This window comes from Papaver somniferum, chromosome 8, assembly GCF_003573695.1.
Source record: "Papaver somniferum cultivar HN1 chromosome 8, ASM357369v1, whole genome shotgun sequence".
Taxonomy (NCBI): domain Eukaryota; kingdom Viridiplantae; phylum Streptophyta; class Magnoliopsida; order Ranunculales; family Papaveraceae; genus Papaver; species Papaver somniferum.
In genome coordinates this window covers 150531056-150592003 of record NC_039365.1, presented here as the reverse complement: position 1 = coordinate 150592003, position 60948 = coordinate 150531056, and the positions used below count along the sequence as shown (strand labels likewise).

The window sequence follows — 60948 nt, the reverse complement described above, 5'->3', positions numbered from 1 at the left end:
TGTCAGAAAGCGTAATGAGAAGAACGAAATCTTGAGATATAAGGCTCGCCTTGTGGCGCAAGGTTTCTTACAACGCCCTGGGATTGATTACGAAGAAACGTACTCTCCTGTAATGGACGTCATCACGTTCCATTACTTAGTCAGCTTAGTAGTTTCAGAAGGACATGAAATGAAACTTATGGATGTGGTTACCGCATATATCTATGGGGATCTTGATACAAAGATATTCATGAAAGTTCCAGATGGACTTCTATTGCCCAAATCAAGTAACTCTAAACCACGGAGTGCATTTGCAATTCAGTTGAAACTCTCACTTTACGGATTAAAGCAATCCGGGCGGATGAGGTATACCCGTCTAAGTGATTATTTGATTGGGAAGGGATATACAAATAATGAATTGAGCCCCTGCGTGTTTATAAAGAAAACAAGTTCCGGATTTGCTATTATACTTGTGTATGTTGACGACATGAACATAGTAGGTACTCTTGATGAACTAAGAGAAACCGCAAGCTATTTGAAATCCGAATTTGAGATGAAGAATCTTGGGAAAACTCGAATGTGTTTAGGACTTGAACTAGAACATCGATCTTGTGGAATATTTATCCACCAGTCTGTATATGTCCATAAGATACTCAGGCAATTTAATATGGAAAAAGTGCACCCTGCTAGCACTCCCATGGTTGGACGAACTTTAGATGTACATAAATATCCATTTCGTCCAAAGGAATATGGCAAAGATGTATTGGGAGCTGAATATCCCTATCTAAGTGCAATAGGCGCATTATTGTACTTAGCACAATGTACTCGACCAGATATCTCATTCTCAGTGAACTTGTTAGCTAGATATAGCTCAGCGCCAACGCAGCGTCATTGGAATGGTATAAAGAATATCTTTAGATACCTAAAAGGAAACATTGACTTGGGTTTGTTTTATCTCTACGAAGACGAAAGGAGATATGCTAATGTAATTGCAACTCCTTACACCAAGACCCCAAATAATGTTTTGGTTGGTTTTGCTGATGCTGGGTACCTCTCAGACCCACACAAAGGTCGATCACAAACTGGATATGTATTCACTATCGGGAATACAGAGATATCATGGAGATCGACCAAGCAAACCCTTGTGGCTACCTCCACAAACCACTCTGAGATCATTGCTCTACATGAGGCGGTTCGTGAGTGTATATGGTTAAGGTCTATCATTACACATATTCGAGGGACATGTGGTTTGAGTTCTACCACTGAAGAGCCAACTTGCATTTATGAAGATAATGCAGCTTGCATCGAACAGATGAAGCAAGGGTATATCAAGGGTGATAATACGAAACATATATCAGCAAAGTTCTTCTACAATCAGCAACAACAATGTCTTCTAAACATTCAGGTCAGTAAAGTAAAATATGACGAAAATGTGGCAGGCTTATTTACTAAGTCATTACCTAAGGCCACATTTGAAAAACATGTGAGAAGTATAGGACTAACGAGATTGTCCGAACTTCCCATGACCCCATAGGACTAAAGGAACTGTCCACTGCCATGAGTGTATTATACTAAAGAAATTGTCCTGCATCAGGGGGAGCACCCTGATGGTATGTTGAACTCTTTTCCTTCACCGAGGTTTCTTTTTCCCACTAGATTTTGTTACTCGGAAAGGTTTTTAATGAGACAAAAATAATACCTTAATACAAATCATGGGGAGATGTCAATATCAGGGGGAGCATCCAACGATGCAGTGATGACATCAAAGTGTGTTGTACTCTTTTCCTTCATCGACGTTACTTTTTACCACAGAGTTTTTGTTACTCGACAAGGTTTTTTAATGAGACAACAAAAACACTCGAGATACAACTGCGGTTGATGTTATTCTTCTCCTTACAAGTGCTCAGGTTTTTGTGTGAAATATTTTTCCTGACACGGTCCTACAAAGGAGAAAAGTCTTGACCAACGACACCATTTCAGAAGCTCAAATATCGTCTTTCTCCTTCGGCCAGTTTTTATCTCGACGAAGTTTTCTGGCAAGGTTTTGAAAAAGCGGTTAGTTTATAATGGTGGTCATCCAAGGGGGAGTGTTGTAGGAACATGAGTGGGGAAATGTCTTACCACCACATGTGGAGACATGCATGTAAACTTCACTCTTTCTACTTGACACATGTAAGGTTTAGTCTTTACTAACCAACAAGTGTACCACATAACTCCCACTAGTGCATGTACTCTTTATGTATATAAAAGAGGAAGTATACAAGTAATAAAAAGGACTGATTTCCATCTTCTCTTCTCTTTAATACTATATTCTCTCTTTAGTCTTACCATTTTACTTTATCAACGGGGCTATTTTAGGGGAGTCTTTTCAGGGATTAGTTTTTATCTCGTTTTATCAAAGGATTTAACCAAATTAAATTCTAAATAAAATTAACACCTAAAGGGTTATTTATGTAACAAATTATTATTTTAGCTAATTATGGGTTCACCATATAGAGGATCTTATTGGAAGGTTTATAATATGGAAAAATGAAAAGCTGGGCTAGAAAAAAAGATTCCCAAGGTTTAATTGTGGCCACGACCATATCCAATATTATCATCATTGGTCGGGCATGGTATTGATTTATTAGCTAGAAATTTGTTTCATAACACCTGTATATGTTGTTCTTGTCAAGGAGAGTTGGAAGAAGAAAACCATAGCCTCTTTTTTTTTTTTTGAAGCATGCTATTTATTTATAGAGAATTAGTTTACAATTTGTCGCGGGTTTGTGGTACCCACTGAATCAAAAAATAAGATTTGACTAATGAAAGTTGGGAATGCCTGGTCCCATATTTTGGTTGTTAAGTTTCTTGCTTGACTTCCATCTGTCGCGTGATTGGATAGTCCGTCGGCTGCCTGGTTTCCTTCTTTGTAGTTGTGCTGAATGGTCGCTTGCGGGATCTGCTGGAATCTAATTTTTATTTCCTCAATCATTCCTGCTATGTGCCAGGGTGGTGGGGTAGATGATTTGATGAAGCGTAGCAGGTTTTCTGAGTCGGTTTCAAAGATAACTCTTTGCCATTGTCGTTCTGTTGTTGTTCTTGAAGTTAAGAGCATTGCCCAAGTTTCCGCAGTTAACGCAGTCGTAATTCGTACTGGTTGTGCTAGAGCTATTAAAGTTCGTGCTTCTGAATATCTGCAGATGAAACCCGCTCCTACAAATCCTGGATGACCTCTTGCTGCTCCATCTGTGTTAATTTTGATCCAATTGCTATTCGGTATGGTCCAACCCACTGATATTGTGGATAATTTTTTATCCATTATCGGATGATTAAATTTTGGTATATCTCCTGGAAAAATTGGTGGTGTTGATTGTATGGCTTGATCGTATTATTGTTGTAGTTTTTGTGCCCAAGTTAGGATTTCATGCGAAGTTGATTGCTTTTGTTGGTATATAAGATCATTCCTTGCCAACCATAAGGTCCAAAAGATAAAACAACAAGTTAATATCATCGATGTTGATGCAGGTTGTTGAAGGATTTGGGAAATGGTTGTGTTTTATGTCAATATGAAAGATTGGTGAGGATTGGTGTTGGTGGAATTTATAGATTGGTTGAACAATGTGTTCCAGGAATTAGATGATGTTGGACATTGAATTAAAATGTGACTTGCTAATTCTGGATTTGTGTTGCATCTCGGGCATATATCTGAGTTGGTCAAATGGATATGGTATAGGAGAGCGAAGGTTGGTAGTCCTTCATTAATGGCTATCCACAAGAAAAGCCGAACTTTTGGCGGACATGGTAAGGTCCATATAAATTTGGTAGGCGGTAGTGGGGTGTGCATTGGTTGACCCTGAGTTAGACATTTGTATCTCGAAGAGGTGGTGTATCTTCCAGATTTTGAATGTGGCCAGATAATCTTATCTTGTTGGTTGTTTTGGGGTAGGTGGATGTTTATGATTTTTTGGATTATTGGGTTGGGGAGGGTAATTAATTTTTCATGATCCCATGTGTTGGAAATTGGGTCATGATATTTTCTACCAATCGTATTGGGTAGCACTGTGTTGGGTCTAGGTTTGGTGAGTGTGGGATCCAATTGTCTTCTATTGGAGTTGATAAACCATTTCCAATACGATAGAAAATTTAGATGTTGCATGGTTGGGACAATCGCCACTAGTTGTCTCCATTGAGGACTGGCTGAGGATGGTATTGAGTCAATGACTTGTAGAATTGGTTGGTGATAAAGATATTTTGCACTGAGTATACTTATGCAGATAGAGTTAGGTTGTTCATGAAGGTTCCATATTCTTTTCATGAGTAAAGCTTTATTATGACCACTGCTCTTCCTTATTCCTAATCCTCCTTCGGATATTGGTTTTGAAACTTTATCCCATCCTATAGGGTGTAGTTTTTTTGTATCCGAGTCGTGCCCCCAGAAAAAATATCTGGTGATCCGATCTATTTGTTTGTGTATATTGTTAGGTAGGTTTTGGGTTTGCATGATGTGATTTGATGTGGGTATTAGGGATGTTTTGATTAGTATGAGTCTTCCGGCTGGTGTTAGGCATTTTGTCATCCATCCCTTAGCTTTTCGGGCTAATCTTTGTAAGAGGGGAGCGAAGGTTTGATTGGAGGCTCTTCCATGTTTGAACTGAACTCCTATATAGATTGGAGGTTTTGATGTGGCTGGCATATTGAAGAATTGTTGAATATCATCTATCTTTATCAGGTCTAGGTTTGAGTGATGGATGATTATTGATTTTGTAGTATTAATTATTTGGCCAGCAGAAATGATATATGAGTGAAGGAGGTTTTGAAGGTGTTGATTTCTCTGATTCGAGGCTTTGTATGTTATTAATAAATCATCCGCATACATTAAATGAAAGATAGGCGGTGATTTATTTGAAATGTTAAGACCTTGAACTAGTTTTTGATTTTGAAGGTTTCCTAGGTTTGTAGATAAGATTTCATCACATATGATAAAGATATAGGAGGATAAAGGGTCTCCTTGTCTTATACCTCTAGTTGGATTGATGTAACCATGTGGTGTGCCATTTATTTTTATTGAGTATGTGACAGTTGTGACACATAACATAATGTAGTTTATGAATGCTGGTGGGAATCCAAGTTTTGTGGATGATGTTTTGATGAATCCCCAATCTAAGCTATCACGGGCCTTCTGGATGTCTAGTTTGAGAGCTATTTTTGGATCATTAGTTAAGCTTGAGGTTTTGATATGGTGGAAGAGTCCTCCAACTATTGCTATATTGTCATGTATTGACCTTTGTGGTACGAACGCACTTTGGAAAGGGCTTATTAAAAAGGGTAGGATGGGTCTAATTTTATTGACTAATATTTTTTAAATGATTTTATATGTGACGTTGCAGAGTCCTATGGGTCTGAGTTATGATGGTTTTGAAGGATGGTTTACTTTAGGTATTAGTGTTATGTTCGTATGATTCATGAGAGGGTGCATATTTAAGTTATCAAAGAAACTTCTAGCCATTTATATCAATTGGGGATGGGTTGTTTCCCAAAAAACCTTAAAAAACTTACTTGTATATCCGTCTGGACCCGGTGCACTTTCAGAGTTTATGGAGAAGAGGCCTTGTTTGATTTCTGCTGTAGTTACTTCCTTTGTGAGTAGTTCCGATTGTCTGGGAGATAATCTTGGTCTGATATTTGTAAATAGATTTTCATCTATCATTGTAGGCGGTGTTGTATATTATTGAGAGAAGTGGTCTAGAATGAGTTGAATACTGTCTTCATTTTTGTTAATCCAGTTGTTTTGTGGGTCTTGTAGTTGTTGTATGTTGTTGCAGGCTCTGTGAATTGTAGCTTTGGTATGGAAGAAAGTTGTGTTGATATCTCCTGATTGAAGCCATTGAATTCTAGATCTTTGTTTCCAGTATGTTGCATGAAATTGTAATAGTTCTTCATGAGCTATTCTTAGTTGTTTTTCTTGCTGCAGCCAATATTCTAGGTTGGAGCCCGATTGGATTGCACATTGATGTTGAGCTTGTTTTATTTTGGATGTTGATTTTTTGATCATGGTTGGTATGTTTCCAAATGTTACTTTGTTCCATTCCATGAGAGATTGACCTGTTGTAATGAGCTTGAGTTGTAGGTCAAGGGTAGGTTCACTATCTTGTTGTTGTTCCTAGGTTGATTCGATTACTTGCTTGAGTTGGGGGTGAGAGAGCCATAGATGTTCAAATTTGTAGTTTTTTGTTCCTTGCCAATCTATTACTTTTTATTGTAGTAATATTGGTGCGTGATCAGATGTTATTCTTGGTAGATGAATAATTGCTGCATTTGGATTCAATGTCCTCCAATTTTGATTTGCTAGTGCTCTATCCAATCTTTCTTGAATGTTATCTTGCCCCATTTGGTTGTTTGTCCATGTGTAGGGGTCTCCTCGAAATCCTAGATCAATGAGACCCATCTGATCCATTAGTGTGAGTAGAGGTTGGGATTGAGCATATCTCACTTGTCTTCCTCCTTTCTTTTCTGATTTATCTAGGACGTCATTGAAATCTCCTATTAAGATCCAAGGTGTGGATGTGTTGATATTGCTGAATATTGTTGGAAATTCCTGCCAGAGATTTTTTCTTATATCCGGATGCGGAGGGCCATAAATACCGGTGCAAAACCATGGTTGTTCTGGGAGTGGTGGTGTGACTTTTGCATGGATAAAGTTTTGTGAGTGGAAAAGAATTTGAATATTAAGATTGCCTTCCCACATTAAACATAATCCGCCTCGATGTCCAATTTTTGGAACACCGAAGCAATTATTGTATTGAAGAGTTTGAGATAGTCTTTTCATGTGTTGTTCCTTAGCTAGAGTTTCAGAGAGGAAAATTATGGTAGGTTTGTATAGGGTCACCAATCCTTTTAAATGTTGTATTGAATGAGGAAGGTTAATGCTTCGGAAATTCCTGCCAGTTAATGCCTCTGCCGCTCATTCTATTCTCTTCTTTTAATTTCTTTCATTTTTGCGAGTCTCAGTAACCATGTCGTGGTTTAGATATCCTGAGTTGTTTTTGAATTTTTTTGGTGGGTGAACCCCGTTTATGGAGGCTCGCAAAAAAATCTGGCACTCCATTTGGAGCAAGCGATTTCACTTTCATAGGAACAGGGCCGGGCCTGATAGGAAAGCAGGCAAAGCCCCGTTTGCAGGAAACAAAGTCCTAGGGGCAACAAAAAGCCTCGTTCCCAAGGGGTTTTCATTAAATAAAACAGGAAGATGGACTGGACTGTTATTATACAAATTTAAAGGGCTGGAGATGATTTACATAAATAGTTTAACTTTCATAAAAACGTGTTTAATTTTTTTTCCCGCCTTCGTTTTCTTACCATCTCGGACCATCATTTGCTAGTTTACTAATTCACAACTCCAGTAAGCTATTTAAAGTAGATAAAAGAAAAAAATATGTTTTCTTACGCCTTCGCTTATCTTCCATAAACTATTAATTCTTTTATTGATCACTTTTAGTTATCGATTTTTTTCATTTTAACTTTTAGTTATCTATTTTTCTTATAGCAGTATTCCATTTGTGAATCGAAATTACACATTAACTATGCGATTTGTTCGAAAAAATTCCCCGCGGTCTTCGGCTGCCTTGCATATTAGTGTCATTCTAGCCATATCAAAGAAAATAAACAACCTTGGTGTCTCTGTATAGGAGAAAAAAATATTTAGTTCGCTTCGGGGAAAATTCTTTTCAGGAACGACCTGCATAGGAAATGTGTCTCATGCTAATTACCTCTCTTTGGTCGACCACTCTTTTGCATGGAAGAAGAGCGATTACGACGCTTTTGCAGACTTCATATATAGGAATGACTTGGGAGTAAACTTCCAAGGTCTGGTGATCACTGTCACTTTCCCTCGAGATAGAAATAATGGTTACCGTCCTGACAGGAACCGTCCAACTTATTTCTGGTCACACGAGGTTCTAAACATGCCTAAGTATGGTCTTCTTGTTCCATAAATTCCGTCCAGACCAGTTCGGTACATAGGAGGAGGCGAGTTAACTCCAATACATGTATCCGAAACCGATCCAATGCCAATGGTCATCCCCCAATCTTAAATGAAGTATCTGGGTGTCGGGATTCCCATGCGTCTATGAGCACTCATTCTTTTCTTTAGTTTATGTTTGCCTTATAATCTGTTAGCTAGCGAGTAATAATGAATATTGGTTGACCAAAGTAGAATAACTCAGTTCGCTAGGTTGTTATCTTTATGCTTGATGTCAGAGATCTGATTCTCCGTTTTATATTAGGAATAGGTCAGGTCAAGTATGTGTTGACTTGACTATGTCTGTATATTATGGGTATAAATACCCTTGTCATGTATTGTGTAATGGACCTGAAATACTTCTATATAATATATCAATATAAGTTTTTTCATGGTATCAATCGGGAAAGAAACCACTAAAATTCTTTTTCGATCCTAGGTTTTTTATCTCCAAACTTCTCTTTAATGGAGAATGAATCTTTAGTTTCCGCTGCATCATCATTGTCATAATCAAAAGGTTACAAGAAGGAGAAGAAAAAGAAAAAGAAATCAAATTCTGATATTGAAGAAGCTTGTACTTCCGTTGCTCTAATGATCAGAACTTTATGGTGTCTTGGATGCAACGATGATGAACTTGAATTTGATAGAGGTAATTTTTTGATTCAATTACAAATATTCTCAGTTCCTGATTTCGAAATTAGGGTTATCAATTTCTTGTTGTTTCTGAAGATGTTTCTGAACTACTTTTCCCAACTTGGCATAATTCAATACAAAAACCCTTTCTCTGGTTTGGTGATTTTCATCCTAGTTACAGAAAAATCTGCAGATTATCCACTTGTTTGGAAATACCCATCAAAGAATTTGATAACTAAAGCTGAAGAAATGGAATGTGGGTTAAGATTGATTCTTACTGGGATTATGAATCGGTATAAGATATTACAATCTGGGTATATTGATAAAGTTGGGTATGATTGGATTCATTCTACAGGAAGAATGAAATCTTGAAAGCAATTAGTGGTGCTGTATTAGTTCAGATGGATGAATTAGTAAGTGTTTTTCTTATATGCTAATAGATTAAAAAGAAGTATTTTAATGGAGATTATTAGTGCTACAGATATTTATCAATATGCTCTTTATCTTCAAGGACTTGCTCTATTCTTTTTAGGGTTCAGTGATGTTGAATTGGTTAAAGAATTTGAACAATGCAGGATCCCATTACAATAGTTATTCTTTGATCTATCTCATCAGTTTTGCATATGATTGTTCATGTTCTTTATGCTGCAACAGTAAGGAGGGATGTATATAACTCAGATTTTGCTAAAGGAATTACTTCTAGTTATTGATTCTTTCAAGATTTTGGGTGTTTAGATGGAAGGTCTTTAAGTTGAGATTACAAGGAAAAATTCAAGCTAGGGTTACAACAACATCTACTTCTTATCAACATGATCAAATAATCAACAACAACAACAGGAACAACTTCAGCATCAATCCAACAGAAGTAACTTCTGGGTAATATCAATATTCATATGGGTAATAACCTTTTAATAATAATTTTCCCCATTTTTTCATTGTTACTTCTTTTTTATATGAGTTTAGCATATGAAGTAATAATTTTCAATACCCAACTGGTCCTAAAAACATTTTTCAATAACCAGTTATATGACTTGTTATTTCAAAACAAGTCCTATCAATACCTTTACAGATCTGGTCTTACAAACACCAGTTTCTAAATATAAATTTGAGTCTCTTAACCAACAGAGAACACCAACAACAATTTGAGTCTCTTAACCAACAGAGAACACCAAAACAAATACCAGAAGCTACTTTTTCTGCTGTTATTCAACTTGTGTTGCTGCTAGTTCTAATTTTAATAAAAAGGTTCAACGATTACTACTTGCCATGCTACTTCAATATTTTCTGGTGCAGTTCCTTCATCAACTAATACTTCTACTACTGTTGTCAGTACATGTACTGCTACTATCCTGATGTTTGATGTTCACCTGTTTCTAGTATTACTATTTTTCAAGGGCTTGCTGAGTTAGCATTTGGATTAACAAGGCACAGTATTGGTTTTCAATTCCGCTACTTCATCTTGAGTTTCTGTTCCTGTTGGGAATTATTATTACTGTTGATTGTTACATTCCGTAACATTTTATGTGATTGTTTATAGTAAGGGGGTGTAATAATTTTCAGGTCAAGTCTGTGTTCTTTTTGTTTCTCTTTTCAAACTGTTCCAGACTTTTAGACTGTCTGTCTGTAACGTTTGAGGGGGTATATTAGGAATAGGTCAGGTCAAGTCTGTGTTGACTTGACTACGTCTGTATATTATGGGTATAAATACCCTTGTCTTGTATTGTGTAATGGACCTGAAATACTTCTCAATAATATATGAATATAAGTTTTTTCATTTTAGACTTTTCTTCTGTACTGAAAACGAGTGTGTATGGAGCCTATAAATAATCATAATGTGTTTTGGGATTGTCATGAGATAATTAATTTCGACATTTGTATGTTAGATTTTGGTGGTTGCAGGCAGCATGGCACATACGATCCAATCCTATTGGGCTAAATCTGAAACCGTCCAGAACCCATATTAATGGTGATTCTTAATGAACCGAGAGAAAAACGATGAAAAAAACCCGCCTCTCACAGTTTTTTCCTGAACGTGTGTTGTCCTAAGTGAGCCTTGCCCTTTGGAGTTTAGCAGGGGGTCCTATATTGGGAAAGCCGGGTTTTTTTCATGGTTTTTCTTTCGGTCCGTTAAGATTTTTTGTTAATATTATTAAGTCGTGCGTTACCTGTACACAACCTATTAAAGAGTGTGTTATAGGAGAGGAAAAATGGGTTTGGGGGGGAAGAATTTCTCCAAATTTTGGTCAAAATATTCTGTCGACATTTAAACGACCCGATAATTGTTAAAGTCTGTGTACATCCTAACTCAAAACCAATTAGCAATTGGCAATGAGTGGAGTGGCACTTCCATATTGTATTAAAGTTAATTATGCGGAAACTAGCGATGTGGGACTATTGTCCTTTCACACTCCTCCTCGTGTGTAAGGCCTGTCAATCGGCCTAACACGTGGACGTACATACGTATGAGTCATGGGTATGCAAGTGACATTTGGTTTTGAGTTGGATGCCCGCAGACTTTATCATGGTATCAGAACTAGGCCTGAACGCGGGGTGTAGGCTTGATTTTGGCCACAGTGACTGACTTTGTCACTTGTGTACCCATGAGCCCTCCTTGGTCATTACGTACGTAGGTCCACGTGTTAGGCCGAGTTACTGGCCTACACATGAGGGGGCACGTGGAAGGACAATAGTCCCGAGTTACCAATATCCCCTTAATTAACTTAACTAAAATATAATATGGAAGGGCCACTCCATTCATCGCCAATTGCCTGCAGACTTTATCATGGTATCAGAACTAGGCCCACACGAAGGGTGTAGGGACGATTTTGGATGAGTAGGAATCATAAGACTTTTTGTTTTTAGGTCTCAAATCAATTTTTTGATTGGACAAAATGATTATTGATCCTACTCAAGCTCAACCAAGAGCAGACTCTTAAGTTTTTGTTAGTTTTTGTTTTAAAAGCTTTAATTGAAAATACGAATAACTTTTTGTTAGAAAACATAAACTAGAATCAAACTCCAGGATTAGAAAATGGTGATTTAGGTTTTTGAGATCATTTTTTTTTCTTTTACGAATAAGGATTCATATGCATATTGAAAGTGGAGAGAAGAAAAGTCATGCATTTCCTCTTCCCATGTTAATCTTTTCCATAAGGCTGTGTTTGGCATGGAAAGAGTTTGAATTCTAGGGAGTTCCAACTACCTAGAAATTGAATTCCATTCTTCTAAATTTATGTGGTTGGCACAATTATTGATGAAATTATTAATTACGTCATTCTCCATTTTAAATATTTATTTATTAATATATTATTTGCTGATAAATTTATTTTTGAATCACTGAATTTCTTTAAAAGAATTATATTTAATTAGTTAAATAATTTTTAATTTAATTGTCATTAATCTTGTATATTTTAATAAATAATTACATAAAAGACTAGTAAATTAATAAATGCGATATTAGTAATTAAAAAAATACTACAAATGCGGATTTTATTTATTTTTCATTTTATTTCTTAAAACAATAATACAAAAATTAAACAAAGATATTAATTCAAAAAATATAATATAAATTAAATATGACATAAATATAATATAAATTAAACAAATATAATATTAATTAAATATGACATGCATATAATATAATATTAATTAAATACATTAGCATATTAATATAATAAACCATTAATTAAAAATATTAACATATGATAACATTAATGTAATATAATATTAACATTAATTAATTAAATATAATATAATATTAATTTCAAACATAATATTAAAAAAACATATTAATAATATAATATAATAATATTTTAAATATCATATTATTATATATATAATATAAATTTTATTTTAGAAGTGAAAAAGTTATTTAAATTATTATTTTAAGTAAACATAATATTAATAATAGTCAGTCTTGCAATTGTTCAAATAAAACTTCAATTTTTTAATGAAAATAAATAATTTATCAACAATATTAATTAATTATTTATGTAAATATAATCTTAGTGGAAATAATTGAGGAACTGCCTCATTAGCCACGACGCCAATTCCAAAATAGGCGGTTCTCTCTTTCATAGACTACGCATCGCTATCCAAAAAGATATTGGCACCCAACTTGTTGCTCGGTTGCCTACCCTCGATGTTGTCATTGATTTGTAACCTACACTTTTCTAAGTTTTTCAATAAAAGCGTTGAACGGCATCGTTATTTATTTTATATTTGAATTGAAAATTTATATAAATTATTAATTTAAGTAAATATAATATTAAACTAGAAAAAATGCACGTGCGATGCGAGTGCCATCCCTCTTCAAAACATTAAATTTTTACCCTCCATTGCTGTTTTTACATCAACATTATCTACTCTTCTTTACACTAATAATTTGCATCAACATTATTTACTCTTCTTTACACTAATAATATTTACTCTTCTTTAAACTACTTTAATCTAAAAATTATATAGAGGCAAAAAAATGCAACAAAAAATAAAAAATATAATAAAAAGAAATGAATTAGAGAAATATGAATCTGATCAGCACATGCATGTTATGGACAGTGGCCAGGTAGAGACACAAAAAGCAGATCTCTATCATGACCAAGATTCGTTATTAATAAAAGCTAGTTGCAATTTAACATTGAACTCAAGCTTGTACATCGACCAAATTGACGACGGCTTGACCCAATGAGATGTCATGTCTTTTACAGAAGACTTTCTAAAGAAAAGTGCACCATCGCACCAAATCGTGACTCTCAGCATATTACATACTTTGGCATTGACAGCTGAAGATGAAAACTTGAGAAAAAATTTACAAGAATAAAGATTTTGCCTATTAATCCAAATAATCCAAAAACAAAGTGCACTGCAGCCAAGTCTCATTGCAATTCGATCACAACTCACAAAACCAAAATATCCATCAGATAGCTTTTCCTTCAGAACTACTACTGCGCAAGTCCATTTAATCCTCGTCACTTCCTGCAATAACAAACAACCTCTCTCCATTAGTCCATTACTACGAATGACAACAACGGGAGCAACATTATCATTACACCTTCATGGAACACCAAACTCCTTCAGTCTGAACCATTGATAAAATGCATCAACTCAATAGTTATTTTTTGTACTACCATTATTACTAAACAAAGCATCCTAGCTCTTGAACCCATGGATAAATTTCCCTAGAGGACTGTCTACAGAAATATGTCTGCTGTCTTTTGGTTACAGTTTTTGCTGTAGATGTAATGACTCCATTGGCATCCATGAATATGCCTTCTATGTCGTAGTCGTCGTAAAGCAGCATAATAAAAAGAGTATTTTGTGCAGAATAGAAGACTTAGGCTTAGTTTGGTATTGCGGTTGTTTTTATAAAAGCACTTTTTTCCTGTGCGTTGTTGTGCTGTGTTGTGAGAAAAAAGCAGTTAGATGTTTGGTAAAATATTAATTAAAGTTAGAGCTGATTAAAAAAACAATTAAACTATATTTGGTAAAATATCAGGTTCAACTATTGTTGTTGTGGCAAATGATAAAAACAGACATATCTCTGAAAATAGTTTTATTCAATTGTATTGGGTTTAAAATAATTAATTTTTTTCACTATTAAATACAAATATAAAAAATATTAACTTTACTAATTGTTACTGTTATTGTGATTGCTAAAAGAAATTATTTTACTTAACCACTTTTTAATATATATATATTTTCGAACAAAAAATCAAACTAAAATTAAGTAATTATTTAATATTTGTATTTATTTTTATTTTTGACAAATTAAATGAAATGGTATCATAAAATAGTTTAAAAATAAAATATAATAATATTTAAAGAATAAAATATAAGAAATAAAAAACTGATTATATGTATATTTAAGGGTAATTTTTGTCATTTACAAAATAAAATAGGGGTAAAAAGGATAAATCAAGCATTAAATTTTGGTGGGACCAAAGCTTATGCTTTTGTAGCTTTTAAAAACTCCTCCTCCCCAACTTTTAAGAATTAAGGAATTTGCGAAGTGCTTTGGGTAAAAAGCACTTTGATTTTTTTTTTACCAAACACCAATTTCAAAAATTATTAACATATATAGGTTTTGAAAGTGCTTTTGGAAAAATAAAAGCATTACCAAACCCAGCCTTATACTTACTTACTTTTGAGAGGACTAAGACTTCACATTCCAATGTCATTGCTGCAGCCATGTGAGAAAGCTATACCAATCAAATCCTTACCAGTCGCAGGTACTCTTCAAAGAAAAAAATTAATTAGCTCATTAGTCTCCAACTTATGCTTAAATACATTTGTTTGCAGAACACTTCTACAGTAACAATTAATCAGCTCATAGATACATAACTTATTGGGATAGTAGTATATTAACATCTTGTTTGTTTGCATCTGACTCGATGTCTGGGTCTGAGTCAACCCCTGACTCGCACCGAGTCAGATGTCAGACTGTTTGGTTTAAAATTTTTGAAGTACATGACTCGCTATCTGAGTCAGGGGTTATCTCTGACTCGGTGGCCTTTGAGTCAGGTACAAGAACATCCCTGACTCAATGTGTCCATCACTGACTCGAATGAAAAGTTAAGATTTTAGCTTGACAATTTGGAAAATCATGTAAAAATATCTTTGGAAAAGACTTCCTGATGGAAAATCTTTCGCTCAATTTATAGGTTTCAAAAACCTCAGAATCTCTGAATTGAGTCTTAATTTGTTCGAGATTGATTGTTGCCAAGTTCTTCACAAAATCGGGTTAGTTATATGATAATCTTCCTGTAGTTTCTTAGGGTTTTTTTGTATAATGTTCTTGGATATAATGTGTTTTTTGTTGGGATCCTAGTCCGACATTGGTTAGATGGGGCTTAACTGGTAGTTTATAAGTCAATGGATTCCCTCATCTAGTCAACTGGTTTTCGAATTGAGTTCTATCCATGGGCTTATAACGAGTTTAGGGTCAGAACCCTAACATTTTTATGTAATGGGTTTTACTTATTTTTGGGTTTCAAATTAAGGGTATGGATTATCGAAGTGTTTTAGTAATTTTCTATGTATGTATTAGAAGTTTCAACAAAGTTAGGTTTGTGAGCTTAATGTGTTTGTGAAAATGCCTCACTGACTGTTTGGTTTAAATTATTTGAAACCAAGTAATTGAACAACTTGCTAGTCTCGTGGCCTGCTGGCACTAACGTTTTGAACTTGGGAAGATATTTGGTAGTTGTAGTTGCTCAGAAACTTGCACTATCTGGTTTTTATGGACCCAAAATTTTGAACTAACGTTTCATTGACAAAGTTTAGGAATCACATGTTCAATGGTTGAGTATTGTTGCCATCCTGGTTCACTAGACAGTCATTTGTTACCCTGTCTTATGTAATTCATAGTATAGTTTTAACTTTTAACATCTTTGTTATATCTAGTTACTTGTATTCCTTCTTTTGTTGTTTCATGGGAGTGTTTTCTGTTTAAAATTTTCCAGTCAGTTGAGTCAGGTATGACTCAAACAAACACATTTTCTGAGTCAGACCTTAGTGAGTCAGATGCAGATGAGTCAGGTGATTTTACTCAGATCCAGACGACTCAGATCCAGATGACTCAGATGAGTCAGATGCAAACAAACAAGATGTAAGATCCCAAAAATAGGCATTGGCCTAATTATAAAGAAAACAATGAAAGTGATGAAAATGCAACGATGATTTAGATTATGATACCCATTGGTTAAGTCATTCTCTGAATTGCATTTGCACTTAGTCCACCCAACACATTATTGATAATTCACAAATAAAAAAAGATATACAGTACGTATTTGATGTTTGGGATTAGGCGCCATTATTGGTGATTTATATGGTGAATGCTAGCTTAGATTTGCATACAATTCTGGTCGGTATGAGAATTTCACTTTTTCGGAGGAACTTGACAACTTGTATTCTTAATCAAGATTAATAAACACGAAAAGCAAAGAAAGTAATTTCCAGCTCAAACACATCATGATAGGCATCTGAAACAAATTTATTGGTAAGACAAATTTGGAAAATTATGTTATTTAGCATTTCTGGGCAATATAACCGTATACCAAAAACTGTAACAATCTGTAATGGAGTTTGAACTCTGGGCACGAAGACACATTAAACAAAAATTGAAAATAAGGAATTCGAAATTGAAACTAATAAGCTTTTCAAATCGTCTTAAGGATGTTTACGACTTACCGACAAAAATCCAATCATTGACGAAGCAAGTTGAGAGTTAAGTGAGTAGGTCTTTAAGCATAATATTTTTGAAACCAATCAAATTCCCAATATTGAACAGCTTCCCAGACAAATCTAATGAAAATCCGACATATGTTATGGAAATCGAAATTGGGTAAGTGTAGGATCTAACTCTTGTTAGTATCCACCTGCAATTACACACACTCACAATATAAATAAGAATAAGAAGATGAGAGAATCAAGATATTTTATTGATACTCAAAGCACTCAGTTCTGTGTATTGAAGAGAACTGATTACACCACTTTATATAGGTGTTAACAAAACAAACTAATCTAGCCGGTAGAAGCTAAACTGACTGCAACTAATGCTCCTAGTCTATTACAACGGCTAATGACTAAGTAAAGGGAATTATTCAAAGTAGAACAGAAACAATAAACAGTAAAAGATATCCGTTGGGTTTGGCTTAAACTCCAACAGCCTCCCTTAAGCTCAAACACAATGCTTCTCATAGCTACACACTCCCAACAGATGCTTGAGCCTGAAAAAGATATCCGCCTTCAATGGTTTGGTAAATATATCTGCAATCTGCTCCTGTGACTTGCATAATTTCAATCCAATTGCACAATTCTTAACAAGATATCGAACTTTATGATATTAATGCCGATGTGTTTAGCTCTTCCATGAAAAAAAAAGGATTCTTAGTTAGGGAGATGGCTGATTGGTTGTCACAATATATCAGCAGTGTTGGACACTCTTGATGTATATTCAATGTTTCAAGTAAACCCCTCAACCAAACAGCTTGATAAGCAGTCGCAGTTGCTGCCATATATTCTGCTTCGGCAGTAGAAAGAGAAACTACTTGTTGCTTCTTGGAAGACCATGATACAGCTCCAGATCCCATAAAAAATACAAAGCCAGAAGTACTTTTTCGGTCTATATCACCAGCCCAATCGTTTTCGGTGTAGCCAATAAGTTCAGAATTATTATAGAATGAGTAAAAAAGACCATGATCGTGTGTACCTTTTATGTAATGCAGTATTCTTTTTACATCTTGAAGGTGAACTTGACTTGGAGCTTCCATAAATCGACTAACCAAACCAACTCCAAACAGCTAGAATATCAGGTCTGGTAGATGTTAAGTAACGCAGACTCCCTACTAGTTGGCGATAGTGAGTCTGATTTACAAGCTCACCTTTACAAGGTTGATCCCAATGTATTCGACCTTCCACTGGTGTCTTTATAGGAGTGCAGGAGTTCATTTTAAACCTCTTCAAAATACCAGCAGCATATTTTTTTGACATATAAAAATTCCATCATCTTCTGTGCAATCTCAAGGCCAAGAAAATATGACATAAGACCCATGTTAGTCATCTCAAAGTGACTCACCATTGCCTCCCTGAATTCAGTAATCATACTTTGGTTAGTTCCAGTAAAGATTAAATCATCTACGTACAAACAAACAATAAGCATTGTTAGGGCACTGCTCGGTCGAACTCGCATGCGTTGCTATCTCAAGCATGTTTGTCAATGTTAGTGATCAAAAATATAAGTCTTCATTTCTAGCCTATTTATAGATGTCTCGGACTAGGACATAGATTGTGTAGTTGAGCTTAGTTTTCACGGCGTTCATCATTTGAAGGCGAATAACTACTAAAGGGAGGTTATGGAACTTCATCGACAAAAGGTATGTGGAGACTTATGAGAAATAGTAAGATTTGGTTGAGAACTGTACTAGTGGCGTCCACTATTTCCCTTGACATATGGTGGTCCCCACCTCCTTTGGTGTTTTGAGGAATATTATATTGCATGTTTGTGGCAAATGTCATTCAACTTGCATTTAGCGATTATTTTTCTTAAAGATCAAATTCGTCTATACTTTCTAAAAAAGCACTAAAATGGTGTTGTTAGTCAAAATATCGAGTCATAACTAATATAAATATGAGTATAAAATGTAGCATATACGTATTTATCAAACGCCGATTCATATTTCTCAATGATATCCCACGATCGAGACAATTGGTTAAATCCCGTGAAACCATTTCATAGGGTGAAATCCAATTCACGAAATAATTTGATCTCTGGACAACGTCAGTGTGGTAAAGGTCGTAATGCCAGAGGCATCATTACCGCAAGGCATAGAGGGGGAGGTCATAAGCCCAAAGAAGTGAATATGGTACCCAAATAACGAGAAATATGTAAAAAGCAGGTCTGATTACGCATATTCCTAATCCTAAATGGAATGTAACGACACAGGGGTCCATATGTAAACATAGTATCTATTTACATACGCTCGAATACCCCCTTCTCATAATGAGAGTGTACAAGAATTCTACTCCTCTAAATGGCCTTTTTGGCGCTGGTTAATAAAGAGCTGTTTAGGGGCGGTTGGGTACCTTATCAACACCCCTTTTTCCCGTTCTAGCTCGATTCTGACACCCTTAAGAAGGTTTTATAATAAGCGAGGAGCATAATCAATTGATCCAGACTCACAAACAAATACTAGACCACGAAGACATCCAGTTGATGATTCCTCTGGATCACGTTTGTACAAATGGTACTTCGAGCTTGGAACAAGCATGAAGAAATTAACGATACTTCTTTATCTTTTGAGTTGTTCCGCCGGCTCGGTTTCTACTGCCGAATAAACTAATTTAAAAATAGGATAACATGCTCGATAAGGACCCTTAGCCCAAGTGTTATATTTGGTTATTTACTAAAATCTCCTTTTGGAGGAGAAGAATGGATTGTTAGTGTAGACGACTTAGAAGATATAATTGGACACCCCCAGAAGGAGCAGGGGAGTTTCACGGCACGTCCTTGAATGTTAAGGTAAACAAACCCATAAACCAAAGTTCTCTTAACACTATGCCCGTTGCTTATGTTTTGGTTTCTGAATCCAACCACTGGAACAATACTCTTTACGGGACCGCATATCATTGTTGAATCGAGTTATCCGGAGATTTAGTTGCTAGATATACTTGACATGTTTGATGCTCTTTAACAGGTTGTTCATTTCTAGGGATCAAGAAAAAGACTAATGCTGGAGTCTTGGAACTTTTACAATTCCTCTCCATCTCCTAGCATCCCTGATATGTTGTGTCTTATTTTAATGAGTAGGAGAACTAAATATGATTTCTGATTGTTTAATGGTTTCTTTTTCTCACTGGTGTTTCTTGTGATACCAAGTTTTGTGTGAGTATCTGTTAAAATTATATATAAAAAGTCTTTGCAATTTCAGTTCCCTGGGTTTGATATGTTTTTCGATTCTCTCTCTTTTCTTTTTTTGTTTTCATCACCAAGGGTAACATGGGAAAGACACAATTCCAGCCTTATAACATCCAAGGCCTACCTTGTTCTCAATGATGGAATATTTGGACGCCAAGCTATCTCTGTCAGTTTACAAGTGTCCTGCACGTGCTAGTATCATCACTAAAATTTATCAACGTGTGAGTGTGAAATATACCACGTGTACGTCTAGACAACATTCATGAGACGCCGAGCATTGTAACATTTACGGATGGTGCAGATTCAGACCACTAAATATATTATTCAATCTCATCCGTCACATTGCGCTTTAGTTTACTCCGCCTTTGAAGGCCTGTAGTCCCTTCAGCGAGATATTTTAGCGAAAAAATCCCATTCCCCTCTCATTCTGATACGTGCATGTATTATGGTTTGGTTGGTAATGGACAGGTTAGGTATGTTGGATGATATTAGGTAGTTGTTGTAGTAGTTACTGTGTATGGATATATATATTATGTAATAGATGTTGTAAGGGATTATGAATGAAAATGTAATGTTATCTTGTCTGTATCCCTTCTTTCCTGTTTCTAAGGGTCTGTTTGGCAGCTTGGAAACCCAACAACATATCCTAAGTAGAGATATCAATTATCTAATTAGGAATTGGTTAACTTGAATTATGTTTGTCTCAAATTTTATCTTATCCCATATTAACATAGAAGTTGTTTGGTTAACATCTCAATCACCCAACAGAAATCATAAGTATAACTTGAATCATGTTTGTTTCGCTCTCGAATTTAAACAACAACATGCAAATAACAGTATCCAAGTCTAAATCATCCAATTTAAACAACAATATGCAGATAACAGTATCCAAGTCTAACTCATCCAATTTAAACAACAAAATGCAAATAACAATATCGAAGTCTAACTCAACAGTATGCAAACACTAGCCGCGGCGGCGACGCTGATAGTCATTCCACATTGCATCTGCGATTGAAGTTCGAAGTTCTGAAGCTACTTCTCGTTGTCTATTTCTCCCAAGTGTAGGGAATTCACTGTCTTGTTGCATTCTTGGATCGGTTTCTAGTAGGTTTTGTAAGTTCTCATCATCGAAAATCAAGTCATTAATGCACTCTCTGCGGATGTGGTTATGAAGGATGCAACATGCAAGTACAATTTTCACTTGTGATTCAAATGGATATTGAGGCTGCAGTTGCAAAATAGTGAAGCGTCTTTTAAGTATACCGATAGCACGTTCAATTGCATTCCGTAACGATGCATGTCGGAGATTGAATAATTCCTTTGCATATTTTGGACGATTTCCACCAAATTCCTTCAAGTGATAACGGACACCACGATATGGAGTAATAAACTGCGGCATATTGGCGAATCCTGCATCAGCGAGATAAAATTTACCTGTACAAACAAAAAAAGGCTAAGTTATCAATCAAGCTCTCCGTGGATATAACATAAATGTGATTATAGACTCTACTGCATATAGGATCTTCTTCCCCATTCTAAAATGAAGTACAAACATTGTACAATTTTCCCTGCAACAGTAGGAATAGGAATGACAGCTATTGCAATGCAGTGCTAAAACCAACAGTAACTACCAAAACCAAAACCCTTGTTACTGCCCGTATTTTACTCGTTTACCATTTGGAAGACCACTGAACTGAGAGCCACCCATGAGTTATTATCTCTTTTCTGAGAGCCACCCGTGAGTATCAATGAAATGGATTCACAGACGAGATTAAGTGGGTCTCGGAAGACCACTGAACTGAGACATGGGAAGTGTAAAAAAACAGACAAATAGTTCCCAATAATCATTAAAATGTCATGGTCACAGATGAGATTAAATATCATGCTCTAGGAATAATCATTAAAAAAAACAGACAAATAGTTCACAGATGAGATTAAATGTCATGCTCTAGGAATTCCAAACACATAATTCAACTGGAGGGTTTCTTTGATAGTAAATGATGAATTGAACAAATGATGAAAAATACAGCATAACCAGCATGCCTATCTATCTAATTAAAAAGTAGTTGTCTACCTGAGCTTCCCGTTAAAAAGATGTCAAAGCTAGAAACATGGGTTGGCAATAGTATTTGGAAGTAGAATGAAAAATATATGATATCACGTTATACCTTTGGGCACAATTAATCTATCGCATCTTGTTAGAGCTGAATCTAGTATGCGTGAATCAGCAGCCGAGCCTTCCCAACCAGCTAGAACATACTGAAACTGTAAGTCAAAGGAACAAGCTACTAAAACATTTTGCGAAATGAACCCTTTTCTGCACCAAAAAGGGACTTGTTCGTCGAGACCAACCATTGCTGGTATTTGTGTTCCATCAATGGCTCCTATACAATCCTATAATGAAAAGAATACGAGTAAAAAGTAGTTGGCTGTGGATACAAACATATTTATATATACAAAAAAAAACTAATTGAGTTTATGTGATAAAGCTTGGTTGAAGATATGCAATACCTTGAAGTATGGATAAAATCTTGGGTTTTCTAAGATTTTAGTGGGGGTATCAGGCCCTGCTGGTACAAGAAAATCATCTGCCAATGCAACAATAGCATCCAAGACTGCATTAAAATGTCTACTAATTGTCTCACCTGAATGCTGAAAACGCTCTTGAAGTATCCTGTTACGTTCATTATGTCCAACAACAAGCATAAAAATTGCTATTTTTTCTTCAAAACGAACTCCATTACTATGACGAAGTAACTCCTTTTCTTTCAACATATCACATAATCTTAAGAAAACATGTTTTTCCATACGAAAACTATCCTGACATCGTGCATCATGACCATTTAAGACTTCATCTACATGAGCTGCACCACTAAGAATTGAATCATGGCATATTGTTTTCTCCAAAAAATATTGGTAATAAACAGCAATTAGTGTTGTTGTGGCTGCTATTACAACTACTACCAAATCTTCTTCATCGTCAGAACTCGCCATATTACGATATCTTATATGTACCTACCAACAGAAAGAATATAGAAGATTAAAAATCATTATATCAATAGAAAACACACAGAAAATTAAAAATCAACATGAAAACTTTAAAAATAAAAACATTTCAATTTAATTCATAGAGCAGGAACATAGTTCATAAAAAATGAAAGGAAAACTACTATTACAGTACCATAACAACATTAAACTTAAACATTAACCAAATTAAATCTCTGACACAAACTACTAAATGAAAAGAAACTTAACCATAACCTAGTAATTCGAAATCCCTGAGAATACTATGTGGCCAAACTTCACCCTATCAGACACCTAGTCACTTAAATTGGAAGGATAATATGCGGGAATATTGAGCTTCGATAACAACCATTGTCGTTTCCTGTTCCCAGTCAATGCAATTAAAATCTTAGCTTTCTTTTCATCTTCCAATAAATCTAGCGCCTGCACAAAAGTATCATCATCCAAATTTGGTACATCCTCGAGTGCGGACACTAAACTTGCCTCTAAAGATGATGAAATTTTGTTTTCTTCTTTCTTAGTCGCAACATTGTTCACAGCCGCTGCCATTACCTGAATTGCATCTACCATTCCTTCTCCTGTACTCTTTTTGTCTTTCTAAAAGGACGTGAATTCATACTTGTTGAAGCTCGAGCCCTTTTTTGAGTGTCATATGTACGCAAGTCCTCATCCTTATATTTATATCCATTTTCATTCTATTCTTGAGGGGTATCTGGAGATTGCGTGTTATCTAAATTTTCATTATCATGGTCATCATCATCTTGCACAGTATTGTCATTCCTACAACGGCTATACCTTCCATTGGCCATATTATCCCCAAATATAATAGCTAACTCATCAAAGTGAGCAAGGGTCTTTGTCCTCCAACATTTGACATCAGGATGCTTCTGCAAGTGGAATTATAAAATTTTCCTATTAGCATATCTTCTAAATACAAAACGAAAATCAAAATTCATTCAATTGTTAAAGAATAACATAAATTACAAACCTTGATATAATCATCCCATACAGCATCATCAGCAATCACAATTTATCGCGACTGATCCCATCCAAATCCACTTTGACCTCTAAGAGTACTCACAGCAACATAGTTCTTCTTCAAAGTTTTCATACGATTTTTCAACACATCCTTGGTAAAAGAAGAACTAAAACTCTGCTTGAAATTATCAACAAAGTGTGTCCAAGCATATTTGTTGAATTGACCATCGAGTAGTTGTCCTTTCTGTACTTGGTCTTCCATTAGACCTATGAACAGTCTATCCATGGGAGGAGTCCAAGTTGTCCTTCCAGTTTGGGGGTTGGATGATTGATCACTCTCCATATTCTATAATCAACTGAATATGTAAGCTATTGCTAAACAAACTTTTCAGGAAACTTGGCCACACAACAAAGCTTAACCCTGTGAACTTGGGAAGCTAGTAATTACTCAAACAAAGCTTGTTATAAACAAAATGAATTACCTACTGATTCAATCAAATCTACTAAAAAATCTTTCCCAAATTTAAGTCATACCAACCTACTATAAACAAACAACCTAAATCATTATAATTGCGATGATACCAGTAACATGCAATTGATAAAAACAAAAGAAAACATATGTAGTAATGAGAAGAAAAACCACTATCAACAGAAAAACCAAATCATTAATCTGTGAAGATGATATCAGCAACATGCAATTGAAAAAAACAAAAGACAACATACACAATAATAAGAAGATGGATAAATATTCATGCATCAACAAAGATGATAAGAAAAAGAAAGAGGATGAATATGGTACCAGTAACTTGCAATTGATTCCTAGCAGATATGATATGAAAACCCTCTGTAAAAAAAACAAATTGAATCAGATTTTATAGCAACTTGCAAATCAGATTTGCATGATAAGAAATTGAATCATAGAAATTAATATGATGAATTGAATCATAGAAATTGAATCAGATGTAAAGAAGAGTACCTTGTAAACGATGAAGATATGCATCGGTATATATAGAGGAAAAGAAGTATGAAAATCTCAATCGTGGGTTTAGTGGTTATACTGGAATTCGTGGGTTTCAGAGTGGGATTGTGCCATTCTATTCTTGGTGAGGAAATGAGAAAAACAGGTATTCGAGAGAATACCTTAATCGTACTTTTTGAGGCTACGAAAATCACGGTGAATTTTGTTATTCTTAACCCAAATTAGAATTTAGGAGAGACAAACACAATAAAACCGTTTAATCTGGATAACCCATCCTAGAATGGTGATATCCAAGCTACCAAACGCGACCTAAGAGATTTGGGTACCTTGGCTGTTGGAAGAACAATTAAGAATAAGAGATTAGGCATAAAATTCAAGACTGAAGAAAACTATTTAAGTTGGAATTGCTTGATCCTTCGGCAGAAGTTCTACTGACTACTACTTGACAGCTAGAGAGGTGAGAGAGAGAGTAAAGACCGTAAAGAAAAGGGCTTAGCAGAAATAAAAGAAAAGCAAGTAAAGAAAATAGTTGAATTAGAAGTTGACTACTGTATTCCACGTGTGGCACATGCGCACAGTTTGGCAAACAAATTTAATCTCATTTTCAGTTGAGTACTGTGCTAGAGTGGGAACTGGGAACTGGGAAGAAGCTTCCTGGGGATTCCCACCATCGGAAATCAGCTTATGGAAACTTTGATCCATGCGCATGACATCGGTCCTTCTTGCACAATCCTTTTCCACCCTCATCTCTTTGAACAACACATTTTGATTTATCACCCTATTACGCCTAAGCTCAACAATTTGGATTCCAATATTTTTTGCGGGCCCCCACTGCTACTACAGTCATCTATCGTTATGTTTCACACACAATTATGGATTTTTGATTAAAAATTAAAAGAATGAGCATAAGAAGAGAGAAAAAATAAAAAACCAAAAACATACACTAACACTAAAAGCTGGCAAAAAAAAATGATTTTGGACGATTTGTTTGGTGTCCTAAACAATTTTCCTTCAACGATGAAATGTCAAGCTTACCCCTCAATGATTTTTTCCTTCCCTCAATCTGGCGTAAATGATAGCAAACTAACGGGAAAAACTGACTAACACGCTAACCCAAAAGACGCGATTATCCCTCCGTGTTTTTCAGCTTCCTACCTGGGTCACCGTAATTAAACATAGAATGTAAGGTTCGGTTCGTAAAAAGAAAGATAATAGATCTAAGAAAATACTCGATTTTCATTCTCATTCTGAATCTCCATCTCCCCTTCACCTCCTTCAACCTTCCACACCACCACTACCAACATTCGACACCACCCACCACCACAAAAACTAACAGTTCACTATCTTTTATTTATTTATTCGCATTATGCTCTATTTCTTGGGTTCGGAGAGGAGACTAAAATTACTACTTTGTATTATCAGATTTTTCTTTTGCTTATTTCAGCTGAAAGCCTGTAGCTTCCTTTGATAGATGAAGTGCAGGAGCTCAAGTCAAAGGTCAGTTCTTTTTATATAGCAAATTGTGATTTTCGTTGATAGGATCCTTGACTTCCATGCATTTTCTGTGCCTAGCAAGTATATTCTTCAAAAGAAGAGAAATTTTATCATATGGATACTTTTTTATAGTGTTTGATCAATGCCCTTATATCACTGCTGACTAAAATTTTCTTTAATGAGACCTTGGGTACTGAGTCTGAAGTACGAGTGGGTACACGAACAACTTCTGAGCTGAAATATTGGCAGCTGACAGCTGAGACAGTCTTTAACGCTGAAGTTCAAGTTCAATTGCCGTCACCACTCAATTGTTATTAACCAATCGTGCGAAATTGTTGGACTTGGTTACCTGTAATAAATTATGGGTATCGAGGGTTCATAGATCGATCAGAGAAACAAATTACAGATAATAAGAACACAAGATCTTAACGTGGTTCGGCACTAACGCCTACGTCCACGGACAAATCCCCGAAGGGAGAATTATTATTGATCTCCAGATGTTTGATCATTCTGGGATAATCTCTGTTACATTAAAACACTCGTATTTATAGAGTGGTAAACTATAAGTGTTGTTGACTAATTACACGATAAGAAGCATATCTAGATAACAACTTGGATTACAACATATCTTGGAAGCTTCTCTTCACTTATCTTGATTAAGTCCACTTCTTGATTAAGTCCACGGTAGTTAGATTGGTTTTATCCTCTTTTCCAGTACGTGTCTTGATTGCTTGTGTTTCCTCGGACCTTCACTGGACTTTAACCTCGGCTACTTGTGTGTGACAAACTCTAATATTCCAATACCCCCCCTCAAGTTGGACACGTAATGTTTTGAAGTGTGCAACTTGAAAATTGTTGAACAGAACTCTGTATCCATGAACCGTCGATGATTATTAGCCATGGAACTTGAACTTGGACTTGAAATGACCCATGTAACAGCACTTGAGATCGGATGATGAGAAATATGGTAAATTCAAATTCTTCCACAAATCGTGTACCAGAATGGTAGATGATAAATGAGCAGTTGAACTACTACATTTATGAATTAACTCATAGACTTAGGAGCTAGGTTGATCTTGCATAAAGATATAAAAGGAGAGAATCGACCAGTGAAACTTGGTGAAATCATATTTATATCGCCTAATCGATAACCAATCATCCATTTTATTTTGCATATCCTATTCCTCAGGTAGAGACTTGTGTTGAATATGATCACAATCTTATCACTATTAAGTATGTGGGTGTATCCATAGTCGAGAATCACACAAACCCTAAGGCGAAACCAAAATGGTTAGAGACGGAAAACCACCAACTTGAGAAACCACCAACTTGAGAGCAGGAAAGAAATACTTTATGTAGTACATTAATTATTAGTTGCTCAAACTAATAAAATTAATTTGATTGTTCAAATGATAATGTCGAATGAACAAGGCATAATGAACTAGTTACAACTAGTATAAGATGCGTCCAGTTGAGGAACACAGATGGACGTCAAAAGAGTTTTTCGTGAATCAAAACTAGTTTCGAAAAGATTTTCAGAAAACCCATTGTGAATGGATTGTGTTGTATAAATAAATCCCCAACATATGGTTAAAAAACTCAGATGAAGAGTTTGTTTAGAAGAAATAACAGTTAGTCACTAAGATATAGTCATAGACGTGTAACTGTTGAAGAGAGTTTTCTGGAATGAAAACTGATTTCGGAAAAGTTCCGAGAAAATCCATAGAGAATAGATTGTGATTATGATGAATATATCCCAAAAAATATGAGACATGATAACACGTACATCTTTCATAAAGATGCAAAGTTGATTTAGTTGGTAGTATAATGATCAACTACCTATTTAAAGAATATCTGCTCATAAGATTAGAGCAAGATGCGGACAACAAGATCTTGGAGATCCTGGATTATGATCCAAATGTAGATATATTAGATCATTAAAAAGACTTTTTTTTTTTACTGAATACTACTGATTTCCAAAGATTTTAAGGAAACCAATGATTAATCATCTTTGACGCATAACAAAGATGTACGAGATGATTTAGTTGACAGGATGATGATCAACTAAACATTGAGGAATATTAGCTCATAAAATCAGAGCAAGATTTGAATAATAAGATCTTGGATAAAGACCTAAAAGAAGGTATATTTGATCACCAAACAGACTTTTCCTCAATTCAAAAATATTTTGAGGAAGACCCATGATGAATGGGTTGAGATTGAATAAACCCTCGAGATATTGGTCAAGAGCAGGAAACAAAATAAGGTCCAAGATGACCCGTAACAAAGATAGCAGTTAAATGCAATTGAGAAAGTAGATTATCATCAAAGATAAGTAGCTCATTAGAGCAAAACGTGACATGAATCGACATGAGATTCCAAAAGATAGAAATCATCTTCGGCGGAAATGATTGGATCAGAATTTAGAGAGCCAATAGATGATGGCAGTATCACAAAACAAAATTAGTTAAATCAACTAGTTGTTCTGGATGTGAAACAATTGAATAATACTGACTAAAATCAAGTTGTTTGATTAAATGAAAGGGCCAATGAACGTACTGACACTAACAAAGGAAATTTTGTCATACCTTCCATCCATGCTTTGAAAGAAAATTCACTTCTCTATAGAATGGAATAATCACGCTAGATGAATCCTTAACAGACTTTAGATAGAGTTATGCTTCACGAATTCTTCGTCCAACTGATGACTGTAATATGAAGCAGGTCTTTGACGCGAAGAAAATATCCACATAGATTTTCCAATATAATCGGAAAAAGTTAATTGATAACTCTGATAAACTGAGCTAAGATTCATCAATAGGCAAAAAGAGACTACTATTCACCATCACAAGATGGTACTGATGAAAAAAATACTAAAACAAATTTTAGAAAGCAGAAGCGATTTGAGCAGCAAAATAACCTTCGCAGCCGCAGCAAAATAACTTTTCTCAACAGCATCATGTAGTCTTCATTGCGTAATGGGCTTAAAAAGACTTAACTGAGTTCTTCGTTGGATGATTATTAATCCATCCAGTAGTCGGCAGAGAGAACATTGGCAGAAGTGTTGAAACACTAGAAATTGATATCCAGAAAACGGAATATTGTCATTTCTTGTTAACGACAAGGGTTGTGATGCAATCATGCAAACGGGACTTGAATACCCATACATCTGTTAAGACTTAACAAGGTATGAATGTCTGAAAACACAAAACCATAGAAAATAAGGTTAACTGATTATGTGATGAGATATTGAAAGGCGTACTCATGGTTTTATCTAAGCTGCGACAGTCGCAGAAAAACCCGAAGAATATGATGCCTTAATGAGTTGGAACACGATCGTTTCATTGATAAAGAGAAACAAAAATCAAGAATTAATGATATCCGACTATATTTGAGATTGGTGGGATGAAAAGAAATCCACTGTGTATAGCATTCCCAAACATAGGAAGAAAGACTGTTTTGTTAACAAGAATCGTTGTCAACGTAACGTATTAGCTGTGTGAATTTCACAGTACCAAACTTATGTTTTTCAGAAATAAAACACATTAAAGTATTAGAACAAGATGTTACCAAATACGAAAATATTCAGAAATAAAAGATTATCTCGATAAAGATGGAAAATATGAAATCCGTTTCCAAAAGTAAATCAATTGCCCAGATTATGGCAAGAATTTCAAAAATAGAGATATTTTCGGGATTGAATTCTTCTTGGCAAAGAAGGGAATTTTTTTTTAGTGAATGTATAATTGATCATCCACAACGTGTCTCTGATTGAATCAATAAAATAGCAATGAGGAAATTAAATTTGCTGAACTTCCCTGTTATTCAAGATACTACCTTAAGAAATATGGGTAGTAGAGAAAGGACTGATTTGAAAATAATCAGTTTGACAATGATCTTGAGAACAAAAAATTAGTTTTACAGAAAATATAACAAAGATAATTGTTGTATAATGACGAAGAGAAGATTGAAGATACTCCCCGTATAGTGTTGATCAATGATTCCTTGACATTGCAAAGAAAATCATGTTAGTGTTAAGGAACGATGATAGTAGAAAAATGATCCTGCAGTGAAGAGCAGAAATAAACAAAGATGCTTTTAACTTTGTTCCAATTGAATTTCATACAGCATAGTCCGCAATGAGTAAGCAGTACTGTGTTGATAAAAAAATGCAGTTCAATAAGTAAGCAGGATAATTACTGAACATGAAGAAAATTATTGAATGACAAATCAAAAATTTAGTAGCGGAAGCAAATCGAGCGGATCTCCCCGCTCTGATACCATAATAAATTATGGGTATCGAGGGTTCATAGATCGATCAGAGAAACAAATTACAGATAATAAGAACACAAGATCTTAACATGGTTCGGCACTAACGCCTACGCCCACGGACAAATCCCCGAAGGGAGAATTATTATTGATCTCCAGATGTTTGATCATTCTGGGATAATCTCTGTTACATTAAAACACTCGTATTTATAGAGTGGTAAACTATAAGTGTTGTTGACTAATTACACGATAAGAAGCATATCTAGATAACAACTTGGATTACAGCATATCTTGGAAGCTTCTCTTCACTTATCTTGATTAAGTCCACTTCTTGATTAAGTCCACGGTAGTTAGATTGGTTTTATCCTCTTTTCCAGTACATGTCTTGATTGCTTGTGTTGCCTCGGACCTTCACTGGACTTTAACCTCGGCTACTTGTGTGTGACAAACTCTAATATTCCAATAACCTGAGTGAGTATTTTTTCTTCTAGACCCTTCCATGTGCAAAAGTCTTTTTCAAATTTCAAGTCTGAAAATGGCTTCTGTACTAAATGTTGGAAAACAAAACTAATGTAATATAAATTAATAAAATTCATCATTTACCAGTTTACATCAAGATTTGAGCACCATTCATTAGTTTTTCCTATTTACAAAGTTCCTGTCATTATGCAAGCAAGAGTTACGGGACAGAACGGCCATGTACTATATGTCCAAACAGAAATGATGACTGATACTCCATAATGATAAACACAAATAAAGAGGGAGGATAGAAATTAGAGGATGAATGTCATAAATATTTTATCTTCCAACTAAATACCAAATATGAAAATACAATGGCATCTCCCTTCTATTTACACAACAAATTTCTGTCGCTGCCACCATAATCACCGTGCCATTATGGCACGGGCAATCCACTATCTATAATATAAAGCAAAATGATTTGTTTGGTGTCTCAAAGAATTTTCGTTCAACGATGAAATGTCGAAACTTCTCCTCAATGATTTTTTTCCTTCCCTCGAGCTGACGTAAATGTTTACAAACGCAGGGGAAAAAACGGCTAAGGAGGTGAAACAATGACGCGATTGCCCCTCCATGTTTTTGAGTTTGCTTTAGTTTCTATCGTAAATTTCACCAAATCCAGGGGCAAATATGCATCTGTATTCTACCTAAACAGAAAACAAAAACGCAGAAGAATAAACTTCTTTCTCGATATCGATTCCTTTCTTCTTCGTCGAAATCGACCAGTTTCATCTTGGATTTCGATTAATGTTTACTAGATTTTGATTAATGTTTACTCAATTTCGATCCTAGAGTACAGAGCTTGGATTTGATAGATTGAATACTCAATCATCCTTACCATGTAACCCTAAATTCGAAATTGTGTGAACTGATTGAACCACCACCACCATTACCAACTTCGTCCTCTGATTTCTACATCGAAATTGGGTGGATTGATTGAACCACCGTCAAAAACTTCGTCAACGGTAAGGGTTTCATCAACTTTAAATCTCTGCTTTTAATTCACAAACCCTATATGCAACCCCTAACACTTAAAGTTAAATTCTGGATATGAGTTGAAGAGTTAATTATGGCTATGGGTTGATTAAACCCATAATTTGATTCGATTCTACTAACAGTGCAGATTTGTCGGGAACTATTACTATATGTTCCATGCATGGGGATACAGCTATGTCATGGCTTCATGGATACATAAGTGTTTTCAATACAATGACAGCTGAAGAAGCAACGGTGAGGAAAATGACTTTAAGTGTTCACCTCTTGCTACTTTTATTAAGCCCATCCTTTCATATGATTTGACCACCTACAGAAAATCTCAATAAGTTTGAGGGCTTACATGTACCACAGTACCAGACAGTTGATATTGGATTAAGACTTAATTCACTATAATATTTTGCAATAAGGTTTAATTACTTTCTGAATGGATTTCTTAATCTCAGCTTGCAAATTAAAGGGAAAGGGGCTTTTTCCTGTATGTTAATTTTATTGTTGTTATATCCATTTTCTTCTAAGAAGCAGTAGAGAATTTTGAATTTTAATACTAAGTTTTCGAATTTCAGACATGGGACTCATGCATTGATCTTATTCCATTTTCATTTTTGCTTTGGGTTCTTGAAGGAGCTATGTGTTTCTACAAAACTAACTAACGTTTGACTTTCAGGTGTTGAACCTAGAGTGTATGGGAATGGAGTATACTCAAGGTTGAGGAGTTCAGGTGAGGGTTACATTACTTTCTGACTGAATTTCTCTATTTCAGCTTGCAAATTAATGGGTAATGCGCATTTTGTTGTATGTAAATTTTATTGTTGTTATATTCATTGAATTTATTCCATTGTTTTAGAATTCGATTGTTGTTCTATCCATGTTTTGTTGATGGAATAGCTCCTGTTTGTCTAAATGTCTAACAGAATACCAACAATGTTTTAACATCTTCTATTACTATTGTGGATGGATTCATCGAGTTCTTATCCACGACAAAGTCCGAGACTTAATGATCTAGCTCGAGTTCGAGAGATAACGGAGAATGATACTGAAAAAGAAAGGCGGCTGCGCTGTGCTCAATATACGGCAAAACTAGATTCAACTACGGAAGGCGACCTACAGGAGCACAATGAACGACGCCGTGCAGCTTATCGTGCAAGAATTAGTGCAGCAAATCGCCAACCAGATGACCCTGAAGCCAGTTGTAAGCTTACTGAATTCAATGACATCTTTAGTAAATCCTCAGCGCATAAGTAAGGACCTGAGAACAGAAGCTTATACATAGATTTTTTTTTACATATGCAGCAAATAGACAAGTTTCAGTATCAGCTGGGGAGCATAACGCAAAACCAAGTTTCATTCTTCGGCGAAGTCCGAGAATTCAATTGCTACAGAGAGCACTTTAGTTAGACAAACGCCGTATTGCAATGAAAGAAATACGAAGCGCAATGAGTGAAAGTGATAAACAACGGATCCTTGAACAGCGGCGTAGAGCTTAAATGCGAAGAACAATAAAGGGTGATGCAACTAATAATGAGCACAGAGCGGGACCAAGTAGTGGTAAGTCTTTTGATATAAAAGTATAATTACAATAATGGATTAGTTGAGACTTGAGACAGTACTTAACTTCATTCTGCTTTATGATAATGGAATTAGTTGAGATATATATCATACAATTATGCTTGAACCATGGATTCTGTTTTCATGTTTCTCTGTAGATGTGTCAGATATGTGGCATTAGTGACTAAAATATTGCAACCTGTTAGACATTGCACTGTTGTAATATGTTATCATTTGGTTAGAATATAACTTAAACAAACTTACCGATATCTGTTGTAAGGCATGTGTCGTTCAATCATTATCCTTGAGTACTCTAGCTGTAACAGGGCTAGAGCGCAATGACGTTCCTGTTATCAACCTCCATGTTAGTTTATTGTTCCTCGCATCCATGATATAAAAGTAATTGCAATAATGTTATAATTGGTAGAGCATTTACTATGGCTTCTTATACATTTGGATTTTTCTTTTTTATTTATTCGCATTATGCTCTATTTCTTGGGTTCGGAGAGGAGACTAAAATTACTACTTTGTATTATCAGATTTTTCTTTTGCTTATTTCAGCTGGAAGCCTGTAGCTTCCTTTGATAGATGAAGTGCAGGAGCTTAAGTCAAAGGTCAGTTCTTTTTATATAGCAAATTGTGATTTTCCTTGATAGAATCCTTGACTTCCATGCATTTTCTGCGCCTAGCAAGTATATTCTTCAAAAAAAGATAAATTTTATTGTATGGATACTTCTTTATAGTGTTTGATCAACGCCCTTATATCACTGCTGACTAAAATTTTCTTTAATGAGACCTTGGGTACTGAGTCTGAAGTAGGAGTAAGTACACGAACAACTTCTGAGCTGAAATGTTGGCAGCTGACAGCTGAGACGGTCTTTAACGTTGAAGTTCAAGTTCAATTGCCGTCACCACTCAATTGCTATTAACCAGTCGTGCAAAATTGTTGGACTTGGTTACCTGAGTGAGTATTTTTTCTTCTAGACCCTTCCATGTGCAAAAGTCTTTTTCAATTTTCAAGTCTGAAAATGGCTTCTGTACTAAATGTTGGAAAACAAAACTAATGTAATATAAATTAATAAAATTCATCATTTACCAGTTTACATCAAGATTTGAGCACCAATTCGTTAGTTTTTTCCTATTTACAAAGTTCCTGCCATTATGCAAGCAAGAGTTACAGGACAGAACGGCCATGTACATATATGTCCAAACAGAAATGATGATTGATACTCGATAATGATAAACACAAATAAAGAGGGAGGAGGATAGAAATTAGAGGATGGATGTCATAAATCTTTTATCTTCCAACTAAATACCAAATATGAAAATTCAATGGCATCTCCCTTCTATTGACACAACAAATTTCTGTCGCTGCCACCATAATCCCCGTGCCATTATGGCACGGGCAATCCACTAGTCTAATATATAAAGCAAAACGATTTGTTTGGTGTCCCTAAGAATTTTCGTTACTTTTTCACTGGACGGGATTTCCCCTCCGTGTTTTTGAAGTCTAGACTACGCCTTCGCCAGATTTTGGTGAATTCCACCAAAACGAGGGGTAGGTACATATTCCTGAACCACCATTTCTAAAATCAAATCCAACCCAGTTTTCCTCTTCTACTGTCACCACCACCGCCACCTAATTTCATCTTCCGACTGTCACCAACACCACCACTCTCCTCCACCTCCTTTCAATTTCATCTTCCGACTGTCACCACCACCAGCAACACCAATAAAGAAAATTGTAACATTCCAACGATGATTCCAATTCGCATACACAGACATCAACTAATAATTCCAATCGGATAAAAAATTGGATCTGATGCTTAAATGAAATAACAAATTACATGATAAATTCACCCACCATTAACCTAAACGTTCAAATAATCAATCACATCTAGCATCTAGGCAAAACTACAAACCCATAACTCAGAAACTAATTATTCTCTAATATATCTCAAAAAAAGATCCACAAAGCTGAGCTGATCTTCATCGACATGAACACCGGTTTTGATGATATGAAGTAGTTGTTGTCAGATCTTCACTTCAGTTGCTGCTGTAAAGATGTTGTTAGTAGAATACATGCATAAGAAGAGGAAGAGAGATCCAGAGAAACAGGCGTAGAAGGGCTGAAAAGTGCTGTTAGTGATGGAGGACCGATGAGGAGAGAGTTGGAATACGGCGGAGAAAATTAGTTTATGGTTCTTTTTTTCGTTTTAGTTTACCACATACCATAAATACCCTTGGAGTCTTGGACACATGTAAGCCATGTGTTGATTTTTTCGGTGTATGGATGCATAAAATCGTTATATATAAGCGCATTATTTTTTTTATTTTTGTTTATTTATTTATTTTTGGTAAAAATAGAAAATTTCATATAGATTTTGTCTTAGTTTTTGAGAAATGTCATTTTCATGCGCGTAGCGACATGCCCGCATTGCATCTGTGCTACGTAGCAAGGTAGACTTTTTTTTTTTTTTTTTGCGTAGTACATATCTCATCTTCTTATTAAACCGATTCTAATTATTCACACCTCGGCTTCGCCATCACTAGCATCTCCTCCTCAATCATAATTGTTCCAAAAGACAAAATTAATACTTTTGCAACTGCATGAGGGTGCCATTATGGCACGGATCATTCGGTAGAAGTCAGTCATGTTATAGGTTTGGTTTTGGGATTTTACCATGTTAATCGTAATGTCTATCCATGGCTAATTGGGTGTCGATTTGACATTCAATCTGTGTTGTTATAGTGTTAACTACATAACTTGGAGCTGGCGCGATTGTTTTCCTTCTTCGTGAGTGCATAAATTATATTGTTGTATGATCATAGACTAATGAAAAAAATGGGCCGGATGAACAACAAATAGAATACAAATATCACTTGCTTCGGTAACAGTTACTCTCTCTGTTTTTATTAAAAATATTTTTTTCATTTTCTCATTTTAACTTAAAAATAGGTCAAATTGAAAAACTAAAACGGAAAATGGGTTATTTGTCCAAATATTTTTAAATCACGGTTCAAATGGACGAGTAAAAAATAGTTTGGATGAAATGGCCAAAAAGAAAATAGCAAGGATGAAATTGGATTCTACCTAGCTTAAATTTAAAAAATAGTAAGGATGAAACTGGATACATCCTGTGTAAATTAAAAATAAGAAAAAATATTTGAAAATGGGCACGATGAAACTGGTTACATCCTGCCTATTTTTACATTTTTGTCCATTTAAACAGTATCAAAATCTAACTGTCCATTTCACCCAGGAATTGTTGATTTTGGTCTTTTTAACCAATTTTGTGAAAATAAAAGTACTTTTTCTCCAAAAACGGAGGGAATATATTTTATTCACCATTTGTTATAAATTTGGTACGTAGCCTTGGTGAAAATATTCGATACAAGTTGGTGAATATAATCCTTCCCTATTAAAATAAAATTGGTAAATATTGACTTGACCGGCAAAGACATTGGCAATAACACCATCACCCCTTCGTTCCTGTGCCATTATGGCACGGGCAATCCACTAGTCTGAATAGAAATGGAATGTTAAAAATTGCTAATAAAATTTTTTGTTTCTTGCTAAGGTACAACCATCATCCAGATATATTCCTCACCATGACAGCAAATCCGTGCTGGGAAGAAATTACAAGTGCTCTGTTAGAAAACCAACAACCACACAATAGGCTTGATTTGGTGGCTAGGGTGTTTGAGCTCAAACGTGAGGCGCTGATAAAAGAAATAGAAGATAAGAAAGTATTTGGAAGGGTGGTTGGATATGTTTACACAATAGAGTTTCAAAAGAGGGGTTTGCCGCATATGCACATGTTGATTTTTCTGGACAAGGCAGATAAAATACACACCCCGGGGCAAGGGGATAAGATGGTGTGTGCCGAATTCCCAGATGAAAAAAAGGATCCAGAACTTTTTCAAACTATACAGAGATGCATGGTTCATGGACCGTGTGGTGCTAGGAAACCAAGTGCAAGTTGCATGGATGGCGGCAGGTGCACCAAAAACTATCCGAAACAATATGCAGAGTCAACTTCAATTAGTGAGGATGGGTATCTAGTGTATCGCCGACGCGATGATGGCTGGGTTTTCCATTATCGCAACCAGTCATACACTAATATGGATGTGGTTCCTTATAATCCACATCTTAGCAGGATGTTTGACTGTCATATCAATATCGAGGTCTGCTCCAGCGTCCTTGTCGTGAAGTATATACACAAGTATATTTCCAAGGGATATGACTTGATGATTATGGTTGTTGGTGGTGGCCCCAACGAGATTCTTCAATATCTGAATGCAAGGTATATTGGAGCACCCGAGGCAGCTTGGAGATTACTTGGAAGCCGTCCACACAAAGAGAAACCCAAAGTACAGTGGCTAGCGGTATATCTTCCGGGCAAGCAACAAGTTATTTACGATCCAGATGATCCAGTCGAAGTAATTAGGACAAGGCAGAAAATGTAGTAACCACTCTGATGGGGTATTTTGACTACAACATGTTAGTTTCAAATTTGTATTTCTAATGCATATTTTCATGACTAATGTCTTTCTGCCTTTGGTATATGGTTGGTGGTTAGATGTTTGTACCATTACAGTGCTCGGGAAGACAATTCCTAATTGGGTGAATTTCTTTTCGAAATTTCCTTTATTAAGCTCTTCAATGCATTGGGATGTAGGAATCATGTACATGTGCCAGATAAACATATTTATTAGCCCAACCACGATTTTTTTGAGGCTTCACCTCGAACCATGTTCGAAGGGTATTATTCTTTATCCCATTTCATGAGATCAACATTTTATTGTGTAATCACCAAATTTTTGTATAGTTATGTTTTTTGATGATAAATTACCTTTAGTAAATTGTCCAGGCTTTGCATATAGGAGTTTTATACTTTCTTCATCATTAAGCAGATCCATTTGACATAATTTTATGAATTTATTTTCACGTCTTATGTATGTCTTATGTCTTTCTGCCTCATTTTTTGCGTCATGTTTTCTCTGTTGCCTCTATCTTGCATCATATTAGCTCTGTTCAGTTTCTCTTCTTTCACAACTTTAGTTTCTGAAAAATACAGGTTAAATCCAGAAGACGAGGCATATATCTACCAAGACTTCTCTCAGAAGTTCGTATGGTCAGGTAAGATATGGTCTTCAGTTTACATATCCATTTCCTTCTTCAGTTACATTGCTATCAGTTACTGAAATGATGAACGATTATAGTCTGATTGTGGTAATTTTTAATGAAATGATCATCATTACATGTGCTTATTTGCATGTTTTTGAGTATCCACTTGAATTATATTTCTGAAAATAAACATGTTCTGAGCATCATGTCATTCTTTCAGATAAGAAGTGGTCTCCTTGACATAAAGGCTTTGCAATTGGGAGAATGTATTTTGTCACCCCAAACAGTGGCGAACTGTATTACCTGAGGTTGTTTCTTACGGTAGTAGCTGGGGCAAGGTCCTTCAAACACCTGAGAACTACGATGAAGAGTGGTGCTCAAGAGGTCCACCGAACTTTCAAGTCTGCATGTATTGCACTAAATTTGTTGGAAGATGACGGAGAATGTGATAAATGCTTGAAAGAATCCGTCGTAATCAAAATTGGGTATCAACTGCGTCAACTGTTTGGTATAATACTAACCAAGTGCAGTCCTACATGGACAGAAGTTATATGGGAGAGGTATGGGAAAGATATATTTGATGATTTACCATTTAGGATCAAAAGACAGTACGGAATTGAAAATCCAACGGAGGAGCAGGTTCTTGATTACGGTCTTTACCTCATGGAGAAAATAGTTCAGGAGGAAGGGAAGGAAATAAAGGATCTTGGAATGCCCCAACATACCGGTGACTGGAGCCGAATTGTTGGAAATAGATTACTATGGGAGCAAAGAGAACTGCAGTTTGAGATTCAAGAATCAGTGGTGGATTCTAATGTGGATAAATTCAATACAGAACAAAGAAATGCGTTTGAGACAATTACAGATTCCGTAGTGAATAATCTTGGTAGAACGTTCTTCTTAAATGGTAGTGCTGGGACGGGGAAGAATTTTGTGTACACCACATTGGCAGCAACACGTAGAAACAAGGGTGACGTTGTTTTAACAGTATCTTCTTGCGGCGTCTCTGCATTGCTTCTAACTGGTGGAAGGAAAACACAGTCTACCTTTAAGATACCTTTCGAGCCACAATTTGATTCCAAGTGTAACGTCAATTTGATTCAATCGAGGCGGAATTGTTTCGAGCTACCAAGTTGATCATATAGGATGAGGTGGCAATGCAACACCGATTTTGTATTGAAGCGGTAGATCGTACTCTAAGAGATGTGAGATCAAGTGACCAACCATTCGGAGGGATCACTGTCATGCTTGGAGGAGACTTTAAGCAAACTTTGCCAGTGGTACAAAAGGGTCGTAGAGAACAAATCATAGACGCCTCGATTAGAAGCTCTGTTTTGTGGAGAAGCGTGAATGTGCTTAAGCTAACACAGAACATGAGGCTTGAGAGTCAAGATCCTGACAGCATTGCATTCGCTGGGTACTTACTCCAGGTACGTTTTCTATACATGAAATTCTTCTCTTGCCATTATCTATTGTTATTCTGAATTTTATACTTATGAAACGCAGTGCAATGTTTCTGTGTTTGTGTAGTTTGTGTATAGGTATGTTTATCAAGAAGTACAATATTATAATCAGTTATACTTTTTTGTAGATTGCTTCTTCCTCATAGAAGTAATATTTTCAGCGTATAGTCTAAGAGAGTGGGAAATTGCCAACTCTTTTTTGTGGGCTGTCTACGCTGCTGGTGTTGTTGACACATATAATATCTCTATAGTCATCATTGGTAGGTAACTATAGTGGTTTCAGACACAGAAGATAGGATATTACCGACTAAAATGTCCCCAAAAGAAAACCCAAGGAATCTTAACTATAAAATTAGGCTACAAACTGTTTCTCAGGAGCAAGCAAGTCATCTATTAAAGTAAATCAAAATTCTTGGACCAGTCAATATTTGGCAGTGTTGTCTCTGACCAGTTAGGTTCTATCCAACTGCACCTTACATTGTCTTTCGAGTTACAGTAATCTCTACCATAATATTCACCCTCAAGATAAGTCTGTTTATGGGCATTTGCATACTTAGCCACCACATCTGCCACACTAGATATTAACTCCGTCGATATACTTATGTCATTTTGCAGGTGGGGGGAAATCCAGAGCCAAAAGTTAACTTGCCATCTGCTATTTCAAAATCTGCCAATCTACATGAGTTGATTTCAAAGATATATCCAGGAATTGAAGAAATGAGCAAACCCACTGCAGAATATGTAATATCCATCCCAAATTCAAGGGTATTTTTGTCTTTTACTAAAAGGGTATTTTTGTAATTTACTTAAGAGAGTATTTTGGTATTTTTAAATTATGGTTCACGTGACATGTCAAATTTATATCTTACTTGTTAAATCTAAAATTGACACTTGTCCACACAGTATTGGTTTTTTTAAGAGTATTATAATTATTTTTTTTGTTATTTTTTTTTTAAATTTAATGGCCTTCTTGTTTTAGACTTTTAGTGGAATGGAAATTAGGTGTGGTTAGACTCACACGATCAGTGGACCGAACAAAGGAATTTGAGCTTCTCTTTTTATTTTATTTTTACTTCTTGCCATGTGTCATTATTTAATAAGGCACGCATGACATTCCTTGCGGTAAATCTTGTTTACATTTCGTTGGTGAAAATTCATGTGTGCGGGTAAACAGTGGATTTTGGTTGACTTAGAAAACTCTGACCGAGTTGTTCGTATTAGCTTAAAAATGTATATTTAATGCTAGGTGTCGCTACATCATTAGTTAAGAATTATTAGGGTTTAATGAATTTTGGCTATATATATCAAACAAGAGGAGGTCCGGCAGTCGTGGAAGTTTTAGAAAAAAAAAGTTTAAGCCTCCTTTCAATGCCTAGGTTTCCATATTCGTAGAAGAAAAAGAAAACGAAACAGATTTGGCTACTTTAAAATTATTTTTATTATATCATACAAATCATCAAGGATAGTTGGGAGATTTTTTTAGCACCAGCTGGTTTGGAGATTTCAGAATTCGTGCTAATATTACTAGCGTTTGAGGTAGGCGCAACACAATAAAAAACCTTCTTTTATTTAAGTTTCTTTTAATTAATTTTATTTTGAAAGTTTTGATTCATATATGAATGATAATCGATGTTGTGAGTATGATTATGTATGTTGGGCTGCGGTCCATAGATTGTGATTCTTAAAAACAACTATGATGGGATACGAGATATCCTTGGGAACGGTTTTGTTCCCTAAACCCACGTGGGGCTCCCTAGGGCGAGCGGATTTGATATGATTGATTTGATTGTTCTTATGGATGTGGTGTTTCCATGTATTTGTGATGCTATTAAGCATGCTAGTTGTTTTAAAAAGAATTGAAAATGTTTGATAAAATGTTTTGTTGCTTCTTTTTCTACTGGGTGTCACAACTCACGTCGTTTAATGACAAAAAAATTCCAAATTTTATGGCACCACAAGGAGTTAATGGCGGAAAAGCGTAGAGATCGGTTTTGGTGCTATTATTAGTAGTTTGCATAGGATTTATGATTGGGATTGTAATAAAATATCATCAACTCTTTTAGATGATTTAATTAGTTAGTTATTGGTTATTAAAGCTTTAAATATTATTGTATTAATGTATAACCAAAGAAAACAATGCTTTGCTTAGACTACTCTATTTGATTGAATAATGGAAATTTCTGGATCATGTGAGTTTGACTGTCTATCATAATTATTATATAATACGTTTTTGTCTCATTTTTTTATTTTACATGTAAAAATCTCTCAATATGTACATATAAAAATTTCATAATTTTCTGAGTTCCAGAAGTATTTTTAAATCAATTGTTTTCACTGTACAAGGATCAGACGTTTTCTGTCAGATTCAATTTTACTGAAGTTGTCTATTTTTTTTAAATATTCTATGTCATGTTTTAGCCTTTAGAGTCTACTGAAAACTCAAAGATGGTTCTTTTATCTTTTCATAATGATCAACCAAAGAAAATTTGAAGTTGTGAGTGAATTGATATGATTTTTTCTAAAAAGAATCGTCACTGTTGTACGTTTCTGCAGTACTAGTCAACTACTCGTTTGACTATGGTCAAAAGGTATTTAAGATAAACTAAAAATCCTAGAAATTTTATTACTGGAAAGGAGATAAGTTACAATTCAGAATATATAATTATAATAATTTATGGATTCGTATTGGACTCAGTAAAAATTATTTGAGTGACCTGGCGTCAGTTTCTGTTTTATGAATCTTTCTTAAAAACGTAATTATTTTGGATTTAATCTGGAATTTTTAACGGTGAAATTAATTTTTCTGATAAAGTATATTTCTTTAGGGTTCATGTAAATTAAAAATCACGTCAAATTAACGGTTAGATGTTCCGAAAAGAATTTTTATGTATCCGCTGCAACAGAATTTCTGAATTAAACATAAATAAAGATTAAACAAAGAATTAGTCGTTTGGACTTGGGCCAAGTATGGAAGTCAGGGCCTGATATTTAAGGTAGCATTTTGGATTTTGGGTTTTGGATTTGGGTTGAAATCCAGGCCCGAAAATCGGGGTGTTACAGAATATATGACCGAGAGAACAATAATGTCTCCTAGGAACGACGAGGTTTCAGAAATAAATAAAATTTGTTGGAGATGTACAATGGTGAATCTCACACGTTTCTTGCAACAGATAAACAAGAGCAGGTTAACGGTGAATCATCAACAGGTACAACCTATACGAGTGAAACATTAAACCAACAAAATCCATCAGGATTACCGGCATTCAAATTAGATCTTAAAGTTGGTTATCCAATTATGTTGTTGCGTAATCTAGCTCCTATAAGTGGACTATGCAATGGTACTAGGTATGTGCTTTATCCAGATTATCACATGTCATATGATTCACCTCATCCATTATCATCGTGTTGCTTATATTTAGATCCCTATACTTACATCGAGGATTGTTTAATAGTGGCATGATTTGTTGTGTTATCAGGTTGAGGGTAGAGATCTGCGAGCAACATGTTATTATGGCAACAATTTTAACAGGAGATAAAGCTGGGGAAGTGGTTTTTATTCCACGCATATCACTAACACCATCATCATCGCATGTTCTCATTCGAATGACTAGGAGACAATTCTCAATCAGGTTGGCTTATGCGATGACCATAAATAAATCTCAGGGTCAGTCGCTGAAATACGTGGGGGTAGACTTGAGGAGCCCCGTATTCAGCCATGGAGAACTCTGTGTTGCACTGTCCAGATGCATAAGTGCCGGTAGGATCCATGTGTTACTCCCAAAGCACAATACTAGACACGAAACAACAAATGTTGTGTATCCAGAAGTGCTATCATAAATTTGTTTTCAAAATTTGATTCTATTGCTCTTATTAACGGTGTCTATTCTTGGCTAATTGTAATGTTGAATGCAACACTTAGAGCTGACAGGACAAAATAATCTTCGTCAACGCGTACATTACATTGGCGCATAATTTTATAGATTAACTAAAAAAAGAAAATTACATACAGCTCGAGTAAAATTATAGTTTTAAAAATAAACTGTGCTTCAAATAGATCGCCAACACCCCTTCCGTCCCCGTGCCATTATGGCACGGGCAATCCACTATATAAAAATAAACCAGAATGTATGTCATTAAATACATAACAAGTCCAGACCAAAAGGCATAAAAAAAACATCAAACTAGTATGAAACCTCAAAAATATGCAAAAAAAATGTCGTAGTGAAACAACTTCAACACGTCAAGCCCTTTCGTGCTGCAGTTGTGAATGAAACTTGACATCCCATCTACAGTGTAACCAAACAACATGAGGTCTTCAGGAACAAAAGGCCAATTTTTTTTGGCCACAATTATCATCACGCTGATTATAATTGTTTCCGAAACAAGATGCGAGACGCTCATATTGCAAAATCTAAACTCTGCAACAACCATGTTTGACCTGCAACAACCATAATAGATTAAGAACTCACAAAAAAAACAAAGTTTTGTTCAGAATTTAGGGTCAACAACCAAAAAATTGTCCTTAAACATCATAATAAGCAAAAAAATTATCGGGTTTTGCTTGATGCTAATTGTTGATGTAACTTATGAATTCTCCGAACATGTATTCAGCTGTTCAAGTAGCACGATTGATATTATTATGCATCTACCAGTGCAATATATCAGAATCAGTTGTTGCTTGTCTCTTTGGACGCACTAGAGTATAATACAACCCCCTTGCAAGATAAAAACAAAAGATGAAAGAAATACCTGAGATCTTACGGGCATAAATCACTCAACAAGCTAAAATTGTTTAATAAGTTGGAAAATTGATGTATCAGTTCATGTCACTGAATTGTCTCATAATAAATGGAAAACGTAATTATGATGGGATGTGATTATTGGATCTAGTATCATCCGGTAGGTACTGGTCTTATGATGCGTCTAAAAGAAAGGAAACATATGGGTCCTTGGCCTTATCGGAATCGTTTGTTCATTGTATCCAAATATTTCAAGATAAGATAATGTAAGCAAGATAATCTGAAAATTATCCCAATTTTTTGTGTGAACAATGAAAGTTGATCCAAGATAACCTGTATCAACAACAAAAGTTGATTCCATAATCTGGGATCCAGAAACATGTGGTGCCAAGATTTTGCTATCAACAACCAAATTTAACAGCATAAATTTTCACTACATACCTAAAACAATCAAAAAAAAAAAACACTAAACTAATTAAAAGTATTAATATGTTACTTTCGGTCGGACTAGTATGAAATCGGTGCCAATGTTAGCTACTACCTGATACTCCATGATTATACATGCTCTATGCTAAATATTCAATGCAAACCATAAGATAAAACAACCTAAACTAACCAGAGCTACAAAATCAGCTACGTCACACCTCACTCGGGGGGCTGCGCCCCCTCGTGAAATATATATTCAATGTAGAATGTGAAAAAACTAAAATAACAACTACATCATGATTACCTACATTCTACTAGATATGTGTACATTTCATAATGATTACCTGCATTCTACATTGAGTTTACTCTGATTAGGATTACCCCGGCTTCTACCAGATATGTCAAAACTCAGTATTCTTCCACAATTCATCAAGGAATAAACACAATTCATGAAAAAATTAAACTGATTCATCGAACCTGAATTGAAGCTAAATTTCTGAATTATAAACCTAAATTTGATTCATGAGTTGATCTAAATAAAACACATTAAAAATAGAAATTCAAAATCAAAAATGGGAAAATAAAAATTAAATATTACCTGTTTAAGAGATGAATCACGATCTCGAGTTCAAATAATTCGTAATTCGACCAATCAATCGTATAGAATCATCATTAATTCACGATCTCTGCAACCAAATATTATGTTGAACACAAATTCACGATCTCTGCAAACAAAATCAAACTGAAAATCATTCTGAAGATAAAAAAATATATGAATCGAACATGCAAAATCACAGATAAATATCTACGAATCTTCAATTAGGAATCAACATTACCAATTTGTTGAATAAAAGTCAGATCTCGTCAATTCTGTTGCTTAACTCCGATAAAGAAACACAGCGAAATCTCGTTCAAATCTGTTATAAAGAAGAAGAAGAAGAAGAAGAGATCTATAAACCTTGTTTATCAATTGATTTCAAATCTGAAAAAATTTCCAGATTTTTTTTCCTCTAAAACTCACTCTCTCTCGAAAACTCCCTTCAGACTTTTTTTCTCTGAAACTCTCTCTCTCTCTCGATCTCTTTCTGTTTCTTTCGGTTTGAGAAAAATAAAAATATAAGCACGGGTAAATTTGTAATGTACCAAAATCCATAATGGACCTTTGATGGGCTTTAAATTGAGAGAGATATATTTATTGTACGATAAGGATTCTCTGAACCTACCACGAGTGCTACCAAAGGGTTTTGAAAATATGGCTCAGGTAAAAAAATTTGAGATTTTTTCTTATTTGAATTCTGAGAGAAACAACCCTAATTTGGGTAACTTGTTCTTCTTTTGATGGTAGGGGTTGGTGTCCCAACAATAAGGTAATCCAATTGATTCTATATGGTAACCCTAGTTTCCCTTACGTTCACTGTGATTTTGTATTCTGAATATAACACATCGTCTAGTTTCTTGAATTCGTTGAATGAAAATCTAATTAACGCATTCGTTAACATTAATGTAAACTATTTTTTTTCCCATTTTTTCTCTATCTAGATCGATTTATGTTTTGCAGAGGAACTATATATGTATATATATACACACACCCGATGATAGTTTTACTTTCCTATTTCTGTCCTTATATTTTCATGAAATTATAACTTTGATAATACTATTACTACTCAGTGCACTTATGGGAATATTATCATGAAATTATAACTTTTAGTGCATCAGTCAACAACTTTCGCACTTGTATTATTTTCCATTATTTCATCTGAATTTTGATATCTTATGGCTCACATTCACATTTTTAGGAATAAATTTCTTTTACATTGTACTGATAGTAACCCTCTTTTGGAAAGATGTCACTTGCTTGCTATGATCCCCCATTTTTAATGATTTGTCCAGACACATGCTACAATGAAGGACCTTCTCGAGTACCACACTCGGGCTTTCCGGCTGGTTAGAGTGGAAGCAGAACATTTTTGAAAGGAGTGAATGTGTTAATTGTTACCGCTGGCAGACTTCTTGAGCTTCTTCAAAACACCAAAGGTATAAGATCGTTCTCTATGTATATAGTTTTTGTTTTTATTTCTAAGTTGGGAGCTTGTTTACCCATCCACAACACTTCGTACATGTGCTAAGTTTTAGCCTTTGTTCATATGCCGTTGTCTTTTACCAATGAAATATTTTGGTCACCACCCTCATTGAACACTTAATCACTACCCGAGTATTATTGACTCGTAAATTTGGCATAGAAGAGTTTTTTTTAGTGCATTGACAAGCAAGATTTTAAAAAGCGAGAGCATGGGGCGAAGCTCTCTCATACTAAAGCGATGTGAAAGCGTAAAGCGAAAACGAGCTTTTTAAAATACACAATAATATGTATACATAAGATGTTGTCAACCTAATAAAAGAAAACTAGGAAGTTCAGACATAATATAAGGAACAATTAAACTAAACATATGATATACTGATGCTTCATATTCTACCCAAGAGCTTTAAAATATACCATCCACGAACGTATGCCTCATTCATATCATCATGTAGACAGTCATCGTCATCATGATTATCATACCCTATAAATTAGGTCTATTAGTATTTAGTTAGAAAACGTGAAACATGCCGTACTGGGCTTCACCGGACAGCTTTTTATTTTCTAATATAAACCAATTCGTAAAGCGGCGCTTTAGAAGCGCCTAAGACCTGAAGCGCAAAAAAACGCCCAAAAGCGCGCCCCAAAAGCGCCTTTTTAAACCATGTTGACAAGTGTGTCTGGCTGGTGACTAGGGCGTTACAGCATAATTCTAAGTAGGTTTCCAAACATGTATTTTGTCTTCTTACAGTTTTCATCGGTGTGCAGATCCTCGTAGTTGATGAAGCTTGACTGCTGGAAAAGAACTTTGAGGAGGAAATGAGGCAGATTCTTTATATGTTATAATCAATGTTGATAATTGCAATTCTGCAGTATACGCCCAAGATAATTGTGTAAAGTTCTAATGTTCGGTCGAGGCAGACAGCTCTATTTTTGGCTACCCAAACTAGAAAGGTTGACTAATCACATCAGATTCTCTGTAATCTTATTTACTTTCGTCTACTGTTGGTTTAATGGAAAGCATTGCATATTACAAGTGGAAGATCTTTCATGCTTGTCATTTCGGACCGCTCCAATGTATATTGATGTGAACAATGACGGGTCCAAGGTAACTGTTAATGATTTTGTGCTTTTTTGCCAACTCCTTTTGTGGGAATGATGCTGATAAGGTTCTTCCTAATGCAGTCCATCGTAGAAGGACTGCAGTAAACAGTGGCGGAGCCACGCTTGGACTAGGGAGGACAGTTGTCCTCCCTAGTTTCCAATAAACACAAAGTTAGTAGAGATGTTCTGGTCAAATGGAATATTTGTCCCCCTAACTTTTCTGGTTTACAAGTAGCAGATCTTACACATCATGAAAATTACCTTATGTGGAGCTTCTTTACCTAATATATGTACGAGATAGATCTTGTTGGGGGTTCTGTTTTGCTTCTCCCTTCTTTGTCGTTCATCATCATTGACCTTCCTCGAGTGTTCAGGAAGTGGCCTCCTCCCCCATTCTTCTGTTTGTGTCCTTCAAACGTGAACGAGAGAAATTTGGTGCCGCACATGCTACCATTAGCTCCTCTAATCTGTTCAAAGCAGAGAACTTGAACAAAAACACCAGTGGGAGTCTGTCATTTTGTGTAACGTGCATACTATGGATTCTATATAATTGAGTAGAATAAAAATTTTACTTGGTGAAAAAAAACATCTAAAAAAAATAATTATATAGACGATATCATCCTTCATCCTATATATTCTTGTCCCCCTAACTTTCTGGCTCCGCCACTGACAGTAAGGTTACTGCGTTGTGCCAAGCGCTAAGAGATCCATTCTGTTGTATTCTTTCTCGCAAAGTTATCTGTCCAAGAAAATGATCGTTTTCTTCCCTTTTGCTTTTATGTAGATTATCAGTCAGAGCTTCTGAGGTGCACGTACATACATATGGTTTGCCTTGATATCCATGAAAAACAAAAGCAGCGGGATTTTTACCAGGCGGTGAAACACATCTTATTATGTACAGACGTTGCTGCTTGTGGGTTTGATATTCCTGCTGTGGTATGTTACTATTTTTTGTTCGAAATTATGCACCTTAACATTATTCGTTTATGAGTTATTACAAGACAACAGCTAACTCAAGCTGAATTTGCCATGTAACTTAGAATTATCATGTTGTCCAACTTAATTGACATAAATACATACCAAAACAGGTAACATCTTTAAGAGAAAATTATGTAAAGTAACAATAAGATAGTATCACTACCAACAATCAGATTATGACTTCCACTTATATATCCTCGTGCTTAAGATGATGGACAAAACTATTGTTGTTACTAAAAGATGATAGACTTAACATAAGATTTACGTGGTTCGGCTGCAGCCTACATCCACGGGAGAAGAAAGACTTAGGGTTTCTTATATCTTGTCAATGAAGTTTTACAGGGCTTATATAGATTACACATATCTTGTATAGATTACATCATATCTAGAGAGAATATATTGCCGTATATTTTCTTACTGTATAAACCAACCATATATATAGAAGAGAAACCACCAAATATTCTTCTTTGTTCCAACACTCCCCCTCAAGTTGATGCGAAGATATCAATGGAGCCCAACTTGAATAATATTCCATTGAATTGCTTGACGGGTAAACCCTTAGTAAAAACATCTGCCAGTTGTTGATGGCTACGAACAAAGGGAGTGCAGATTACTTTGTCCAATACCTTCTCTCTAACAAAGTGACAGTCCACTTCTATGTGCTTTGTGCGCTCATGAAAGATGGGATTTGAAGCAATTTGTATCGCAGCTTGATTATCACAGAACATCTTAGCTGGCTGAGATGGAAGACACCCCAATTCTTTCAATAATGCTCGAAGCCAAACAATCTCACATGTAGTTGAAGCCATGGCTCTATACTCTGCTTCAGCACTCGATCGAGAAACAACATTTTGTTTCTTAATTTTCCATGTAACTAAGTTACCACCAAAGAAGATGCAATACCCTGTTGTTGATTTACGATCAACTGGACATCCAGCATAATCAACATCCGATTATGCTGTTATACAGTAACTAGAAATTGAATAAGCTTCATTTTTTGTCATCATAACTCCTCTGCCTGGTGACCCTTTTAAGTATTGTAAAATCCTAGTTACTGCATTCAAGTGTTTAACACGGGGTGCATGCATATAGCGACTAACTAGGCTTACTGCATATGATATGTCAGGTCTGGTAACAGTAAGGTAAATTAGCTTGCCAACTTACCTTTGATATGACCCAATATCCTTTAGCACATCACCATCATTATCAAGTTTGTTGCCACTTTCTGTAGGAGTATCACAAGGTTTTACTCCCAATTTTCCTATAGCCTTCAACAGGTCGAACATGTATTTTCTTTGATTCAGAAAAATACCCTTCTTTGAGTAAGCAATTTCTAAGCCTAAGAAATACTTCAGTATCCCTAAATCCTTGATATCGAATCTAGAATGAAGTATTGCTTTAAGATTTTTAATCTCTTGTTGATTATCTCCTGTAATCACAAGGTCATCAACATACACCAAAACTAAAGTTGTACCAAGATTACCTCTTTTAATAAACAAGGAAGAATCGGCAGAGCTCCTTCTGAACTTATTCTGGATGAGTACTGAGCTTAACTTTGCATACCACGCACGCGGTGACTGCTTTAAACCATATATTGCCTTCTTTAGCTTGCAAACCATATTGCTCTCACATTCTCGAGGATGTCCAGGTGGTATACTCATATATACCTCTTCTTCTAGATCACCATGTAAGAATGCATTCTTCACATCCATTTGAAACAACTTCCAATCTTTATTAACTGCAAGAGACATAAGAACACGAAAAGTATTCATCTTTGCAACTGGTGCAAATGTTTCTGTGTAGTCTTCCCCGTATCTTTGAGTGAATCCTCTAGCCACTAATCTCGCCTTATAGCGCTCCAATGTTCCATCACTTTTGTATTTAATTTTGTACACCCACCGACAGCCAACAGTCTTCTTCCCAGGAGGCAACTTGAAAATACTGTAAATATTATTTGCATCTAAGGCCCGTAACTCATTATCCATTGGTGCCTTCCATTTCGGATCAGACTTTGCTTCATTGTAACTTTTAGGTTCTTGATGACTGGATATAGCGCTTAGAAATGTAGATTGTGAAGAACCTATATGATCATAGGTTAAATGTGCCTGTATAGGATACGCAGCGGAATGATAGGTAAAGAAATCTTTGTATTTCTGTGGAGCTTTCTTCTCTCGACTTGAAGTTCTGACAGTTGGTACCACAGGTTGTTGATTTTTTGGAACCATATTGTTGTTAGTAACATCATTTTCTGTAACTGAAAATTGTTGCGGCACATTTTGCAGCACTATATTATCATCAGTAACATCACTGTCTGGAGCTATGTCATGAACTGCTTCATTATGCGGTTCCAACAATACATTAGGCGGATCCATCAATTCTACCATAACACCATTGTCTCTGTGGGAATCAGTTGCAGTAGGTAACTCACTGCTAATAACTGGAAGTGGTGCCAAATCATTCCAACACTCCCCCTGAGACCGACTGCTAGATTCACACTGAAAATAAGCCACTGTTTCATCGAAAACAACATCACGCGAAATCTGAAGTTTTCTAGTAGGTGGGTTATGACAAATGTACCCCATTTTTGTAGAAGAGTATCCAAAAAACACACATTTGGTTGCCAGTGAGTCCAGTTTATCACGATGTTTGGCCTGTAAATGCACATAACATACACAGCCAAATATTCTTAGATGAGAAATGCTAGGTGGATGATTCTTTAATACCTCCAATGGAGATCTAAAATCAAGCACACGACTAGGAAGACGATTGATCAAATAAGTGGTTGTCAAAGAACCATGTGACCAGTATTTTTTTGGAACATTCATTTGAATCATAAGAGCACGAGTTGTTTCCAAAATGTGCCGTAACTTCCGTTCAGCAACACCATTTTGCTGTGAAGTACCAACACAGCTAGTTTGATGAATAATGCCATGACTGCGAAGATAACTTGGGAGAAGTCCTTTGACAAACTCAGTGCCATTATCTGATCTGAAAATTTTTACTTGTGCATCAAATTGGTTACGTATCATAAGATAAAATTCCTCAAACACAGATGAAACTTCATTTTTGGATTTGAGTAAGTATATCCATGTAGCACGTGACCAATCATCTATAAGTATAAAAAAATATTTATACCCATCATAAGAATCAATTGGAGCAGGACCCCATAAATCGGAATGAATTAATTCAAAAGACATAGTAGATCGAGTTACATAATTAGGAAATGAGAAACGAGATTTTTTAGAAAATTGACAAACATCACAGACTTGAGACTGGACAGGAATTGTGGGAAAAATCCTAGAAAAAATACGACCAGAAGGATGTCCAAGCCGTTTATGATAAAGAGAATGCTGATTAGAGCTTTCAGTGAGACACGCCATGTCACTGGAGCGTAACAGGTACAATCCATGAGAAAATATGCCTTTATCAATCATCTTCTTCGTTTTTCGATCCTGAAAGATGACCGAAGTAGGGGTAAATGTAACATCACAATTCAGAGAATTAGTGATTTGACCTACAGATAATATCTGAGTAGGAAACGATGGAACAACAAGTGCATTAGAGGACGGGCAATCTGGAAAAAAATTGATTTTCCCACTGCCCAGCACAGGGACAGTAGTGCCATTAGCAACAGAAACATCTCTATGAGAACTGGGAATAAATTGATGAACCGATGAAGGATCATTCACCATGTGATCCGTAGCTCCTGAGTCAATAATCCAAGTGTGACATTTTGAAACAGTCGAGGTAAGAAAAGCTAGTAAGTTACCTGAAGCATGTGTTGAATTGTGCTCCGTGTTGTTACCCAACTGTTGAAAAAAATTCTTCAATTGATCCATGGTGAATGAAGTATTATCAGCTAATGCGGCTCGAGCAATCTTATTTTTTTTCAAAATTAGCTTTAAGATGAGGATAAATATCCCAACAGCGGTCCTTGCTGTGACCAGTTTTATTACAATGATCACAATGAAAAACATCTCGCTTACCCTTAGCACGGAAATTTTTATCCTTTTCTACTGGCAAAGCTCTTCGTTTATCATCTTTCTGGCTCAGAAGAGCGCTGTATTCAGCTGCATCCAGGTCTGTTGTGCCTTTAGAAACAGGATTCATGACTTTCTTTCGTGTTTCTTCGCGCTACACAGTTGCACAAACACTTGGCAAACTTGGTAGTTCAGCACTCATGAGAATAGTGCTTCTAAGAGATTCGTACTCTGGTTTGAGGCTGCTGAGCACATCAAATATTTTATCTTCCTCAACCCTTTTCAAGAGAGTTTTGGCGTCAGTTGTATGAGGACGATATGTATCAAGTTCATCCCACTTCTTCTTTAAATACCCATAGTGCTCAGTAAAACTTTTCGTACCTTGTTCAGCCTCAACAATCTCACATTTCAGTTCAAACACTCGAGCAGCATTATTTTTTAAGCCATACAGACTGGCAACAGAAATCCACAAATATTTTGCCGAATCTGAGAACGAAAAAATTTCTGAAATATGTGGTTCCATCGACTGGAGAAGCCATGTGCGAACCAGTTGATCATCAGCAATCCAATCATCATATTTTGAATCTTTAGCATCTGGACGTGTACTGTTTTCACTAATATATCCAGATTTCCTCTTACCCCCAAGAGCAAGAGCTGCATCCCTTGACCAACTGACATAATTGACATCATTCAACAGAACAGAGGTTAACCGTAAACTAGTATTATGATCTGATTGTGCCATCATAGACACAAAGGAAAAAAAAAAAGGAAAAACAAATTGTTTAACTGTAGAATAATGGCCAGGATCGTTAACGATCCCCTGATACCATGTTGTTACTAAAAGATGATAGACTTAACACAAGATTTACGTGGTTCGGCTGCAGCCTACATCCACAGGAGAAGAAAGACTTAGGATTTCTTATATCTTGTCAATGGAGTTTTACATGGCTTATATAGATTACACATATCTTGTATAGATTACAACATATCTAGAGAGAATATATTGCCGTAAAACCAACCATATATATAAAAGAGAAACCACCAAATATTCTTCTTTGTTCCAACAACTATCTTTTATGCTAGAGGCTAGAAGAGTCGATCCACCAAATACTGAATGAAGCCACCTCATGCTACTTTATTACACCTTAGTCCGATTATTAATTTATCACACCTTAGTCCGTTATTAATAACCTGGTTATAACTGAAGCACATCTTAGATCAATTTAGACGAATGATGCTTTTTTAATAAGTAAACCATGAAAAAACTGACATTTTAAACGTCTTTGGCTTTGGCAATGTATTGAAACTTTTACTATGTTGTCAAAGATTTCTCAGTTCTATGGTTCCTATGTGTATAAAACTTGTGGGACTGGATCATTCAGTATGATCCTCCGGATGAGCCCAATGTGCCCATTTCTTTCTGCACCCATGTATTTCTACCCTTTTATCTTCCTCCATGGATGCCTCTTAACAATGGATTTCTTCATATATGGTGTTTTACTATATCAGGAGGACATCCACATGGTTGGAACATCTTGTGGTGAAGATGCAAACGGGCATGTACTTCTCTTCCTAATACCTGAAGAGCTGCAATTTCTATGTTACGGAAGGTTTTAATGAGTGTGCCGAGGAATCAAGTTGTCATTATTGTTGCAGGAGTAGGCAGCAAGCGAGAAACTATTATCTAAATAAGTCGGCAAAGGAAACATATAGATAATAATACATGTTGGCATAAAATTCACATTTAATGAAGGACGTCTTCAACAGGTACATTAATTATTTAACAGTTGAATGCTCAAATGTTTTTTTTTCTTTTTTTATGTTGTTGTGAAATATGCTCCTAGTGGGATCTCCTACTGACCTACAGGCAGTTGGTGCTTCATTTTGCTTTTCTGGTCCACCAAAGATAAACCTGGCACTCGATAGCAGTGCACCAAAATTTTGAAAACCTCACGGGAAACAAAAATATATCATACCTTGCAATTTTCTGGGGACTAGCGAATAGGAGAGGTTATCGGAAGATGTAAAATTGGTGCACATTTGTTCCGACTTATTGTGAAGTTACAAACTACTTAAGTTTTGGTGTCTGTTCTGATCTTTGTCTCTCCCTCTTGAAAATAGTTTAGCAGTTGTAAATTCAGGAGGTTCACTGAAAATGATCAATAAGATGATAAAAACTTCAAAGAAAATCTTACATCCATTTAACATCAAATAATGTGAGATGTAATAAGAACTTTGTTAACCTCGGAACCTCTTGTAATGTAAAATGAGGAACTTTATTGTAACCGAGGTAATGTTCACACAGATCAATCAGACCAAATCTTTTATGTTTGGACACTTTCTGATGAGTCCGACTAATTGTATTTATGCATGTATAGAACAGTTTTGGCAAAGATTATAGAGCTAGAGCAATGGAGTCAGACTGTGTCACTTGGTTCTTCGGTTTGCTTCTATTTATGGTTTCTCTGTTTATTAAACTTGATGCATCCATCTGCCTTTTCCTATGGTTCTTTGATTGAGGATCATATAGGTCAAAAAGAAAAAAGAAACGGTTTGAGAGAAGCTATTAGCTCCTCATTTTACACTTTGAGATCTGTCCAAAAAGAAAAAAAGAAGGAAAAAAAATGCAAATCTGATCAACAAATACCAAACAAATACAAAATATTTTCTGGCCTGTTTAGTAGATCCAGAAATAGAGCGGTCTAAGAGAACTCATTCATAAAAGTGATGTCACTACCTAAATGTGGAAATCAAAAAGCCAAAACTTACGACATTATACGTTGTAAGAAAGTCGACGTGCTCTCTTAGGTGCCTCTGTTGCTGGCCTATAACTCCTCTGAAGGGTCAAGAGACTTTCAAAATATGGTGTAAACATGTTTAAGGGATCACCAATATATGCACCGAAGGAGGATGAGGGTCTTCCATCTCCCGTAATTATAATCTTGCTGAAAGTCTTCTTCTTCCTATTATAAGAATGAATAAAAAGAGGCTGTGGTGCATCAGCAAAAGTGCCTTCTAAAATTAAGTACTCTGTTCCGACGATGGTGTGACACCGAATATTTTGAAATCTCCAGTGAAGAGGTAACGTGATAATCTCTTTAGTCCAATGGATGTTCTTACAACAATGGATGCTCTTACTATTTCTGGTACTAACGTTTTTTTCGCAGTCATCATCAAGTATCCACAGGTTAACAGTGTGATAACCTGTGTTCTTTTGTATAGCTAGATGCCCATCCAATTCTATAAGATGTAAAGGATCAGAATTAGAATCTACCATCCAAATAGGTTCGTAGTTGCCAATGAAATCAAGGTCTGGCATAGCTCTGCACTCCTCACTTCCAACATCAAATGCCACTAGTATGTGTTAGAGAAAATGAATTTATACAATAGTTTGGTTTTTTGGTCTTGGTGGGCGATTGGAACTTAGGATCTATTGGTCACTAAGGACATTAGCTCATTTTCACTATTTGTGAATGAACCTTTAGTCCCACATAGGGAAAACTAAAGATGATACCTCTCCATAAGTATTGAATTTTTTGATATTGGAGTGGCCCTTGGGCCATTAACACTTTTGTGCGAGGGAGAGGACTTAGACAATGGACTAGTTGGTGCAACCGCACATTTTCACACACGAGTACGCACGCCGCCGTCCGGGCCGGACGGGGGATTTATATTTTTTGGCAAAATTTCTTTTGAATTATCGAATTAATATTTGAAACAAAATAATTCTTTGGGCAACATTATGTTTATGCATGAACATTAATTTGCATGAACGTTTTTATATCAAACTTAAATTTGCATGAACGTTTTATATCAAACATAATGACGCATGAACGTTTCAAATCGATATTAAGTGATGCATGAACGTTAAAACCGTTGGAAAAAATCTGAATTAATTGAAATCGTTTTAATGCGCGTTTATGAGACCTCTCTCTATTCTCCCCTATATAAAGCGATCACTTTCTCTCATTTCGTTTTGTGTCCAGAAGAGCTACTATCCTCTTCTTTTCGTCTTCTCCCCTTGTGTGGTCCTTTATTTTTCATTCCGTGCACAATCGCTGTTGAGGTCGTAAGAGTGGGCAAGTACTGTAGTGCTAACAGTGCTTGCAACGGGCAGTTTTATCCTAGATACGAACTTGACCACAGGGTATAGGCATCACTCATTCTTGAGGCGTACCGGTCAAATATCGTGTTAAGGACAGCGTGTTGAACACGTGACTCTGTCCTCTGTTTGCAGTCCAATTGAGTGTTTATTTACCTTCCAGAAATTAATCTTTTTATCTAACATCTTTCTAACATCTTTCTTGAGTGTTTTATTGTTACAGACGCAACAGCATGTAACGAGCTTCGTCATAACACATCCAATATATGGAACCATTCGCATAAACAGAACATGGTTTTCTTATACAAGGTGACGGAGGTATCTTATCCATCCTTCTCCATGCCGTGTCCTTGCCTATAGTCAAGATCTCGCACATGCTGTAATACCTCTTGTACCCTATGTTGCTTACAGGAGTTCTGTACTCCCCGCATCCTTCAAATTTCCGAAGATCGTTTCCAGCTATGCACCACATACAAATCACTTTGTATTCTTCGGTGGTAGGATCAAATCCAAATTCAAAGACACGAGATACGTTTGCTTTCAATATGTTGCACCGTCGCTTTACCCGTGTTAAATAAGTTGATCTGATCCAGGGTGTTGCTTCTTGGGTGATGACATTGTATAGACATGCAGCATGATCTTCATAATCACCACCTTTACGGATTTTACCTTCTCTTTGGTCGAATAAACAGAGCATACCGTTAATGAGTCTTTTTACTTGCTTAACAACCGACAAATCAACTTTACTCGATATGGCTTGAATGGTTGTTTTTTCTTTGTTTGTGTCTAGGAACAAGTTTGCTGTCCAGAAACTCTCAAACTTAAAGGGGACTCTCGAAGGTATTGGAAAAGGAATCATGAAGAGACGTGGACTTACTTGTGATTGGCGCCTATGGTGTAATTCAACCAAGCACTGATCTTTTTCAATGGGAGTCTGCTCAGTATGTCGCACAGTACTGAATTCTCATAGTTATAGCTGATACGCTTCCTCTTTTTAGTGGTCATCGCAGTCATTGTTGTGGTTGTTGGCGGAATAGCTTTTCCAAAACCATTAAAAGATTTTGAAACTACTGATGATAATAATGCTTCTTTCAAATAGAGTTTGGAACTTATTAAGATACAAGGAATAATGCAGCGATATATCTAGTAATATCTAGAAGCCGAAAATAGGAGGAGATTCTAGAAGCCGAAAATAATATCAAAAGAAAAATTGGAATGTTGATTGGTGGACAAGTTCGAATTTCGCGGAACCCAAGTAGGTCGCGGCCCGCATGTTATTTTCTTTTTGGTGGACAAGTTCGAATTTCCCAGAATCCAAATAGGCTCCGTGTTTTTTTGTTGGGCCTAAACGGTGGGTATCAGCTCTTCTTCTTCTTTTTTTTTTTTTTTGGGAAAAAGACGGTTTAGCCCAAAAACGCATCAAAAAGTACGAATTAGTCCATCCTAAGTTAACTAGGCATAATTTAGTCCAAAAATTATTTAAAATAAGGAAAATATACATATTGATTTAGGAGAATTATGGATGAAACAGGGAAAAATAAGAGGAAGAAGAAGAACAATATTATTAGGAGAGTAGTCTATAATCATTACATAGTTTCCCTTATATACAACCCTAGGAATCCAGTTGGACCGCACATCCATGGGCCGTAGGACCTGTAACACCCCCCTTGTACGGTTCAATAACAAAACTTTATACATAACGATTTACATATAGTTCTTCAAATGTCGCTCTCCTTGATGACTTGTGCCGGAGTCCATCGCCTCATTAAAACTTTGATAAGGAAAAAACCCAGTGGGACAAAACCTTGGTACACCTCTTCACATGTAATACTTCACATGTTGCCACGTATTTTACATGTAGTTCATCACATGCAATACGATCCTCAAAGATCGACGAGTCTAAGTTAATTTCCTCGTTAAACTTCGTCAGTAAAAAACCAGAGGGACAAAACCTGAACTAAAGAAAAAGAGTACAAGTATTATTAAGTAAACTTAGAACATAGTTGGATGTGTATACGTTGCCTCATTAAAACCTTGACAAGGAAAAAATCCAGTGGGACAAAACCTTGACGAAGGCAAAAGAGTACAACGTGGAAGATGCAAGTAAAGGTGATATGTTGCAGATGATCACTTTGCTTTGTTGAAGTTGACTAGTTGCTTCACAACTCCTAAGGCAGAAAATCCTCGTGGAAAAGACAATAGCCTTAGCTGGGAAATTACATTCCTAGTGTTTGTTGTTGTCTCATTGAAAACCCTACCGAGTAACAAAACCCTGTGGGAAAAGTAAACCCGGTGAAGGAAAATAGTTCAACACACCATTAGATGCTCCCCCTGATGTCATACAATTTTCGTTAGTCTAATGAAGTCAAAAGGAGTTTATCACACCTTACTTTGGTCATTTGAACGTTTATAAAACCCTGTTGTTGATTTTGGAAGTTACATTGCTTAACAGACTATCGCATTTCATTTTTTTTTGATTCAGATATTTTCAGTAATATCAACACGATCTTTATGTCTTCAACGTTCAACATACTTGATGTTTTTAGTGTTGCCTCGCTAAAAATCTTGTCGAGTAACTAAGCCCTTTTGGAAAAACTATTCTCGATCGAAGAGAAAAAGGGTACAACACAGCTTCAATTTCGAAGTAAAATATGTCGACATCATATCCTTGGATCCTCCCCCTGATGTCGGCATCTCCCCCTGATGACTTTCAGAGTTGTTCTAGACAGTTCCTTTAGTCATGTATTTTTCGAAACTGAATATTGGTAATGACTTAGAAAATAATCTACCATATCTTCCTATGATTACTTTCGTTGGAGAAGAGATTATTGTTCCTTCATAATCAACAACTTTTGGATTACACTTTCATTACCAATCCTTTTAATGTCTTTGTAACGATAAAACAAATTTATGTCAATGGTTACTTTTAAGTACATGATTACATTCACTATACCATTCACTTTTAAGTACGAATTAGTCCATCCCGAGTTAACTAGGTAGAATTTAGTCCAAAAATCATTTAAAATAAGGAAAATATACATATAACCTTTCTCCTTTACAATTTAGTCCAAAAATTTACGATTTAGTCCAAAGTGACTCATGATGATGTCAGTAATTTTA

At 35.7% G+C, this 60948-nt stretch overlaps 3 protein-coding genes and 2 long non-coding RNA genes across 8 annotated transcripts; 3 read left to right on the top strand and 2 right to left on the bottom strand.

The window, feature by feature from the left end:
* Nucleotides 1-20902: 20902 nt before the first annotated feature.
* On the bottom strand, nt 20903-25294 carry LOC113301730. Its single transcript, XM_026550529.1, has 5 exons — nt 25003-25294; nt 24826-24870; nt 22536-23039; nt 22193-22418; nt 20903-21458 (listed from the first exon to the last, which is right to left on the bottom strand). Exons 1-5 carry the CDS (start codon nt 25024-25026, stop codon nt 20989-20991), a joined length of 1269 nt encoding a protein of 422 aa, XP_026406314.1. The 5' UTR covers nt 25027-25294; the 3' UTR covers nt 20903-20988.
* A 6283-nt stretch (nt 25295-31577) lies between these two features.
* LOC113303493 lies at nt 31578-34933 on the top strand. 4 transcript variants are annotated; one of them, XR_003337541.1, is made up of 7 exons: nt 31578-32252; nt 32406-32517; nt 32948-33001; nt 33195-33472; nt 33574-33828; nt 34368-34442; nt 34623-34931. It is a non-coding gene; the product is annotated as an uncharacterized LOC113303493 (long non-coding RNA). The 4 variants fall into 4 exon arrangements; XR_003337542.1 differs by having other exon boundaries at nt 31580-32252; nt 32411-32517; nt 34368-34933; XR_003337540.1 differs by having other exon boundaries at nt 31581-32252; nt 34390-34933.
* A 2507-nt stretch (nt 34934-37440) lies between these two features.
* LOC113306197 lies at nt 37441-38298 on the top strand. Its single transcript, XM_026555163.1, has one exon. It carries the CDS (start codon nt 37441-37443, stop codon nt 38296-38298), a length of 858 nt encoding a protein of 285 aa, XP_026410948.1.
* Nucleotides 38299-43555: 5257 nt separating this feature from the next.
* LOC113306196 (ATP-dependent DNA helicase PIF1-like) lies at nt 43556-44259 on the top strand. The gene is made up of 2 exons (XM_026555162.1): nt 43556-43767; nt 43899-44259. Exons 1-2 carry the CDS (start codon nt 43556-43558, stop codon nt 44257-44259), a joined length of 573 nt encoding a protein of 190 aa, XP_026410947.1.
* A 98-nt stretch (nt 44260-44357) lies between these two features.
* On the bottom strand, nt 44358-46643 carry LOC113306909. The gene is made up of 3 exons (XR_003338891.1): nt 46424-46643; nt 46186-46312; nt 44358-44860 (listed from the first exon to the last, which is right to left on the bottom strand). It is a non-coding gene; the product is annotated as an uncharacterized LOC113306909 (long non-coding RNA).
* Between the last annotated feature and the right edge of the window lie 14305 nt (nt 46644-60948).

Excerpts from the sequence above, each read along its gene's own strand:
- LOC113306197 (XM_026555163.1), top strand. The coding sequence starts at position 37,441 with ATGACAGCAAATCCGTGCTGGGAAGAAATTACAAGTGCTCTGTTAGAA.
- LOC113306196 (XM_026555162.1), top strand. The coding sequence starts at position 43,556 with ATGTACAATGGTGAATCTCACACGTTTCTTGCAACAGATAAACAAGAG. Across the intron at positions 43,768-43,898 it reads GGACTATGCAATGGTACTAG|GTTGAGGGTAGAGATCTGCG; the intron begins GTATGTGCTTTA and ends TTGTGTTATCAG.
- LOC113301730 (XM_026550529.1), bottom strand. The coding sequence starts at position 25,026 with ATGCATATCTTCATCGTTTACAAG. Across the intron at positions 22,419-22,535 it reads GATTTTATCCATACTTCAAG|GATTGTATAGGAGCCATTGA; the intron begins GTATTGCATATC and ends TTTTCATTATAG. Across the intron at positions 21,459-22,192 it reads TAGATTAATTGTGCCCAAAG|GTAAATTTTATCTCGCTGAT; the intron begins GTATAACGTGAT and ends TTGTTTGTACAG.